General features: G+C 41.7%; 2 protein-coding genes and 1 long non-coding RNA gene across 3 annotated transcripts; 2 read left to right on the top strand and 1 right to left on the bottom strand.

Annotated features, from left to right (window-relative positions):
* Positions 1-21,887: 21,887 nt before the first annotated feature.
* Positions 21,888-24,626, top strand: LOC123817903 (carcinoembryonic antigen-related cell adhesion molecule 21-like). The gene is made up of 3 exons (XM_045837691.1): positions 21,888-21,951; positions 22,426-22,779; positions 24,346-24,626. The coding sequence occupies exons 1-3, from the start codon at positions 21,888-21,890 to the stop codon at positions 24,624-24,626; spliced, it is 699 nt and encodes a 232-aa protein (XP_045693647.1).
* Positions 24,627-31,908: 7,282 nt separating this feature from the next.
* LOC123817900 lies at positions 31,909-46,873 on the bottom strand. Its single transcript, XR_006785555.1, has 4 exons — positions 46,822-46,873; positions 40,935-41,190; positions 37,774-37,933; positions 31,909-32,437 (listed from the first exon to the last, which is right to left on the bottom strand). It is a non-coding gene; the product is annotated as an uncharacterized LOC123817900 (long non-coding RNA).
* Positions 46,874-59,939: 13,066 nt separating this feature from the next.
* Positions 59,940-63,492, top strand: LOC123817902 (carcinoembryonic antigen-related cell adhesion molecule 21-like). The gene is made up of 3 exons (XM_045837690.1): positions 59,940-60,052; positions 60,878-61,231; positions 63,212-63,492. The coding sequence occupies exons 1-3, from the start codon at positions 59,989-59,991 to the stop codon at positions 63,490-63,492; spliced, it is 699 nt and encodes a 232-aa protein (XP_045693646.1). The 5' UTR covers positions 59,940-59,988.
* The last annotated feature ends 8,597 nt before the right edge of the window (positions 63,493-72,089 follow it).

Raw genomic sequence — 72,089 nt, 5'->3', positions numbered from 1 at the left:
AGTAATGTACAACAGGGGACTGACTGAGGGAATGGGAGGTAGATGGGGCAGGGGAGAGCAACAGTGGAAAAAGTGGGACAACTATAATTGAACAACAATAAAAAAATTAAAATATTTAATAATATGTAAAAACACAATTTTTACATGCATATAAACATTTGTATACAATGTGCAGTAAATGCTCAATTATTTGCATTTATATTGTAAACATTATTTTAAGCTTGTAATGAGACAATTTAGTACAAATGCACAATTTTATATAAATTTAATGGGTACAACATTAAAGCCTTAGGAGCAATAGCACATTATTTCAAAACAAAAAAATGCTTTGAAGATTTTAAGAACAGGAGAAACAAAAATGGGCATCTGTGTTTGCTATCTGGCTTTACAAAAGAAAAACAAACCTTCTCAAAAATACAGACGGGAGGCTTTTTTACATCTTAACTGTAAAGGTCTCCATCCAAGTTACAATCCTACTCTTCCTCAGAGACTGGGACGTGGGAACATCAGGAAGTGCACTTCAAGAGAATGGGCCAAAACCTTCTAGACAGATATTCTCTACTTTGTAACACTGGCAAGATGCTTTCAAGGAGACTTATGTATATTTCAAAAGGCCAGGGAAAGAATCTGCATTTACTAATTGCAGTTACATTTTTAAAGGAATGGCCTAAAAAAATAGATGTCAGATGCTTGTAGTCAAAAAGCACCTTTCTAAAATTTGGTGACTTTGAAATAAATTTAAGGCCTCTAGGCCATAAGAAAACTGCTTTCTTCATAGTGGAAGGAACCACAACTCTTTCTGTCAAGACCCAGTTTGCATCTCCATCAGTTCCTGATATTTATAAAGAGGTGTCACTTCCTAGCAATGTAGACACAGGGGCAAAATAGAAGACAGTCTCTGAACAGAGCCAGGATCTGCTCTCCCAGAATTCTGTACTTCTGGAATTTTCTTTTTTTTAACAATTTTTTATTGTTGTTTAAGTAGTTGTCTCCCCTTTCCTCCCACCACTCCCCCCAACCCCAGCCATCCCCACTTCCCACCCTTCTAAAATTTTCCATGGATACATTTTAGCTCTGTGCATTTGCCTTTTATTTTTTGATCAAAGATTATGTCAAATGAACAACAGTATTCTTGATCTTCCAGCATGGTTGCTGTATTCATTTGTCCTGATTAGTTACTGAAGTTTAGAGAAATTGACATTCACCACACAGTTTGCCCTGATGCAGGTTTTTCTATAAAATATCAGATAAGAGATTTCACAGATCTTTGAAGTTAGGAAGCTTTACCCTCACAATTTACCTGCAGTCTCTCTACTTTGAGTGATGCCCTCTTCTCTAGATACCAAAATACCCATCAGGTCAAACTTAGCTTCATAAAGGGTGAGGATGTTTCTAATTCTGTGGGCATTGGTCTGAACTAGGGCATGTGAACCAAAGCCTTGTTTGTATTGTCAGTGCTTCCAAATATTTTCTATTAAGAGAAGGGACAGAGTCATGCTAAATTTATGCAAATAAGTGTAATGCCATGAAAATAAGAATACTCTAGAAGACTAGAATTTATGGGGAGAAATAAAATAAAGAAAAAAGGTCAGTGTTACTAGCCAGTGTCTTTTAGTTTATTCTTGTTGTCCACAACAGTGTCCAGGTGCTCTGTATATGACCTTTGGGGAAGGAACAGAACTTGGATTTCTGCAGGCTCATCATGTGCTCCCACAGGTCATCACATGGCAACTGCCCCTCCTCTGAGGGACTCAGTGTCTCCTGCACTGTAAAGATGGTGCATCTGACACCAACCAAAGCTAGGGTCTGCTGTAAAATGTAACCTTAAGTCCACAAAAATGATACAGGCAACTCTCATTTTTGAGCATTTATTGATTAAATGTAAGTCTTCTAATAGTTGTCTACCATCACACCAAATACATTTAAAAACAGCTAAACACAATTATTGAGAGTTTAATAAAATAAAAAAGAAAATAGGGTCACTCATATTTTACACCCAGTTTGAGGGGTTGGTGGCATCACTTTAATAATTCCCCACATCCTTCATCCTGATGGTGTCTATGGTGAGGGTTTGGTAGCGACAGGACAGCTTCATCCTGTTAAAGAACCACACAAGCTAGCATCCTATTAATGAACCACTTGGTGGAGACCACACTTGTAAAATGCCAGCACCATGGTCTCATTATGCCCTGTGACTGTGGTGTGACACTATCTCAAGCTCTGTGGAGAAACAGAGAATGTGGCTGATAGAGAGTGGGCTTAGGACCTGGGACCATGCTCACCTTTAGACATTTCAGCCACTCACAGTTCACAGTTAACTTTGTAAGTGTGAACTGAGTATGGTCCTCACCTCTGCAGAAAATGATTGCCTTTGGTGACAATGTGTAAAGAGAGGGCTGGATATCTTCTCTGACACCAGATTACCCAACAGTGAGCCCCAGGATGTTGCCATAAACACCTCTGTAGTATCGGCACAGAGAACCCCTTCTAGTCCACATGTCTTATAACCTCATCACCAAGGGAAATTTTCCTCTTGTGAACTTTTTTTTATCCTTTCCTACAAATTATTTTGACTTCAAAAACTATCAGATCTCACTCTCCATGTAAATGTTTGTGTATGTTAGGGAAGGCAGGCTTCTATCCTCTGTCCATCTCCAGGGCCAAGGGTACTTTACAGTAATTGGTATGACATTGAACTTTTGTTCAATAATTAATTAGATAATAAAGACCCAACTTACTCTACATGACCTTGTATTTGAAAAAGTTTTATCTAAAAAAGTTTTCAGTTTAAACAGGATTTTATTTTCTGGCCTGCAATTTGAATATCACAGTGAAATAAATCTCTAGAGGGGAGTGGTTATGGTTCTAACAAAGACAAGGACTGTAAGAACAGAAGGAAACTACTCCACACGGTAAAGGCCACACATGGAAACCCACAGCTAACACAATGTCCATAAAGAAGCACCTAAATATTAATAACATTGTGAACAAGATGGAGATCCTTTTAGATCCACTGATTTAACATAGTACTGAAAGTTCTGGCAGGAAATTAAGCAAGAAGATAAATGAAGTGGTATCCAAATTGGGGGAAAAATTATCTGTTTAACAAACAACCTAATTTTTCACAGAATTTATTTATTTATTTTTAAAGAATGGATAAGGGGAGAAAAAAGAGAGGGAGAGTAACATCAATCAGATGTTTCTCTTATAGGCTCTGAACAGGATCAAACTCCCAGCCCAGGCATGTGCCCTAATTGGGAATCCCACAGGTGAGCATTTGCTTCATGGAACAATGCCCAACAAACTGAGCCACACTGGTCAGTGGGACAACTTAAATTTTACACATAGAAATTTTTAATGGTTCCACCCTCCCTGCAAAAACTGTTAGCATTAATAAATTCAGTCAAGTTGCAAAAGATAAAATCAATAGTCAGCATCATTTTCATTTTTAGCAAAAACAATGAATAAACCCAAAATAGAATTAATAAAACAGTTTCATTTACAGTAGCATAAGAAATAATAAAATACTTAGGAAAAAATTCACCAAGTACATGGAAGATATATGCCCTGAAAATTTACCAAATGTTTCTGAAACTAGATAAAATAAACAAATGGAAAAACCTTTATGTTCATGGACCAAAAAACTTCAAATTGTCTACATATTTTATACAATTTTTATTAAAAATCCAATGACTCAGCAAGCTCCAATAACACCCTGCCTCTATCCCCTCTGAAAAGGTATCCCAACACCCAGCCTTCACACGATGTGCCTCTTGTAGGCACTGTCAGCTGCAGCCTCAGCATAAGGAAACTTGGGATACTGGGGTCCATGTTGCATTTCTAAGGTGTTTATGGGTAAAGTTGAATCTGCTTGATCCAAGAGGAGAAGCGACAACCTCATCATGGTCTGAGGCAGACACTGGAAACCTCAGCCCTCACTCCGAAAACTGCCATACCTGGACTCTCACCTGCATGCTCCAGCCACACCAGGGTACCTGCCTCTCCTACCCTTCCCCGCTTTGACCTGCCTCTGTGCTTTGGTGGCTGTGGTTGGCTTCTGACCACAGTTCAAAATCCTAGACAGACCTGGAGGCCAGATGGCCTTTAGATACCAGGGGGCCAACATGGGAAGAACAAGAAGGGGCAAAACCCTGGGCAGGCAGAGAATTGTAATGATTAGAGAAGAAGGAAAGGTATGTGTTCAGAGGAACGGTGTGTGTTGTTATCTTGGTTTAGGAGAAAGAGAATAAAGAAGGAATGGGGGGTGGTGCAGGTTTTCAGAAAGAGGATGAGGACTCCATATTGTGTATAAGGTCAAGTTGTGGGGGGCACCCACCAAGGAGAGAGTCACTGGTGCTGGCCAAGGGAGTGGGAAAGAAGAGGGAGAAATTCTTCCAAATGTAGGTATTGTCTTGAGAGGCAGGATGGCTTTTTTGAAAGAAAGAAAAACACACTTCATGACTCAGATGACTGTCTTTTATACTAAAACCAAACACTGATTTGAAGAATCCAGTAGGGAGGTGTGCACTTCTATAAATGTGTGACAAATAACTTCAAAAAATCATTAAAAAATCAGAACACAGCGTCAAGAGAAGGTGGGTGTGTAGGAATGGGAAGGGAGAGAAACTGCAACCCTAAATAGAGATAACCAGAGAACCATGCTCCTACTTATTCCCAAGGGCATAGCAGCCCACATTGTTGGGCTGATGACCCCAGTGAAACAAGAGATGGGATGCTGGGAAAGGGATAAAAGGAAGACCAAGGTGAGAAAAAGACTAGCAGCCACTGAGGGGCCAAAATTCTAGAGAGCCAGGAGGGATGGGAACTCGGGGGGGTGGGGGCACGCAGGGACTGCACAGTCTGGCTGATGGCTGGAGATGAGGCAGGGGATGGTACCAAAGAGGGAAGAACTTATGGGCACAGAGACAGATCAAAGAGGGGAAGGTTAGGAGAGGCAGACATGCCGGTGTGGCAGGAACATGCAGGTGGGAGTCCAGGGATGGTAGTTTTCAGAGTGAGGGCTGAGGTTTCCGGTGTCTGACTCAGGACAGGGCAAGACTGTTGCTGCTTACCTCCCATTGAAGTTCTGGGTTGGGCATACTCAGCTTTACCCAGAAGCACCTTAGAAATGCAAAATATCACCTCCCAGTACCCCAAGTCCTCTTATGCTGAGGCTGCAATTGCCAGTCAAAGCCAGAAAAAAATATGCATCGTGTAAAACCTCATAAGCACCCTGGTGGTGAGTTTTAAAGGTACCTGTTAAGAGTGGATTGAAGCAGGATGCCTTTGGAGGTTGCTAAATCATTGGAATTTTTATAGAATTTGTATCAAATATGTAGATGATTGGAAGTTTTTTGATTCATAAATATAAACATCTTTCCATTTATTTGTTTTCTATTTACTTTCAGAAACATTTGGTAGTTTCCATTGTATACACTATGTATGTATTAAATTCTTTCCTAAGTACTTTATTTTTTTCTGATGCTATTGTAAATAAAACTGTTTTCTTAATTCCATTTAGGGTTTGTTCATTGTTTTTGCAAAGAAACAGAAATTATACTGTTGATATTGTCTTTTGCAACTTGACTGAATTTATTAACTCTAACAGGTTTTTTTTTTGTATGGAGAGCAGAATCTTGAGAATTTTCTACATACAAGATTAAATTGTTGCTCTGACTAGCATGGCTCAGTTGGTTGGATGTCATTCTGTGAAATGAAAGGTCACTGGTTCAATTCCCAGTCAGGGCACATGCTTGGGTTACAGGTTCAGTCCCCAGTAAGGGCACATACAAGAGGCATCCTATGGATGTTTCTCACATCAATGTTTTTCTCTATTTCTCCCTCCTTTATCTTCTCTCTAAAAATAAGTAATTAAAATATTTTTTAAAAATTGAGTTTTCTGTAAAAGAGTTAATTTTTATTTTCTCAATTTGTATACAATTTATTTTTTATCTACTTGCCTAATTGTTCTAGCCAGGACTTCCAGTACTATGTTGAATAAGTGGGGACAAAAATCTTCATTTTTTTTTCACAATCTTATGAACATTTTGATGTTTCTCTATGGAGTATGGTGTTAGGGGTGGGTTTTCATGTACGGCCTTTACCATATCAAGTAGTTTCTTTCTATTCCTACTGTCCTTGCCTTTTATTAGAACCATAACCATTTCTCTGTAGAGACTTATTTCACCATGTTATTCAATTTGCATGTCAGGAAATAAGCCCATATAAACTGAAAACCTTTTTAGATAAAACTTTTTCAAATACAAAGTTATGAAAACCAGGTTGGACTACCTTTATGGCCTTATTAATTATTTTACAAGAGGTAAATATCCACCAATTGTAAAGCTCCCTTTGCCTCAGAGATGGACAGAGGATATAAGCATGACTTCCCTGATGAACACAAAGATTTTATGAAGAGTGGGACCTCAAAGCAGCCTTTGACTCAGAATCTGAGAAGATGTACTAGCAGGAATGCAATGATCTAACCATCAACATTGTCCTCATTCCACATCCATTTTTACTGCATTTTCAAAAAGCAAGATCACAGAGATTTTAAAAAATATTCTGATGTAAAACTCAACTACTCTAGTGAACATGCAGGTCTCTGTCACATCAGCCACCCACATACCCTCACTGAACAACACACTTTCAAGCTCCCTCTGACCTTCAGCTCAGGGAAGACATTCTCTTTTTTTAATTTTTACAAATTTTATGTGCCTGACCTTAAATAGTTTGCAACCAGAATCTGGGAAGTGGGAATTAAACCTCTCCTCTGGTTCTATTCCTTTCCTGATTTTAGGGAACTCTGGTATAGTTGGCTGAGTTACTTGCAGACCTGGTCACAGGTGGATTGTGTATAAGCAGAGGTGAACATAGAGGGGGCCAGGGAGGGATGGGGTCTGCTCAGAGTTTAGATGAAAAATTGTAGAGCCTGAGAGCTGGGGGTGTATTAGATATTCTATGGGTTCAAGGGGACCTAAAGGTGCCATGCAGGAGGGTTTTCTGGGGGGGGGGGTCAAAATGAAACAGAATAATATGAGTAAGGGTCCATCCTACCTGTTGAGGAAGGAGCCACTGGAGCTGGTGCAGTGAAGTGCGGGTGCCATTCTCCCAGACTTGGGTGGACATCAGGGTAAAACACAGGTTAGGAAATAAGGATAATGTCTCCAAAACTCAGATTTGTTCCCTTGAATTGGGACAAGTGAGAACATTAAATGCACAGGCTGGCGGGGGATATCAGACAGGGTATATGGGACAGGAGACAAAAGAAACTATACAGAATTAAGGTTGATATTTTCCAAAAATTAGGGAATAGGAAAATGCAGAGCAGCCTCTCAATGGGTAGAGGGTCTTAATAAGGTGATGAAAATATTTTAGTACTAGGGAGACATGGTGGCTGGACAACATGGTCACTAAACAAAATCCCACCTAACTGATTAAATGATTAAGTTTTGTTACTTACATTTCGGCTTGTAAAAATAATTATGCTGAACTAAAGAAGCCAGACAAAAAGCATACTGCATAATTGCATTTATATAAAATTTTAGAAAATGCCAACTACTCAGTTGTGAAAAAAGATGTGTGATTACCTGAAGACTGTGGGTGTTGGGTGGGGTGCAGAGGCAGGGAGTAAAAGGACATGTGAGAAATTTTTGGGTGAAATTGATACACCTCAATTGTGTTTGAAAGTCGCCACATCAGATTGTACACTTAACATATATGTGTTTTTTTGTCTGTCACTTATACCTCAATCAGGCTCTAATCAATGCTTGATGACATGAATTCTTGATGAGGTCAAGACGAGAGAATATTATTTCTCTATTACTGCTGTTTCCAAGTGGACACACCCTGGACACAGCAAATGACACCAACCAAGTGTCCCCCATTTCCTGACACTCTTCCAGTCACTTGAATCATAGTTGTGAAACAGAGCAGACAAAATCCCAGTCCTTGTAGACCCTACATCCTGGTGGGTAGTAACACAATAACCCAAACAGCAACAAAAAAATATGTGTTATAGTATGTTGGTTAAAATAAGGTATGCTTTTGTCACAGGTGGGCACAAGTAACCAGGTTCTTAGTGATCGGGACTAAGAATTGAACGAACACCTAGAGTTTATAGCAGAGAACATGGGAGCAGGCCAACTCCAAGCAGAGATTGACTTCATGGGCTGGAGGGACTCTATTCTTATAGGGCAGATCCCTCCTGGCTAGTTTTGGTGGGCTTTTACTGAGCATGTACAAGTAGTTATATTACTTTAAAGCTACCACTCCTTCTCCTGGGGTCTTCCTGTACTAGGTTCACCTTTCCCTTCACCAGAGAATTATAGGTCTCCATATTAGAAATTGGTGAAAAATAAAGGAGTTATTTATTCAAGTTATACAGACTAAAAGTAATGACTTAATGTCTTCATCAAAACCCCAAAGTTCTTTAAAACACCCACAACCACACACAGTCCTTCCTTCCCCCTTTGCCCAGTCTGGGGTACCATATCTCAGGAAAAGAAATAGAAGTTCATGGCTCAGGCAGCTCCCAGTTCTTCCCAGTAATCCATGCTCGGCTGATAGGCCTCCCTTGGTTCTCAGCACCATCAGCTGTGTTGCCAGGATCTCCAGCTAAAGCTATGTGGTGGTTCTCTGCTAAAGCCGCGTGGTGATTCTTTGCTAAAGCTGCATGATGATTCTTCTCATGGCTGCAGCAGGGCAGGGGGGGTCCCCTGTGCCAAAAGTGCGTGGTCCTCCATACATGGCTGTGGCCGTGTGCTTCTCTTCAATGGCTGCTGAGTCTGGGTTTAAATATCCTTCCAGCTTTACTGGGCTGCCATCCCTGAGTCTTCGCAGGGGTGGCCCCCTGTCATGCAGCCAATCATCTCCAAGCTCTCACACAGGTGCTGTAACTAGGGGGAGTTGCGTCCCAGTTACATCTTGAGGGGAAATTCCTTCTATCCTCCCTGGCTCAGAGCACAGGCCACAACTATTTAACACATCTATGAAACCAGTTAAAGGTTATAGATGTGCTAAATGACCATGCCAGAGGTTAGCTGCAAGGCTGTTGCTATGCAAAACAGCTGTCAATGGCCCTGCTCCATTTGTCCCTTCCCCCAACCCACACCTGGGGTAGAGGGTGAGGACATCCTATATATTTTTCTAATATTTCCTGGACATCTTGAGTTCTGAACCCCATTACAAATCCTTCTTTTGGGGACCCTCTGGCTGCACCCTCCTACATTTTGGGTGATTTCTTTCCATTAAAAAATGTTGGGTCAGCAAGGAGGATATGAACAGATTAAAGCAGAAAAAGCAAGAGATAAAAGAAGATGAAGTCAGAAGGAAAGAAGCCATCAGCTGGAACTTTGGCTTTACTCTGAGTGAACATGGGAGCTACTGGAGGGTTCAGAACTGGAAATGTTACAGGGTGCAGCCAAGAGGGGAGGCCCCAAATAGGCATTTGAAATGGGGTCCAGAACTTAAGGTGTCCAGGAGATTTTAAGATGTCTTCACCCCCATTCCCCAGGTGTGGGCTGGGGGAAGGGACGCGTGGTGCAGGGCCTTTGAAAGCTATTTCTCATAGCAACAGCCTTGCAGCTAATCCATGACATGGTCATTTAACATACCTATAGCCTTTGGCTGGTTGCTTAAATATGCTAAATAGCTATGGCCAGGCTCAAGGCCAGGGGGACGGAAAGGGATCTCCCCCCAAGATGGGACTGGAGGGCAGGTCCCCTAGTTACAGCGCCTGCATGGGAGCTGGGAGAAGATTGGCTCCAGGACTTGGGGCCACACCTGCCCAGACTCATGATGGCAGTCCAGTAAAGCTGGAAGGATGTGAGTTCTAGCATGTGAAGCTGAGTGTAGGAGGAATCGGACATGGGGCTGCAGAGGAAGGCAGGCACGGGGATTTAAAACCCAGAGGTGGTAGCCATTGAGAGGGAGAGCTATGTGCAGCCCTGAGAGGGAGAACCATGCAGCTGTGGAAGTGCAGAAAAGATCACAGCTATTGAGGAGAGAGAACCACGCAGCTTTAGCAGAGTGAAGACTCCCGCAGCCCTGCAAAAGAGAATCACCATGCGGCTTTAGCAAAGAACTGCCACTCGGCTTTGGCAGAGTGGCGACCCCCTTGCCCCCTTGCAGCCATTGCACAGGGGAAGAAGCATGCGGTTTTGACAGAGTGGGGACTCCCGTAGCCTTGGGAGAGAGGACCATGTGCCTTTGCCAGGGTGGGGACCCCCACAGCTTTAGGAGATACGGTACTCTGGACTGGGCAAAGGGGGAAGGAAGGAAGGACTGTGTCTGTTTGTGGGTGTTTTAAGGGACTTTAGGATTTTTTGATAAAGACATTAGGTCACTACTTTAAGTTTGTATAGCATTAAATAAACATTTCCTTTCCTTTTCACAAATCTCTGGCATTGAGAGACGTCTTTCCTCTGGCGGTGGACATAATGGACCTGGGGGCTTCTTTCAGTAATAGTATGTCGTCCCAGGCCCCCCTTGTTTGCTCTGTAACAGAAAGAGATGTGAGCCATCTGTGTTTGGGGAAGGAAACCAAAGTCCTGCCACCTTGAAGGTTTGGTTTGAGGATCTTGATTTTAAGTTGTTTGTAAGAAACAAATTTCAGGAAGAATTTTGGCCCTCCCCACACTCCTGCCAAGACATTTAAACTGAAAAATTTGCTTCAGGAAAATAATCAGAATTTTCATTTGGGGTTAATTTAATTAAGAATGGTAAATAGGAGGGCTTCAGGCAGGCACCTGCTGGCTAGACACCCCCTGTGTCCCACTCCTTCTGAGTTACCTAGAAACAATTCCATTGTCATGGTGGATCTGCTCTTGTGAACAACCTATAAATTGCTCATTCTGACTATTAAAATCTAAGGCTTCATTGTTCTTTTTTTCTCCTTTCTCCAGAATGTTTTATATACCCATTGTTGCCTCATGGTCATTAAAATTTTCATGCTTGTGTGAATTCCCTATGCTCAAATATTAAAAACATGACATTCTTCTTTTCATCTGTCTCTGTTAGCTTGATGATTAGCCCATCATAAAAATTTAGAGTGTCAGAAGGACAGTATTACTACTTTTTTTAAACTCCCTATTAGTTAGGGTTCATGTGGCTACTGAGGTTTGAGCAGGGAGCCCAGTGAGAAAGCAAGTGCAGTCATCCAGGTGACAGGTGGGGGTCGCCAGACCAGCCTGAGAAGAAAAGAGTCAGTTTTTTAATGTGTTCTGAGCACCAAGTTGAAAGATTTCCTGAAAAATTGAATATGTTGCGTAAAAAAAAAAGAGAACACTTGTGAAAACACAAAGAGGTTTAGAAAGATTCTGCAGGAGCACACTGAGGTCAAAATTTGCTGGGATTAAAATCTTAAAGCATCTTGAAGTGCCCTTTATATATTAGTTGTCCAGTAAATAGTCAGACATCAGCAATCATGACCAATTTGTCTATTTTATCCACAACCCTGTCCCCAGTGCTCCAGACAGTGCCTGGTGGGTCTATAATACAAGTCCATTACACATTTCCAGAATCAACAATGAACAAGAATGAGCAATCAAAATGTCTCCTGGGTGCCCATACACGACATTTCTTACTGCCTAAGAAAATATAGTAATACCACAAAGTCATCATGACTGTAGGGGCCCTTATACACCATTGTTGTAGACACATCAAGACCTCTCTGGAGCACTCCTGCCATTCATGTTTTGAAACTAAGGTAAGTTAAACATGAAAGTACTTAGATGATATTGAAACTGAGCAGGAGCCCCCCTGGGAGACTCCCTGGCCCCACTTACTCAACAATAGAAATGGGACTGGAGTCCTACAGGCAGCAACAAGCTCAGCAAATACTAATTAAAATTAAGGACCTGTAAAAGCACAACAAAAGGACTGATTAAGCAGTAATCACTGATAGTGTAAACAGTAATTTGAGACATGAGCCAGGGTCACAGGGCTCCTAGTTCTTCCTGAGCATCTGTGGATAATATCGCAACACATGTGTCAAATTCTTTTTCAGGAAAAAGATGCCCACCAGAGAGAAATTGTGAGTACCAAAGCATGGAACATTTTCATTAGAAGATTCAAGTGGATCTTTTCATTCTTTTGTAATAAGAAGTCAAAAAATCGATGTACATACATTGATCAAACAGTCTTTCAGTATCTTATCTGGTTTGGTAATGAGTTAGGTACTCAGAGACTTTAATTAAACGACTAGGTGTATTAGAACTGAGCTTTCAGTGAGACTTGTTAAACCAGCTTAAGAGTCGTGGCTCTGCTGTGAAGGGAAGCTGCCCCAGATTTGCCTTTTAGGATATTGATTCTGATCTTGTTCTTGGGAAACAGAAGAATCAGGAAAAATCTCACCTCTTAACTGCTCTGAAAGTATTAAGGTGAAAAACCAACTCAAAGAGAAACATTCACATGGAGGTGCTGAGCCAATATTTATTTACTGAACATTTGCTTTGGGTTCACTTTGCAAACAGAATGTGTGTGTGTGTGTGTGTGTGTGTGTGTGTGTGTGTGTGTGTGTGTGTTTTGAAACCTTAAACCACAGAGCTTTTTTGTTTGTTTAGCTTCAGAGTGGCATGTAAGCACTGACTACCCAATACATCAAAACATTTTGGGGATCTCTAATTTTATCTCCCCAGAATATTCATTCCTCCAACAGACTTTGCGCATTCTCTCCTCTTAATCTGTCTGTTATTTTGGTTATTAGCTCAGTTAGAGGAATTTTAAAAATGGGAGGAATAATATTTTTTGCATGCACAGCTGTCTGGCATCATTTTATTTAAAAGGTAAATAATTAAAGAAAAACAACCTGGCTGGGTAATAGAGAAAATGGAAACTTGTCAGAAAACCAGGTTGAAAGAGATATATTGTTCGAGATCAGAGAAGGATGTGTCCTGTTAGGCACAAGATGGATTGAGCTGTTTTCTTCTCTTAATTTAGCATCACCAACACAATCCAAAATTTAGTTGCAGAACTCTGGGTTGTCTGCAAGCAGAAAGGCCTCTGGACTCTAATAACCAGAAACCCTTAAACAGAATCATGCCAGGGGAGAAATAAATCTGATCATAAAACTTACAATGTAAGTGAGCAATCCTCACAGCCCATGACTTTAAGACACCTAATCATATTTTTTTCACTTTTTCCCCTTAAAAGACCTTAACTGCAAGGCACTAAGGAGTTCCAGTTTTGAGCATTGGATGCCCATTCTACTTTCAAATTTGTCTTTGAAATATATGAGGTCTGTCCAGAAGGTATCCAGCCATGTAATATAAAAAATAGAGACATATATTTAAGAAGATACAAAATATAAGAAACATTGTACATAGGACAATGACACCTTAATCCCCTTCAATGTAGGTTGGGACCTCACACAGTTTCCCCAATCACTAACAGCTGCCCATTGTGTTTTCCCGAATCTCATGGATAATATGAAATCTCTTTCCTTCCAAAGGTGATTCTAGTTGGGAAAAAACAGAAGTTGCAGGGCACCAAATCTGGGCTGTAGGGGGGATGAGTCACCTGACTGATTTCATGTTTCACCAAAGAGACATGATACATGATCAAGCATCTTATTTTGATGAAGCTGGCAATAACCAGTGCCTATAGCTGTGGTCCTCTGAAGTATCCAAACAGTTTCTGCAGAGAAATGTTCAAGCTCAGTGCAAAATTTGATGAAGATTTCTTGCTCTACATGCTCAGTCACTCTAAATGTGACAGCCGCACAGTACACATGCTCAGTCAATGGTGTCTACTGCCCCCACTGACTAGTACAGTGAAGTTATCATTGTTCACACATGCGCATTCCCGTCCTCGCTCCTTGGCTGCCAGGTTACATTGATGTAGTGCAAACCATTCTCATATACTAACAATGGCTGGACTTTTTCCTGACAGACTTTGTCTGGGTTTTTTTTTTCCTTTTATGCAACCTGGTGCCACATTTTTGGCTTTTAAGGCATTAGGCAAATAGCCTGACTTCAGTATACAAAATACTGTGTGGATATACTGACCTGTACCTGCACTGCTACTGAGACTGGTTACGAAGCCTCAGGCCTCACTCTGTGAGACCTGGGAGGATAAGAAGTGGACATGGCCTCTCAAGGTGTGAGACATCTGAGGGAGAGAGGGCAGTGGACATGAAGTCTGCTCAAACTCCCTGAGCACCTCATAGAGACAGGTTACACACAATCTCATAGTCAATTTCATCATCACAGCTGCCTGGTTTTCTTTTCATATGAGATAAAGAGTTTTTAGCTCCTATTAACAAACAGTTCTCCAATGGCATCTCCTACAATTCAATTTAGTTCTGACAGTAAGTACCCAAGTTGCATGCCGACACCACAGGTTCAAGTCTCAGTAACACAAGACTGCCATCACTTCTGATGCCAATTGCAAATGGGTGCCTGGGCTACTCACATTACTGAGCAGTTGACTGCATATTTGGGACTGTTCATTACTCCCTTAGGTATTATAATTATCAACAAAGACTCACAGAATCCAGAAATGGTTTTGCTTACTATTACTGGCTTATTATAAGGACATAAGTCAGGAACAGCTACATGGGAGAGACACACTAGGCTAGACACTGGGTGATAGTAATGGAGCTTCCTTATTTTTCCTGTATTCCCCCTTCTCAGAACCTCTTTGATACTTATGGTTAGTGTATTTTTTAAGTGTCCTGATATTGATATGATTGATTAAATAATGGGCCATTGTTAATTATCTCTAGCTTCTCTCCCTTTTCAGGATTTTGAAGGGTTGGGGTATATGGATTTTAAAAAATAGCCATATACTGGAGTTTCGACCAAGATGCAGGCATATGTAGAAACCCTTTGCTTCCTTGCACAACCAAAAGGAATATAACAACCAATCTAAAAACTATAAGAAACCAGAAGTGTCAGAAAATCAAACTGCATGAAACTCTGACAACCAAGGTATTAAAGAAACAGTCAACCAGACCAGCCAGACCAGTGCACTAAGACAAAGAAATATGGCCCAAATGAAAGACCAGAGCAAAACTCCAGAAAAAGAGCTAAGTGATGAGGAGATAGCCAACCTATCTGATGGAGAGTTCAAAACACTGGTAATCAAGATGTTCACAGAACTGATTGAGCTTGGTCACAAAATGAAAGAACAAATGAAGGATACCTAAAGTGAAATAAAGCAAAATATTCAGGGAGCCAACAGTGACAGGAAGGAAATCAGGACTCAAATCAATGATTTGGAACAAAAGGAAGAAATAAACATCCAACAAGAACAGAATGAAGAAACAAGAATTCAAAAAAAAGTGAAGAGAGGCTTAGGAACTTCTGGGACAACTTTAAACATGCCAATATCCAAATTATATGGGTGCCAGAAGGAGGAGAACAACAGCAAGAAATTGAAAACTTATTCGAACAAATAATGAAGGAAAACTTCCCCAATCTGGCAAAGGAAATAGACTTCCAGGAAGCCCAGAGAGTCCCAAAGAAGTTGGACCCAAAGAGGAACACACCAAGACACATCATCATTAAGTTACCCAAGATTAAATATAAGGAGAGAATCTTAAAAGCAGCAAGAGGAAAGGAGACAGTTACCTACAAAGGAGTGCCCATAAGACTGTCAGCTGATTTCCCAAAAGAAACCTTTCAGGCAAGAAGGGGCTGGAAAGAAGTATTTGAAGTCATGAAAGGCAAGGACCTACATCCAAGATTACTCTATCCAGCAAAGCTATCATTTAGAATGCAAAGGCAGATCAAGTGCTTCCCAGGAAAGGTCAAGTTAAAGGAGTTCATCATCACCAAGCCACTATTATATGAAATGTTAAAGGTACTTATCTAAGAAATTGAAGAAGATTGAAAATAATGAACAGTAAAATGACAACAAACTCACAACTATCAAATGAACCTAAAAAAAAACAATGAAAACAAAAACTAAGCAAACAACTAGAACAGGAGCAGAATCAGAGAAATGGAGATCACATGGAGGGTTATCAGTGGGGAGGGGGAAGAGAAGATGGTGGGGGAAGTACAGGGAATAAGAAGCATAATTGGTAGGCATAAAATAGATGGGGAGAGGTTAAGAATAGTATAGGAAACAGAGAATTCAAAGAATTTATATGCACAACCCATGGACATGAACTAAGGATGGGGGAATGCTGGAAGGTTGAGGGGTGCAGGGGGGATAAAGGGGGAAAACTGGGAAAACTGTAATAGCATAATCAATAAAATATACTTTTAAAAAATAGCCATACACTAAATCTGACAAGTTCAGAGGAGGCCTGCATAGTGAACCTTACAAACTGAGACTGGTCTGAAATTAAAACTTGGTAACTAAAAACTAATCACAGTGCGTAGTCCTCTTTTACACCTGGTTCTTTTCTAAAAAAAAAAAAAAAATGTCAATCTTTATTTTAAGTGAACCTGCCTAGCCTCTTTTTGCATCTATGATTTACACCTTTAAAATGTCAGGGTAATATCCTTTTTTCTGGAACCCTTGAAACCGGAAAAGGCACCAGCATTCAGGCTGCCAAACCCAATAAGCAATGACAGTGATTGAATCTTTATGGGCACTTTATTCAGATGGCCGGTGATCTGAGAAGATGGTAGGTTCATACCCTAACAGACCATCTTACATTTTCTTTCTGAGCCAGCCTTTTTTTAATGGAGAAAAAAGTGCGGTGAGGGATTTTGTAGTTCAGGGAAAATTAGATTTAAAAAAACTACAGTATTCTCACGCTGGGCACTGAGCTATTCCCTGGGGTGGGTGGGCATCTGTCTCTCTGTGGAATACAAAGGCCCAGATGTCTCCACTTGTCCCTAGGCGGTAATCTTTAGCAGTGCCCCAGAAGGTCAGCTGTTTTCCCAGGAGCCAGGATGGGCCTTATTTGTAGGATCTGAAACAAAAGCTTTAACATATACATTATTTACTAGGCTTAAAACTATTTACCTTCAACTAAAATTCTCTAACTCTTAAGTCCCCTATCACCCCCACTGCACAAGAACAGAGACCAAAAAACTTCTCATTATTGTTTTTGTATTGTAAACTGCTACCTATTCTGTAGCCACCAATGTAAAAATAGTATTTGTCTACTTGTTTTACTTTTTATCCAATGCCAGTGATTTCATGTTTAGCGTTCTTCTGACTCCCTAATCTATTACCTATGGATTTTGTGGAATCCCTTGTGCCTTTTCCTCTGATTGTAATCTGCAAGTTAAGGTGTAGAACTGTCATTCTCTGGAGTATTTTGTCCCTTTGTTGAGATGTTCCTTCTCATTCTGATTACCTCATAGAATTCTCTACATGTGAAACATTTCTTATTTTGACATTTACTTGGCACAGTGTGACCATGTCATACTTGGCCTTTCCTCCCCTGGCAAATTGCTGGTCATGTACCTTACTTAGACTTCTGCCCTGGCAACATCCATTAGTGGAGACCCCAGATCTGAAAGGGCACACCTGAAAAATCAGATACTTGATTGAGCTCTTCCCTGAGACCTCTGCTAAAATCTTTACCTTTTGAAATCAGATAGAACTCCATTAAACAAAAGAAGTAGTTTACATTCTTCTTGAGGCACACTTACTCAAATTTCCTTTTCAAGTAAATTCTCTTTCTTCTAAACTCTAAAGGGTCCTCACAAGACTTGCCACTAGGGGAACAATGGGCAGTGGCAGCTTGTCCTGGGCAAACCTCCTGAATTGTCCCCAAAGCTCCTATATTTTTGATTCTGCTATTGGCTGACAGCAGCCCCTCCTAGCCTCACATCTTTCCCATAGTGTTCTAAGACAGCCACAGCAGCCCCACCCAGTCTCTCTTCTGGTCCCATCCTTGTCTCACTGTCCTCAGCTTTAATAAACATACTCCCAAATCACTTGGGCTTGTTTTGTGAAACTTTTCCCCCACCAGGTGAAGAACCCAAACACTACCAGTAGGCTTTAGCAAACCTGCCCTGAGTTTGGTCACCTTTCTGGTAACATTTTGAAATTTAAACAAAATGTTATTGCAAAAAGTAAAAGGAAGGAAGGGAGGGAGGGAGGGAAAGAAAGAGAAAAAGAGAGAAAGAGAGAGAGAGAGAACACAAGAACACAAACCAAAAACAGGTGTGTGTACACTTAATAGAAGTTAAAAGTAAGTAGCTTTCTTAATATGTTGGTTGTTTCTGAATAAGTAAAAATAGACAAGCTAAGAAAATCAAAGAAATTATAGAACGTTACTGGAAAAAATATTGAAAAAGGAATTTCATGTATAAATGCTTGAACCTAATTATTTAATATTCTTACACCCTAACTCAAAAGGCTTACTAACTATATTAATTCAAATGGAAACTGAAATGGCTATAAAACACGGCCCTCCATACCTGCTGCTGAAGCAAAGGAAATGTACTTATGAAACTTTTACTGCCCTCCTCACCTTGGAGCTTTCAGATGGTGATTTTAATTTATAGCATTGTGTTCTCACAGCCTGGTCCCTGAATAAACCTTAAGGTTACAACTTGCAAGTGTATAACTAGCAAAAATCATATTAATAATGAATAATTAATAATTAATTACAGGTGGGCCATAGTGAATGATAATCCATTTCATGGTGATAATGTTTAAACTGAAGAAGTGTGTGGTGTGCCCTCAAACTATAAGTAAATGTAATACCAGATACAAAATACAGAGAAATGAGACAACAAAACTCAGTCTATGATAGCTCACAGGTTAGAAATAACCCAGAGTATTTTTCTAATAAGGCCTGTGGAACTGACTGCCTCCCATTTACCTGCTTTTGTCTTTTGAGAACATTAGGCTTTGAATTCCAGCCAAGGTAAAGGTCTTGCTGTGTCACCAATGGTTTATCATTCAGCAAGACAAACCCTGCCATTAAGACTTTCTAAGAATCCCTTCTTAGCACTTGAGACAATATTGTCTAACCAAAAGATTGGTCACCAATGCATCCTTTAGACTGATTTATAACTGAAATGGGGAAGCGTGGACAAAAGAGAAGCCACATACTAAACCTGATGAGCTCAGGGAAAGCTTGTGTGGTGGACTTACAAACTCAGAGACCTAAAGTAACTACATAGGATGGTCTGAAATTAAAATTTTGTAACTAAAAGCAAGTCAGTATGGGTACTTGTGTCCCGGGCTGTATCTTTTTTGACAATGGTCCATCTTCACCCTAACAGAGCCTGTTCACTCTCTTTTTCCATCTACTATGACATACCTTTAAAATGTAAGAATAATTTCTGGATAGGACAGGGGAACCAAGAATCTGTGGTCACTTGCTTCCATCTCAAAGGGCCTGAGGTTTCTACAAGAACCTTTCTTCCCCTAACAGAAGAACCTACAGAGCCCCTGGTTGAGTATTCATTCACCTGGAGATGATCCAGTTCCTGGGCTCTGGAAGGAGTCCCAGAGCAGATGACAGACAGGGACACAGATGACTTATATTCAATGCCCAATGTTGTGATGGAGGATATATGGTACCTTTGGGGATCAACCCATCAAGCCAGCACCCTCTCCCAAAAGCCTCAGGACAACCTTAACTAAGCCTTTCTTAGAACCCCTGAAAGAAAAGAGCTCTGTCTGAAAGAGCACAACCCCCTGGTGGGACAGATCTCCTGGCACTGGATTCATAGTAGTCTGGACAATGCCTGTCCCCTTACTGAGCTCACCCTGCACTGGTAGCATCACTGTGCAGCACCTGACATTGGTTGTAGGTCTGCTCCTGACCTCTAGGGCACAACTTTGAGCCACACAAAAAACACATAGAAATTCACACACGAACTGGCTTTGGCTAAGAAGATGGAAGAGTCTGATTTTCATCCTCTGCTTCAACAACCTTTCTCAGGTCCTCCCTCCTTCTTGCTCTGCCCCACCTGCTACTTCTGGAGACTGTTAACAGAAAGGGGCTATGCAGTAACCCTGACAAGCTCAGGGGCCACATGGCAGGTCTGACAAGCCTCACAGGATATTCTGATCAGAAATTTCTAACTGGGCAGGAGATAGCAGTTGTCACATCCCAGGCCTATACCTTGCTTAGCAAAGGTCAATCTTTAGCATAAGTGAGCCTTGACCCCTGCTTTTATGCATCTTAAATAGTATGACTTTGGCACATCAGAATGATTTTCTTTTTAGACCATTTGAAGGCACAGACTCTAGGACAAACACACGAGATCCCCAAACACTTCATATTACCTGGTCCCCTGCATACCCTCTCTATGTCCTGTAAATGTTAATTATTCTGTACTCATGAATTTTTAAAAAGTATATGTTTCTCCATTTTGACTTTTATCTAAACCTAGAGATTTCTCCATTATGCTTTTTCTCAGGCCCTAATGAGTTTCTTGAAACTATTTTCATCTTCTCCTTTGATTATAATATATAAAATAAACTGCAAAACTGCTAATTTTTTTTGCAGGATTTGAGATCTTTCTCCCAGGCATATGGCTCAGATAAACTCATTAAATTGCTCCACGCGTTTGGATATTTCTCACTTTGAAAGAACCTAGGAGCACCGCCTCATCCAGGGAATTCTGTGCTGGCACCACCCATGAGCAAGTCTGGTGACCACAAGAAAGCCTCCCAAGCAGAAACCAGAGGTTGTCCCAACAGTCAGAAAGCATATGAACAGGCCGACAAATATACATGGAGGGGAAAGGTCTATCTGAACCCATCCCTCCATGACAAGGAAGCCCACAGGCACCTGACATTTCACCATAGTCCTTTCTTCCTATGACATGCAGGACACATCCTCCTTCACACCCAAAAACTGAAGGATCTACCAAACTCTTGGTCATGGGTCTCTGTCCCCAGAAGCAGAAGCCAAGCTGGTGACATGTGAGATAGAAGATGGGTCTCTATGCAATTATCACCCAGCTTTACCCCTTCTACCCCCAGAGTCATCTCTGGGACCTGCCTGCTGGGAGAGAATAAAACCCCAGAGCATCTGAGAACATGAAGCAGCCTGGATTCCCAGCTGGGTTTTTGTGTCACAAGCAGAAATCACCCCCATTTTCAAGGACACCTGGAGCTCTCTGTGTGGTTCTGACATACCCAGAACAAAATCACTGCAGAAGCCAATGCTGGGGAGAGTGAGTCATCCTTTCAGGGACACATGTGTCCCCACCAGCCTTGCTATTCCAAGTGTGCTCCACAGGCCAATAGGATCAACCTCTCCTGAAAGCCTGTTAGATAGAGGCCCAATTCTCACCTGCCAAGTCAGAATCTGTAGTATAGCAGGATCTGGAGACTTCCCCTGTCCACAGGAGAGCAGAAGAAGTGGTTCTACCTTCACATCAAGGGATCTCATTTCGAATGAGCATCTCATTAGCTGGACAGCTGCTGAAACTGCATTTTTAAAGTGTCACCTGGCATAGCCATGTTTACAATGTCTCACACATGATTCAATGCACAGCAGGTGTGATATTCCTGTGACAGGCATTTCACAGGGATATCACAGCTAGCTCAGGAATACCTGCCCTAAAGGGAACAGTCAAATGTGAAAAGGACAGGCTGTGGGATAGACTACTGAGCTCCTGAGAGGAAGCTGTGGGGGAAACCTGAAATCCAGACACCCCAGGCTTATGCTTTTTCAACACATCATGTGAGTGTGGCCTAGTGTATATGTGTGTGTGTGCATGTGAGTGTGGAGTTCAGAGACTTCTGAAGTTTCCAGGAACCAAAATATCAAAGGACACTAAACTGGTAAGAAGAGACAGGGTGGCATAAATGAGATCAAGGAGTGGGAGGATCCTGGGCACAGACCCTGCCCCCAGTACATGAATAGTAATCTTGCCCCAGAATAAAGCTCAGCACACACATAGGACATACAGCAGATTGCACCATTCCAGACAGAGGTGCCTGTGAGCCTCACAGAACCTCAAGCTTCTCTCAAAGAGGGAGACACAGAGCAGACAGCAGACACCATGGGATCCCTGTCAGTCTCTACCCACAGAGGACTTGTCCACTGGCAAGGGCTCCTGCTGGTTGGTAAGTAGGAGACAATTCCTTGGGCTAGACTAAGGATCTGACACACAGACTTGGCTGGGGCCTGCTGAAGAGACCAGTGCTCTGAGAAAAGAGGGAAGGCTTCTGTTTGGACCTGAGGGTAGAGGAAAAGGAAAAGAGTAGGGTGGGGAAGGGGGCTCAGCAAGAAGAAATTCTAGTAATCTGAAAGTGGTGAGAGGCAGGAAAATCTCAATTGCTATGCATTTCCAAAGTTATTCATCATTGAGTATTGAATTTATGAAGACATTATAATAACAATTTATGTCAGGTAACACCAGAAAAAAACTGAACCAGGGGTGCTAGTCATTTTCTTTACTAGCACCCTTGACTGTGGCAGACACACTCACACTCAGAGCTAGGCTGAGAGTTGAAGAGACCTGCTCAGGCTCCAGGGCCTCGCCTTGCCCTCCCTACACATAGATCTGAATATTAATCAACTTCTCTCTTCTTCCCTAGTCTCGCTGTTTACCTTCTGGTGCCTGCCCATGAACGCCCAGTTCTCTATTGCATCAACCAATGTTGCTGAAGGGAAGAATGTGCGTCTGAGTCTCCGCAATACACCTCAAAATGCTTTAGGCTACAGGTGGTTCAGAGGAGAAAGGGAAATACCTCATAATCTAATCGCAGGTTATTTCATATTGGAGAGAAAATTTGTAAAAGGGCGTTTATATGATGGACGAAAGACAGTAGACCTCGATGGATCCTTGCTGATAAGGAAGGTCACCAGGAAAGACAGAGGAATGTACACCGTAGTGGCCCACCTTCCAAATTCAGTACAACAAGTGGGATTGGGACGGCTCAATGTATTCCGTGAGTGATTACTCTCTGACACCTGGGTGTTAGGTGGGGTGACCTCTACTTCACACGCAGGACTGACAGCCCTGAACTCTGCCTTTGTTTCCCTCTGCATTCTGTCTCAGGTTGGGCTTTTGCAATTAGTACAGGATACAGAGAGTGGGGACAAACTTCCTAAGATATCAGTTCCCTTCCCAGTTTCCAGCCCTGCAGACAGAAGGACCAGTCTGACAAGAGTAACTCAACAGAGGGAGACTAGTCTCAGGGTAGCCCCTATGTCCTTGACACTGAGAATGACCCTGACAGCTTCTGTCAAAACCTGGTTTCAGAAGCCCCCTGAAATTTTCACAGAGGTTGCCTCGAAAGCCCCTCCCAAGAATCCTGTCCCAGGGATCTTGACTCCGGGGACCTTGGGGAGCCTGTGTCACATTGAATTTGATCTCCCAGGAAAGGCTAACTGGGTGGTGATTTAATGGGTACCCAAGCCACAAGGCTTCTGAGCTGGTCACCAGTCAGGGCTCAGGCCCAAGGGCCACACCTTGGCAGAAATGGAGTTCAGTCTATCACCTGAGACTATGTGTAAGAGCACAGTTAGACAATGTTGTTAGATGTTAGCTAACTGTCATGGGGTACTTAGAACAAGTTCATGTACAGGAAAAGGTCAGCATCCCCAGAAAGAAACTGAGAAAAGAAGATGCTCCTGGAAGGTCCTCATTCACCAGGGATCAGCCCAGGGGATTCTCTGTTACAGTCGATCCATAAGCGATGCCTCTCATTTCAGCAGCGCTTCTTTCCCAAGATTTAGGCCAGGGACTGTAAATATTTTATGATTAATACATTGACAACCTGGCAGCCAAATATTTACCCTCCTTCATGGAGAATAAACTGAGAAACAGGGACATACAGTCACTAAAGCAGAGTCACACAGACCATGAGCATTTGATCAGGGTCATTTGAGATCTATCTGCAGCCACAGCCTTGTCTTCTCCTCCAACCCAGGGGCCTATGAGGTGCCTGTGAATTTTTAAATCAACTGTTGGTTCAGATCATTTATTTGTTTCCTGAGGTGTTACTGTCACTCCCACTGGAGTATGAAGGAAAAACCTTTGCCTTCTCAATCCACTCTACCCCTAAAACCAGCTCAAGGACCAACGTGTAACAAATATGCAGTTGCCTTTGATTAATTAGGAAAAAATAAATGGTGATTTAATGAATGAATGAATGAATGATCCAAAATCTCTTCAGAGCTTGGAATCTGGATGCAGAGTCCTTGGATTTCTGGCCATAGGGCACAAGCTCTCTGTCCCTACAGGGACTAAGACCCTTGTCTCAGACCCTTTTCTGCTCTCCAATGAAATAGTCTTCTTTGCAATTGGTCTTAGGCCTTGGGGTATTAATAATAATAAATTTCACATGAGGAAGAATCGAGGTTCTCCAAATTTCTATCTTGTAGCTACCTAATACAAATGGCCCACAAGGGTGAACTTTGCATAGCTCGCTGTGAGTGGCTGAGATCTCTGAGGAAGTCATGTGGCTCCATGTCTCAGCCCACCCTCAGTCCCATTCTCTGTTTCTCCACAGAGCCTGTGAAAGTGCCCATCCTCCTAACCAGCAACGGCACGATCACAGAGAATGAGGATGCCGTGGTCTTGACCTGCTACACAAATGCGGTTTCCATTGAGTGGTTCTTCAACAGCATGAATCTGCGGCTCTCGGAGAGAAAGAAGCTGTCCGAGGACCGCAAAAGTCTCACCATAGACCCCATACAGAAGGAGGATTCTGGTTATTACCAGTGTAAAGTCTCCAACCCCATCAGTTCTGCTGAAAGTTGGCCCCTTGAGCTGCATATGCAACATGACTGACCCTCCTCCCCTCCTCTCTGTTATTAAATTCTAAATAAAGTTTTTTGCATTATTATAATAGATTTGTTCTGAAGGTGAATATTTCTTAAAAGATTTGCACTGAGTCAATAAATACATAACAATGTGAGATGACGTTGTCATTATTGCTGACCTAAGGTCACATTTTACACCACACACCACCTCAGTTTGGTCTCAGTTGTACCATCTCCACGTTGGAGGTAACATTGTGTCCCTTGGAGGATCAGCAGTGGTCGTGCGATAACCAGTGGGAGCAGATGATGAGCTCACAGGATCTGAGCTCTGTCCCTTCTGCAGGCAAACATGTGGAGGCCCTTGGACACTGTTGTAGATAATGGGGATGGACAAGAGGACAGTGTGTATGTAGAAACACTGATCTTTTCTTTTTTTTTTTTTTGGTGTCTTTTGAAAGATTTCTAAAACCTCTTGAGTATTCTTATTTATAAGGCAATAAAATTACTTGCATAAGTTCAATACATCTCTGATTTTTTGCTGATATGATATAATTAGAAACTTTATAATAAAAACAAGGCTTTAGCTCAAATATTCTACTTCAAACTGATGTCCACATAATTAGAAATGACCTCACACTTTATAGAGCTAAGTTAGACCTGATGGATCTTTTGGTATTTCTTGAAGAAAAGGACATCACCCAAAGCTAAGTGAAGTGTGAGTGTGAAGCTTCCTAACCTCAAGAGGCTATTAAAACTCCCATCTTATGTTTTATTTAAAAATCCTGCATCAGAACAAACGAGGTGGTGAATATCAGTTCCTCTGCGCTTAGATGCGTAATCAGGCCAAATCAAGTAACTCCAGCCATGTGGTAGGATCAAGAATACACTTCTTTCTTAGGGATGATGTTTAATCAAAGGGAAGGTGTATGTAGAGAAAAATATAATGTCTCCAAGGAAAGCTCCAGAAGCGCAGCCTCCTGGGAGATCAGATCCTGACTCTGCTCAAGGACCCTCAGCTATTTTGCACCTGTTTATAAAGAGCTGGGAACTTGTACATTTTTATGAATTGCAATAACTGATAGAAGTTCGAACTGGGTTTTGGCTGGAAGAGATTTGGCTGTGGTTCCCTCCACTGTGCATAAAGAAGTTTTGTAATGAACCAGAGGCCTTCCTGTTCCTCAGAGTCACTGACCTTCAGACAGGTTCTCCCTGGTTGCAGGCCTCTGACCTCCATTTTATCAGAGCATTTTCTTCAGAAATGTAATTGCAATTTGTAACTCTAGATTCTTTTTAGCCTTTTAGAAATACACAGAAGTGTCCTTAAAATCTTTCATCAGTGTTATGATTCTGGGAGTATCTGCCACAAGGGCCTGGACCCACCCCATAAAATTCAGTGCTCCTGGTGTTTCTGTGTCTCAGTCTCCATGGCAGGTAGAAACCTAACTTGGGTGAGAACCTTTACAACCATGATGTAAAAAGACATCCTGTGAAGAATTTATGCAAAATTGTATTTTCTTTTTCTGTACCACCAATTAGCAAACAGACATGCCTATGATTCCTTCTCCTATTCTTAAAACCTCCACAGCTTTTCCTTTCAGGGGCACTGAGTTCTGGCTCACTACACTATTGCACGGCCTTTAATAAAGTCTTTCTCGCCTCTTTATATCTGTGTGATGCACACTTCACTCTGACATCACCTACGTATAATTAGCTGATCCTGTCATCTTGCTCACAGTGTCCATCCTTACCATATTTTCAAACCTTCAACAATTTTAAAATCTGGCTGAAATTTTCCAAGCAAATGTTTTCAGTTGTCCTGCCTCCGTTCTGGATTGGCATCCATAGTAAAAGATGGTCTGACTGCCCAGATTTTTCTGGGGACCAGGTTGCTTCAAAGTGGCCTTTGTCTTAGAATCTGATAGAAAGGGCAGATGTGGAACTCTGCACCTCTGCAGTGGCCTACTCATCAACAGTGTTCTCATTGTACATACAATTTTACTCACCTTCAAGGAAAAGATTACAGAGGTTTGAAAAAAAATTCTGTCATGAAACTCAGAAACTCTAGTAAACAAGCAGGTCCCTGTCACATCAGCCCTCCACAGGCCTTACTGGAGGACCCTGTTTTGTGCCATCTGTGACCAGGAGCTCTGGTCAAATATCATTGTCCTCATTTTTTTAATTTATCTATTGGGTTGACAAAATCACTTGCCTATCTTTAGGCCATCCGCAATCAGAACTTGAAAAATGGGAATGAAGTAGCTCTTCTGATTCTGGTTTTGTTTTGTTTTTTCATGCTCCTTGTGGCTTTTTAGGCATCATGGTATGTTGAGGTGTGCATACAGGGGGAGCAAAGAGGGATGGGGTCTGCTCAGAGTCAAGGTGAGAAATTACAAAGCTTGTGAGTTTGGGGGTGTTCAGCACTGTATGAATCAAAGGCACCTAAGGAGGCCACGCAGGATAGATTTTCTAAGGAAGCTCAGGATGGGGCTGAGGCATATGAGTAAGAGGTTAATCTAAGTGATGAGGAAGGAACCACTCAGGTGGTGCAGTTAAGAAAGGGGAGCCATTCTCTTAGTTTGGGTTGGCATGTGGGGAGAGACACAGGGTTGGCAAAAAGGATGCAGTCTTGAAAACTCAAATTAGAGTTTTAAGACTGGGGAAAAGAGGAAAAACCAGATGTACCAGGCAGCAGAAGTTACAAAGAGAGGATATGAGATAAGAAACAAGATGAACATCCCATAGGGAGCAAGGAGTCTGAAGAGCGATGAGGGTTTGTGAGACTGGGGACACCATGAACACAGAAAATAGGCTGAGAAGTATGAGATTTAGACAGGGAGGGAGTTGGAGTGAGCGGTAGTCAGACTAGCAAAGGGGTTGGGATGGAGCCTGGGAAAGTGAGGAATGCAGGGCAGGCTTGGGGGTGAGGACTAGATTGAAGGCCACAGTTTTCCAGTCATTAGCTCTGACCCAGTAGCAACATGTGCATCAGGCTTTCAGAGTGTGGTCTGAAGGCCGCAGTTTCCACATGACCTAGGAGATCTGTGAAAAGCTAAATCTTACCCCCATCCCCTAAGACGTGCTTCAGCTGAGCCAACAGGTTAGCCATGCCCCAGGGGATCTGTGTGTCAGTGAGTAAGGCAGCCTGGGGAGAGGGAAAAAGTGTCTGATGGTGTGAGGAGTGAATGGGGAGTCAAGGGCTGGAAAACTGGGAGTAAATGGAACCTTTCCCTTCTTTGTTGACTAGCCACAGTGAACTTTCTGTGATTCCATGGTGAATGCTATGTGACAGGTCACAGTTTTGGACCAGTAGGTTCCCGTGGTCTGGGCCACCTGTCCTTGTCTCATCCAGGAAGTATCACTTCCATCTGTGATGGATGCTGCTCTCCCCACCTGTCATGTGTTGGTGGGTGTGATAGAACCCAGGTCATGATGAGGAAGTCTGGCTCCCTTGTCACTTCACAGCTCACGTTCAGACCCTCTGTCTCTCCTGAGGATTAGACTCTGTTCAGAGGCTCTTATATTATTGCTGTAGAAGGCATGGCCTCACCCCAAAGCTTAGGAGTCTGCATGTAATTGTCTGATTAGTTCCCACAAGAGCCTACACAATGCAGCTTTTATTTTTCTAACATGGATTAGATGGAGATACAAATGCAGCAATTTCTCTTTTACTCTGAAGGGTATGTCCAGCATGTCCCAGAGTACTGGAGACATAAAAGCCTCATAGATGCAGCAGATCCCTGAATGGTCACAGATGTGGATATTCCCACTTTGCTTAACCTGCTGATCACTAGAGCTGATCCTGTCACTGGTGTCACTGTCCTCACTGATGCAGTTGTCTCAGAGCATCCACAGGAGCAGGCACCCACTTCCAACCTTCAGAACACATGTGTCTTTCTAAGGCATTTTTAAAACTTTACATTTTGTTCATTTTTAGCGAGAAAGCCTCTAGTTCAAACCATTAAAGGTGACACCAGTAAGAAGTCTGTAGGCTTTTTATGACTTGCAGTTGGTGTAGAGTTGACTTGGAGGATAAACGACTCCATTTGCCCTGCTAAGAAGGGCAGGCTTCATGGACTCACAATTGGTGCAGGCACGTAGAAGGGCCTGTGTTAAGTTTAATACTCTCTTTTTGCCATCCTGAAATTTTTAATGACTTTTCAACAAGGAACCCTGCATTTTACTTTGACACCGACTTTTTCTGGTTTGGCCCCTAGGAATGACCCTGGGTTGGAAAAAATAGTTTGACCCTATTGGGAGGTGCAATTTTTAATACAACTACCAGAGGGAGGCATCAATGGAATGTAACCAGGAGAAAAAGTAAAGGGATTGGAGGAGTTTGGGCTTTTTCTACTCTGTCATGACAAGTGTCTAATGAATGGAACTACTTCACCCTCACCTCTACAGCTCACAAAGGGAAGGTCCTGTATCTCTGTTGTACTTCAGAGATTCAAATTTAAACAAATCTCTGTTATTTGGCTCAAATGTGAATAGCATTAAACAGACACAATGAAGTCTATATGAAATATTGGTCTTTAAGAAATAGTGGGAAGATGGGATGGGAAGAGTGTGAATGTGTGTGTTTGCATTGGTGATCAGAAAAAAAGCAGTTGAGTCCTCATCTTCCAGAAGGAAGACCTTGTTTTGTAATGCACAACAGTACAAAATTAGTAAGTAGCCTCAAAGAATGGAATGCAGAGACTTGGTTTCCATACCAGGGAGCTGTCACTGTGTGTGTAGATGTGTTAAGTGTGGCCCAGACAGAGAAGCCAGGATCTTCTTGTGTTCACTCTGAGTAGAACACACGGAGAGACAGAAAAATTATCACAGCAACATCCAGTGTTGTCACAACCACAAGAAGGGCATTTCACAGGGGGGAACTGGGAACTGGCTTTGCTCACAGTGTGGACATCAAACACAAAATAATACATTTTATGTTTCAAATGAAGTGGGAGTCAAATGACAAGTCAGCTTAAGGTTGTAGGTGTTCACATCAAAAAATATCTCCTCTCTGGGCCTTACACACCGAGTAAGATTTGTCTGAGTAAAGCCAAACTTCTTGGCTGTTGGTCCAAATGACATGATTGGCATTGACATATTATCTGTGTTTGTTTGTTTGTTTGTTTGTTTGTTTAATATTATGAGAATAGAATTTTTAAAAATGATAAACCTCTGTTTATGAACCAGCCCGTAAATGGTCTGCCTTCATTTTATAGAAAAGTAGTACTTATTTAAATTAATTTTATGTATCCAGAAGCAGACTCAAGTTGCAATTCCAGAAAGATCATGAAGGGCAGGCATGGAGAATGGCCTTGCTGAAGAAGCTGCTGCTACTTCCTGAATAAAACACTGGAAAATGGACACGCTGCACTGGTCTCAGGCCACAGCCCCTCTGCAGCCTCTGTAGCAACCGAGGCCCTGTAGTACTGCCCTGAGTGCTGGACTAGGCACAACCCACATCTCATAAAAATGCTTCTGTCTTTCAGAACTCACACATTGAAATTATTGTCAGAGACTTTGAGAGGTGCTGTGCTCACCTTCTCTGTCTTTTGTGTGTTTTCCAAAGGGTTTGGAAGAGAATGAGTTAAGACATTTGGGGTACCTCTCCTAGATATCATTGGGGCACCTGTAATGTGACATGTGCACAAGCATAATTTTGTTCATTTCACCTGTCAACCTGATCCTCGGAGAGTCTTCCCCTTCTCAGTCAAGGTCAACTTCATATTTCCAGGTGCTCAAGTTGAAAACATTGGCATTATCCTTGATGCCTATCTAGCTCTCACAGTAATCTAATCCATCGGCACACCTGGAGTTGATATACTGTGTATAGATAGAAACCGAATGCTTAGGTCCAAACCACTGATGTTGATACATAGGGTTAATGTAATCACTTCCTACAGGTCTTCCTGCTGCCTCTTTGACTCACCTGATATCAATCTCTCCCAGAAAATGAATTTTTAAAAACCCAATCAAAAACCCTACTTAAAAATTCCTTGTCACTCACCTCTCAAAAATCACACCAAAATCCAAAGTCTTCACCATAGTTAACAAGTTTTCACACGTCTCCAGGGATTCACCAAATTTCATTGGTTCTGAACAGCCTGGCTTTTAACTGCACCAGCAGAGGCAACACGCTGCAGTTCAGAGAACACACACTCTGTGTTCCAGCAGATGTGCTCAAATTCCGTCATCGATGCTGCACTCTGGGAAATCAGACCAGCAAGAAAAGCTGCCTGATCCTTTTAAACTAACCTGTTGCTCAGGGTTCTGTAACTGAGGGGGCCTCTGTGCAAAAGAGTCAGCCTGACACTTGGTACTAAACAGGTGTTGAGCTAAGATTGTTTTTTCTTTATTCCCTTAAGCTGAATATTTCTTTTACTAATATTGTTTTCAATTACATTTGGCATCCAATATTATATCAGTTTTAGATGTATGGTGTGGTGGTGAGACATTTCTAAAACTTATGAAGGGATCACCCCAATAACTCTAGAACCCACCTGTCCCCATACACAGTGATTACAAAACTAGTGACTATATGTCCTTTGCTATGCTTTGCATCCCTGTGACTATTTTGCTGTCCAGTAGTTTCTCTTCTTAACTCCTACAGCCATCAATGTCCCTGTCACCAGTGGCTACTGCATAAAATTCAGATGTCCTGCCTCAGAATGCAGAGCACACTCCCCAGGGTACCCCAAGTGAATTTAAGCATGCCGCCCACCAGCCACAATAATCATCCCCTGCCCCACTCCTAGAAGCCCTTTGCTATGCCCATCTCCCCAACCCCAAGAACCACACCTAATGCCAGGTTCCAGCTCATGCTGCTCCCATAACCAGGAATGTTCTGATTTCCTCTGTAGGATTCAGATCCTTAATGTTTGCCGGGCTGAAGCTCATTTATCATATCTGGTTTACTACATGCCAGGGAGTCAAACTCAAATAATAGTCTCTGCCTGCCAGGAATTTAGGATCTAGTACACACACACACACACACACACACACACACACACACACACACACACACACTTTAAATAAATACCTTGGAGAGCTGTGGACTTTATATAAACAGACTGGAACACAGTCAGTTTTGAGTCTCCACTGCCCTCCTCACCTGCTGGGGACCCTTTGTCAAGTTAACCCCTCATCCAAAACATGGAAGTAGTAGTAGTATAAATTCATAGGATGGGTGTAAACACTAAATAAGGTGATATACGTAAAAGGCTTAGCACAGCGTCTAGAATGTAAATAAAAGGTGAGTTCTCAAAAAACAAGCATAAAATATGAGACATGAAAAAGTTTAATTTTGTGTGTGTCATTCTTTAAATATAAAAACATACCATTTGTGTCTGGGGAGAAGGCAACATGTCCCCAAGTATTCAGAAATCTGCTCCTTCTTCACACTTGGTGAGGAAGCCTAGTGGTGGGGCTGCCTGCAGCTGACCTGCCTAGAATCAGGACTGAGAACCAGCTTCCTGCCCCCCTGCACCCCTGCTCCTTGTGCCTCCCTCATCCCAAGCCACACTTGTTCACGTGACCCACACAAGGCTGCTGAGCTTAGCGTGGCTTTTCTGGGTGGTGGCCTCACTGTCTCTCTGAGCTGAAAAGGGGGATGGGGGAACCAGGTTGTTATGAAAATCTTACTAAATGTTTTACCTGACTTGTTATGAAAGAACTCATCACACAAGAAAAGAGACAATTATCTCATTTTAGAAATTAGCTCCACTCAGTACTATCCCCACACCAAGGACCTGACAATGGATCAGATCAGGCTAAAGGCAGCACAACAGCTGTGGTGGCTCCACAGACTGGCCTCTGCGGCTACATTTCCATCATGGGGGAATGCTCCTGTAAAGACATAAAACACCAAACCGACCTTTCCCAAACTGCCCTTGATAATCATCTGAGTCCTTAATAATTATAGACTTTACAACCAAGAATCATAACATTTTTTATGACTATCTGTAACAAAACAGCAAAAGGAAGCAATGATTGAAGAAATTTAAAATAATAAATAAATGAAAGCATTTAGAATGTATTTTTAAAAGGAAACCCAGGTGACTAGTGTACACACTTTGTTCAGACATTGAGTGCAGGCATGATGTGGGCAAGTGGGTGATAAACCAATGGGCCCAAGGCTGGGGAAAACTGTATTTACTTTTACAAAGTCAGATTGCTGGACAATTGCTGGATAAACTCTCATGAAAAGATGCAGTCAGAACAAGAAAGAGTTCCCAGAAATTATAATTGCTCACACAATAATATGTGTAATTGCTGAATAACTGGAAAGTCATTGCTGAAAGACTGACTGAATGATCTGGAAGATGCAACCGAGGAAACCAGCCCCAGCATGAGGGGAAAGTCAGAGCTGGGAAGTGAGAGAGAAGTGGGGTTGGACAGGTGCAGGTTTGTCTGAGCTCCGCAGGTGCCAGCTCTGGTCTGCCCGTCACTCCTCTGAACTCACCCAGTCTCAGCCAGCCCTGCAAGGAAGTGTGTATGTGTATGTGTGTGGCTTTTCTCCCTGTTATTAGTAGATCTATAAGCTTATTGCCCCCCAAATTTGGGTGGAATTTTAACAAATAATTTTATAAAATTTACTGAGATCAATATTTTTCTACTTTAGTCTGTTGATAGGAAGAATCATATGCTGAAATGAAAACATACCTGCATGACTGATGTAAACTACTCCCACTCTGTTGAAAGGGGTTTTTTTTTATCATAAATGGGTTCTAAATTTTATCAAATGCTTTTCCTGCATTTATTGATGTGATCATTTAATTTTCATTGTTCATTTTCCTTATGTGCTATATCACATTTATTTGCAAATATTGTACCAACTTTGCAGCCTCAGAATAAATCCCACTAAGTCATGGTGTATGATTTTCTTAATGTATTGCTGAATTTAGATTTTTAGTATTTTGTTGAGGAATTTATCATCTATATTCATCAGACATATTGATGTATAATTTTCTTTCTTTGTAGTGTCTTTATCTCATTTTAGAATTGGGATAATGCTTGCTTCATAAAATGAGCTTGGAAGTTTTCCCTTCTGTTAAATTTTTTGGAATAGATTGGGAATAGGTGTTATGTTTCTAGAAAAAATTCCACTTCTTCCAAGTTGTCCAATTTGTTGGCATGTTCTTTTCATTATATTTTCTTATGATTATTTACATTTTTGTGGTATCAGTTTTTACTTCTCCTTTTTTATTTCTGATTTTATTTATTTGGGCCTTCTCTCTTTTGCTCTTGATGATTCTGGTTAATGGTTCATCAATCTTATTTATCTTCTTAAAGAACAAACTCTCACCCTGGCTGGTGTGGCTCAGTGAATTGACCACTGGACTGCAAAGTAAAGGGTCATTAGATTGATTCCCATTCAGGGCACATTCCTGAGTTGCAGGCCTGGTTCCTGGTAGCAGGTACATGAGAGGCAACCAAACATTGATATTTCTCTCCTTCTCTTTCTCCCATCCTTCTCCCTCTCTAAAAATAAATAAATAAAATCTTTTTAAAAAAAGAAACAGTCTTGGTTTCATTGTTCTTTTATATTGTTTTCTTAGACTATTTTATTTCTACTCTGATCTTCATTATTTCCTTCCTTCTATGTGCTTTGCACATTGTTGACTTTTTCCAGTTTATTTAGGTGTAAATTTAGATTGTTTGTTAGAGTTTCTTTTTGTTTTTTGAAGTAAGCCTGTAATGTTATACTTCCCTCTTAGGACTGCTTTTGTTTTATCCCATAGATTTTGGTTTGTTGTGTTCTCATTTCCATTTGTTCCAATGTAGCTTTTGATTTTCTTAATCTCATTTTTATTCCATTTATTGTTTAGTTACGTGACATTTAGCCTCCATAATCTTGAGTGTTTTTTCATTTTTTTATTGTGGTTGACTTCTACTTTCATACTATTGATATCAGAGGAGATTTTTTTTAAAAGATTTTATTTATTTATTTTTAGAGAGAAGAGAAGAGAGGGAGAAAGAGAGAAAGAGTAACATCAATGTGTGGTTGCCTCTCACATGCCCCCACCTGGGCACCTGGCCCACAACCCAGGCATGTGCCCTCACTGGGAATCAAACCAGTGACCCTTTGGTTCATAGGCTGGTGCTCAATCCACTGATCCATACCAGCCAGGGTAAAATAATTAAATCTTTATAAGATAGAGTGTGTCTGTTGCTTCAGTTCAAGAAATAACTTCAGGCCTTAAGGCTTGGCTTCTTACAAAGTCAGATCTGACCAGAGCAAGTTCTACACTCGTAGAAAGTCAGAACTCCTCCTGCTGAGGAGCCTGTGCACTGGTGCCCAGCCCCATTTTCGCTCCAGTGTCACCACCCTGGAACCAGAGTTTTGGAAGGATGTCTGACGACACAAATGACCAAAAGGATAGGAAGCAATTAGACCCATATTCAGAGCTGGAATAATGAGAAGCTACAACTGTGAAAATAATGTCTCTTTCAAGTATACAAAGTACAGCAAGGTAGATTTAGAGAGCTTTTTAAAACATGGACACAAGAGAGTTTGCAGTTCTTCGAATGCTGTTGTGGAGACAATCATTGTCTCCTGACAATACTCTTATTTTACCCCTGGGAACCGTGACTGTTGTATTCTGCAGAAGACACTTGACACATGTGATTAAGTTATAGGTGGTGAGATGGAAAGATTATTCTGGATCTTCTGTAGCATTTCTCATGTAATTTCTTGTGTTCCTATCAATCAGAGAAAGAGTCAGAGAAAGACTAAATGACTGAAGTAAAAGAGCAGATGTGATCATGGAAGCAGAGGAGGGAAGATGCATGTGATAGGGAAATATTAGCCAAGAATGAAAACAGCCTACAGTGTCTGGAAAAGGCAAAAGCAGTTGTCCCCAGAGTCTGAGGAGAGAGCAGGCTGCTGCAGACACACACCATCATTCCACCACCGTGATGCCCAATTCAAACTTCTGGTTTCAGGACAGTTAGAAAACATGTAAACAGGCTGACTGTGTTATCCACTCAGATGCACTCTGCAGACACACAGGGGATCATGTGCTCATTCTTTCATCCCTTGTCTGAAATTTCTTCCACAGCCCTCACAGGGTGGTGAATCAGGGCAAAGGGTATCATTAAGGCCTCTTCACTAACATGGGTGGGAACACTGAGCAAATTTCACGTGCGGTAAATGACAAACCCCAACCACTAACTTGGTTTCAATTTCACACTCATTTTCTCCTCACATGTAAGGGAGCAGACACACACATCCTTCAGAGATATTCTGTAAGAGAACTTTGATGGTGTGTGGAGTGTGAGGACTCCTTACAAAGGCAGCCCCTTGAAGGCCCCAGCTCTTGGTCAAGTGTACCCAGTGCCTTCAGGGCCCTGTGATCAGTCAGAGACCTTTTCATGCACCCACAACACAGGACACATCCTTGCCTTTTGTTTTGATTTACAAACTCTGTGTTCCCGTTTCAAAGAAAGTCCACAAACAGGATACATGGTATTGGAAAACAGACACTATTTTCTTGGTTATTCAGGCTCTGTTGGCTCTGCTTGGCTTCTGACCACAGATCAAAATCCTAGACAGACCTGCAGGTTAGATGGCCTCTAGAAGACAGGGGACCACCAGGGGGAGACAAGAAGGGGTAAAATCCTGGGCAGGTAGAGAAGGAAAATTGTAATGATTAGAGAAGCAGGGCAAAGAGGAATGGTGTGTATTGTTGTCTCAGTTTAGGAGGAAGAGAATAAAGAAGGAATAGGGAGTAGTGCAGGTTTTCAGGAAGAGACTGAGGAGCCCATATTGTGGGAGCCCATATTCAGGTTGAGGGGATGACCCACCAAGGAGAGAGTCACTGGAGCTGGATACGGGTGTGGGGAAGAAGAAAGAGCAGTTCTTCCAAACAGGGGTATTGCCTTGAGAGGCAAGATACCTCTTTTGGAAAAAAGTATAAGATACTTGAAGACTTGGATGACTGTCTTTTATATTGAAACCAAACACTTGATTTGGGCATTCCATGGAGGTGTGTGTACACTTTTATACATGGGGAGAAAATAACCAGAAAAAAAGGATTAAAAATATCAGAGAGAAGGATGGTAGAGGGGATAGGTGTATATGTAGGGATAGGAAGGAAGAGAGAATGGAGTCTTAAACAGAGGTACCAGGAAACCATGCTCCTATTTATTTCCAAGAGCACAGCTGCCCACATGGTAGGGTTTCATGGCCCCAGGGATATAGGAAATGAGGCACTGGGAAAGGAATTAGAAGGAGACTGAGAATGAGAAAAAGACTGGCAACCACTGAAGGACCAAAATTCTAGAAAGCCAAGAGGGGTGGGATGGCATGAAACCACACAGTCTGCCTAATGCCTGATGAGGAAAGAGAGTGGGGATTGATACCAGAGAGGCAAGAGTTAGAGGCATATCAAAGAGGGTGAAAGGTAGGGAGGCAGGCAAGCTGCTGTGGCAGGAGAAGCAGGCCAGATGGAGTCCAGGGATGGCAGTTTTCAGAGTGAATGCTGAGGTTTTCAACATCTGGCTCAGGCCACGGTGAGGCTGTGTCTGTGCCTCTCGGGTCACACAGATTCACCTTCACCTGTAAGCACACTAGAAATGCAAAATGTATCCCAGTACCTCAAGTCTCCTTATGCTAAGGCTGCAGTTGACAGTGCCTACAAAAGGCATATCGAGTGAAGGCTGAGAAGCAGTCCAGTGGTGAGTGTTGGGGTGCCTTTTCAGATGGGACAGAGGCAGCGTGTTATTGGAGCTTGCTTGGTCATTAAATTTTTTAATAAAAATTCTGTAAAATATATAGGTGACTGGAAGTCTTCAGTCCACAAACACAAATGTCTTTACACTTATTGTTGTATCTAGTTTCAGAAACATTTGGTAATTTTCAGACCATACACCTTCCAGGTGCTTGGTGAATTTTTTCCTGTTGTATTCTTTCTGATGCTGTTGTAAATGAAACTTTTCTTAATTCCATTTTTTGATTTGTTCCTTGCTTTTCTAAGGAAATTGAAATGATGCTGGCTGTTGATTTTATCTTTTGTGATTTAACAGAAGTTATTAATTCTAACAGTTTTTTGCATGGAGGGTGGAACCTTTTTTGCAGGGAGGGTGGAACCTTTAGAAATTTCTACATAGAAAATTAAGTTGTTGCACTGCTCAGAGTGGCTCAGTGTGTTGGATATTGTTCTGTGGAACAAAAAGCTCACCTGCTGGATTCCCAGTCTGGTCATGGGCCAGGTTTGCAGGTTCAGGCCCATTCCAGGCATGGAGGAGAGGCATCCAATGGATGTTTTGCATTCACATCTGCGTTTTTCTCCTTGTCTTTTTTTCTCCCTTACCTTCTCTCAAAAAAGAAATAAATAAAACCTGTAAAAAAGTTAAATTGTCCGTTAAAGAGATCATTTTTCTTTTTTTTCAATTTGGATACCACTTAATTTATCTTCTTGCCTATTTTTCTGCCCAGAACTTCCAGTAATGTTATTTACATGGGTAAAAAGGGGGATCTTCACCTTTTTCATAATGTCACTAACATTTTGGTATTTCTTTATGGAGTATTATGTTAACCATGGGTTTTCATGTGTGGCCTTTACCATGTGGAGTAGTTTTCTTCTGTTCCTAAAGTCCTTGTCTTTGTTAGAACCATAACTACTTCTCTCTAGAGATTTATTTCACCGTGTTATTCAATTTGCAGACCAGGAAATAAAGTCCTGTTCAAACTGAAAATTTCTTTAGATAAATTTTTTTCAAATGCAAGATCATGAAGAATAGGTTGGGCCATCTTTATTGCCCAATTAATTACTTAACAAAAGTTAAATGTCTTACCAATTACTGCCCCAGAAATGAACAGAGGATATAAGTGTGCCTTCCCCAAATACACAAACATTTACATGAGGAATGAGACCTGATAGTTTTTTAAGTCAAAATATCTCCTTATTCCATTTCTTTATTTTATTAAACCCTGAATAATTTTTTTGCATTTTTTAATAGACTTGGTGTGAAGGTAGACAACTGTTAGAAGACTTGCACTGAGTCAAGAAATGCTCAAAGATGAGAGCTGACCTTATCACTTTTGTTGATTTAAGGTCACATTTTACACCAGACCCCACCTTTGGTTGGTCTCAGATGCACCATCTTTACAGTGCAGGAGTCACTGAGTCCCTCAGAGGAGGGGCAGTTGCCATGTGATGACCTGTGGGAGCACATGATGAGCCTGAAGAAATCCAAGCTCTGTCCTTTTCCAAAGGTCATGTACAGGGCACCTGGACACTGTTGTGGACAACAAGAATAAACTAAAAGACACAGGCTAGTAACACTGACCTTTTTCTCTTTTATTTCTCCCCATAAATTCTAAAGTCTTCTAGAGTATTCTCATTTTCATGGCATTACACTTATTTGCATAAGTTCAGCATAACTCGGACCCTTTTCATAACAGAAAATAATTGGAAGCATTGGCGATACAAACAAGGCTTTGGTTCACATGTCCTAGTTCAGACTGATGCCCACAGAATTAGAAACATCCTCACCTTTTATGAAGCTAAGTTTGACCTGATGGGTATTTTGGTATCTAAAGAAGAGGGCACCACTCAAAGTAGAGAGACTGCAGTGAAGTGTGAGGGTGTAGCTTCCTAATTTCAAAAATCTGTGAAGCCTCCCATCTTTTGTTTTATAAAATACTTGTACCAGAGCAAACTATACAGTGAATGTCAGTTTTTCTGCACTTCGGTAATTAATCAGGACAAATCAAATTATAGCAGCCATGTAGGCTGCTATAGTAGGATCAAGAATACTCTTATTCACGTGATAACATTTGATCAAAAAATAAAAGTTGCCCTGGCTGGTATGGCTCAGTGGATTGAGAGCTAGCCTGTGAATCAAGGGGTTGCCGGTTCATTTCCCCATCAAGGGCATATGCCTGTGTCGTGGGCCAGGTCCCTCAGGGTGTGCAAGAGGCAATGACACATTGATGTCTCTCTCTCTCTTCTCCCTCCCTTCCTCTTCTCTCTAAAAATAAATAAATAAAATCTTTAAAGAATAAAAAGAATAAAAGTTAACTGTAGAGAGATATAATATATCCGTGGACAATTCCAGAAGCATGACATTCTGGGAGATCAGATCCTGGATCTGTTCAGATGCTCTCAGCAATTTGCACCTGTGTCTACATTGCTAGGAACTGACACCTCTTCACAAATATTAGGATCGGATGTGACGCAGACACACAGACTACAGAAATCCTTCGGAGAAAAAGGGACGGCACAGCCACTCTCTCAAGGGGAGAACACATCAACCCTTGCCTGGACAGGCTTTTATTGCTTTCTAGTCTCATTACATCAAAGAAGGTTCTCATTCATTATCCTTAGATTTACATTAAGTGACTACTTCTTACAGGTAACAAAAAAAAAGTTGCAAATGCAAGGGAATGATAAAGATTGATTTGGTTACATTTTGTCCTTGGGACATCTTAGCACAAACTTTAGGGAGTTGCTTCAGAGATGTACATTAAACATCTGCAGTCTTAGCTCAGGGTGAGGGAGTTTTAGCAAAAGCAAGTCTCATAGCAGCCTAGGCACAATGCAGACCTGATTCCCCACGGGAAACCAATCTGCACACCTGGCTCCTATGTGCCGCCTCACATTGATTGGTTTTCTGGATCAATACTGGGCTACATTTGCCATTGCTATGCTGATCAGTTCTTTATACTGATGGTGATGCAAAGTGGGTTTGGCTGAAAGCTACATAGTTGTGTTCCCCTCCACTGTGAAAAAAGCCATTTTCTTATGACCTAGAGGCTTTAATATTATTTCAGAGTCACTAATCAAATAGGTTGTTTCTGACTATAGTCACTTGACTTTATTTTTTAGGCCATACCTTTAAATGTGTAATTGCAATTTGGTAATTGCAGATACTTCTCTGGCCTTTTGAAATATGCATAAGTATCACTGAAAGCTTCTTGCCAGTGTTACAAGCCAGAGAATATCTGACTCAGAAGCCTGGGCCCATTACACTGAATTCTAATCTTCCTGGTGTTCCTGTTGTTCCAGTGTCTGAGGAAGGGTAGGAGCATAACTTGGTTGAGGACCTTTACAGACAAGATGTAAAAGGATCTCCTGACAATATTTTATGAGAAGTTTTGCTTTTCTTTTTTATAAAGCCAATTAGCAAACACAGATGCCCATGGTTCCTTCTCCTGTTTTTAACATCTCCAAAGTATATTGAATCTGGGGTAATGAGTTCTGTGTCGTGACCCTATTGCATGGTCTTCAATAAAGTCTTCCTTTTATATTTAAACTTCTTTGATGCCTCTTTACTCTGACATCACCTACCTGTAGTTAGCTGATCCTGCCACCTTGCTCTCAGTGTCAATCCTTACCCTGTTTTCAAATCTTCCAGTTTCTTTCCTTCTCTGTTACAATCCTCCAAATAGACTTTTCCAGTTTTTCTCTCTCTCTTCTGAGGTGGTGTTTGCAGCAGGAGGTGACCTGACTGCCCACATCCTTCTGGGACCTCAGGTTGCCTCGAAGCAGCCTTTCTCAGAATCTGAGAACATGTACCAGATTGAAAGGGCACATTTCTGCTGTGACCTAACCATCAGCTGTGTTCTCATTCCACATCCATTGTTACTGTACCTTCAAAAAACAAGATCACAGAGATTTTAAAAGATATTCTGCCATAAACCTCAACTACTGTAGTGAACATGCAGGTCTCTGTTACGTCAGCACCCACAGGTCTGCACAGAAGAGCCCTCTTTCAAGCCCTCTCTGACCTGCAGTTCAGACCAGACATCAGTGTCCTCATTCTTTGCCTTCTTTGATGTTTTCAAGTTCTACATTCTTGTCCTTAGAGAGACAGCAACCAGAATCTGGGAAATGGGAAATAAGTCTCTCCTCTGGTTCAGTTCTTTTCCTGCTTTGGTGGGCTTCTGGTGCATTTGGCTGGCATCCTTGGAGAAATGGTCAGAGGCAGATTGTATGAAAGCAGAGGTGGACATAGAAGGGAGCCATGAAGAGATGGGTTTGCTCAGAGTCAAGATCAAAATTTGAAAAGCCTGAAAGATTTGGGGTGCCAGGCATTACTTGGGCTCAAAGGGACCTAAAGTGCCAGGCAGGCAGGTTTTCTCAGTGGTTCAGAATGAAGCTGAATAATATTAGTGAGGGTCTGATCTACCTGTTGAGGGAGGAGCCACTGGAACTGGTGCAGTGAACTGGGGGTGCCATTCTCCAAGACTAGAGTAAGTGTCAAAGGTAAGACACAAGTTTGGAAATAAGGATAATATTTGGAAGACTCAGGTTACCTCACATTGGGACAAGTGGGAGCACCAAATATACAGGCTGGCAGGGGATATTAGGAAGGGTATATGGGATAGGGGACAAAAGAAGGAGAAAGAATTAAGGTTCAAAAGTTAGGGGATAAGAAAATGGGGAGCAGTGGATACAGTGTTTCACTTGGGGTGATAAAAATATGTTTGTACTGGGTAAACATGGCAGCTGCACAAAACTGCAACTACACAAAAGGCCACTGAATTGTTGAATGTAAAATGATTAAGTTTTGTTACATACATTTCACCTGGTAAAAGTAATTATGATGAATTAAAGAAGCCAGTTAAAAAGAGAACATACTACATAATTCCATTTATATAAAATTTTAGAAAATGTAAACTATTCTATCGAGAAAGAAAGAATGTGAGTGGTTGTCTGAGATAGTGGGAGTTGGGTGGGGATAAGAGGAAGGGATTACAAAGGCACATGAGAAACTTTTAAATGGAATGGAGACACATGTTGTGCGTATGAAGGTCAACAAACACATCAGGTTGTACACTGTACGTATGTGTGGTTTACGGTCTGTCACTTTTACCTAAGCCAAGCTGTAATCAATGCCTGATGACATGAATTGCTTGTGTGGTCAAGAGGAGAGAATATTTTTCCTATACTACTGTTGTTTCCAAGTGGGCACACCCTGGACATGTGCCCACAGGAGTGCGACAATGACAATAGCTGACCTTTTATTAGCACTCACTGGGTACTGGGCACCTGAGGCATTTTAGCTCATTTAATCACCCACATGAGTGAGTTATACTTATTTATTTCGCTTTAATTTCCCACCTTCTGACCTTTGCACATGCTGTGTCCTTTGCCTGCACCTTGCATTCCTGCCCCTTCACAAGCTCTAGGTTAGCCTGGGTTCATTCTCTGTTAGATGCTACTCTTCAGAAAAGTGTTAACAGGTTCTTTATGCTAGGTCAGAAATCCAGTCATGTGAGGTCATAACACTCCATATTCTACCATTTCAATATTTTTACTCATTTTTTCAAAGAACACCAACCAAGTGTTCCCCATCTGCCTGACACTCTTCTAATCAGTGGAAATACCATTGTGAAATGGAACAAAATTCCAGTCCTCATAGCCTGACATGCTGGGAGGAGGTGCACAACAATTCATACAATGACAATAGTAATGTGATACAGTCTATTAGACTAAAATAGGGCATGCTTGGGGTAATTTTTTTCTTTCAATTGAAAAAATGATGGATTAGCAAGGAGGGCATGAACTGATTGGATCAAAGAGAGCAAGAGATGAGAGAAGATGAAGTCAGAAGGAGAGAAGCCATCAGCCAGAACTTTGGCTTTCCTCTGAGTGAATATGAGAGCCCCGGAGGGGTCAGAGCTGCAAAGAGATGTGAGTCATCTGTGTTTAGTAAAGAAAACTAAAGTTTGTCAACCTGAAGTTTCAGTTTGAGGATGTTGATTATACGTCCTTTGAAGAAACAAAATTCAGACAAAACTGCTGACCCTCCCACATTCCTGTGAAGGCATTTAGACAGAAAAACTTACTTCAGGAAAAAAATGGAATTTTCATTTTGGGCTAATATAATTAACATGGTAAATAGGAGGGCTTTAGGCACGCACCTGTTGTCTTGGCACACCCTGTGTCCCACTCATCTGAGTTGCCTAGAAAAAAATCTCTTGCCATGCAGGATCTGCTCTTCTCAACTACCCTTAAATTCCTCATTCTGACAACTAGAATCAAGACCCCATTGTCTCTGTTTTTCTCCTTTGTCCCAAATGTTTTATATGCCTAATGTTGCCTTATGGTCACTAAAATTTTCATACTTATATGAATTCCATATGCTCACAGATTTAAAAAAACTTGATTTTTTTTCTTCTCAGCTGCCTCTGTTAATTTGATGATTAGCCCAGGCAAAAAAAAAAAATATTAGTAGATAGAAGTGACAATATTTCTACTTTTTAACATCAATATTAGGCAGGATTTGTGTGGCTGCTAGGTTATGGGGGTGGGGGGTCCTTTGAGAAGGCAAGTGCAGTCATCCAGGTGACAGGTGGGATTGAACAGACCAGCCTGGGAGGAAATGGGGTCTGTTTCAGGATTTGTCTTGAGCTCAGAGTCAAGAGAATGTGCTGGAAGACTGAATCTGGGGTGTGACACAAAGAGAGAAGTTGTGAAAACACAAAAAGATTCAGAAAGAGTCTCAAAGAACACATTGAGGTCAATACTTTGCCAGGGATTAAAAACCTTGAGGCATCCTGAAGTACCTTTTAAATATCAATTGTAAGGTAAGTAGTTGGACATCAGCAATCATGTCCAGTTTGTCTCTTTCATTGACTAACATGTCACCAGCACCCCATACAGTGTCTGGTAGGTAGTACAAGTCCACTACACATTTCCAGAATCAACAAGTGAACAAGGAGGAACAATTGAAAGGTCTTCTAGACAACCATACACAGTATTTTTTATCAAATAAGAAAATACAGGGATGCTACAGTTACCATGACTGCAAAGGGCCCTTATAAACCCATTTGGTGTTGTAAATCACATCAAGGCATTTCTTGAGGATTTGTGCTATACGCATTTTTAAAACTATGTTAAGTTAAACATGAAAGTACTTAAATGATATTTAAACAGAGAAGGTGCCACTCTGTAATTCTTGACCCCAATTCCTCAACAATAGAAATGGAACCGAAGTCCTTCAGGCAGCAACAAGCTCAGCAGGTACTAATTAAAATTAGGGACACGTAAAAACACAACAAAAGGATGAATTAAGCAATAAACAGTGATAACATAAACACTAATCTGAGACATGAGCCAGGGTCAGAGGACTCCTAGGTCTTCCTGGGCAGCTATGGATAAGATCACAAAACACATGCTGAGTTATATTCCAGGAACTAAGATGCCCACCAGAAGGAGGCTGTGGACCCCAAAGCCCGGAACATTTTTATTAGCAGATTCAAAGGTATCTCTTAATTTTTCAGTAATAAGTCAAAAGTTCATATGCTTATATGGCTAAAACGAAATTTGGTAATGAGTTAGGTGCACAATGACTTTCATTAAATGACTAGGTGTAGTAGAACTGAGCTGTCAGTGAGACTTGCTAAACCAGCCTAAGAGTCGTGGCTCTGCTGTGAAGGGAAGCAGAGCTGCTGCCCCAGGTTTGCCTTTTAGGGCATTAATTCTGATCTTGTTCTTGGTAAACAGAAGGCTCAGGAAAGAAAATGCTTTGACCTCTCTCCCCTCTTAACTGCCTAGAAAGTATTAACCAGCTGAAGGAGAAATACTGACATGAAGAAACCAAGCTAATATTTAATTTTAAAACATTTGCTTTGGAATCACCATACAAATGGATTTTTTTGTGTTTTGAAGCCTCAAACCACAAAGCTTATTTTTTTAAGCTTCAAAATGATGTATAAGCCTCAACTAACCAATATTTTGGGGCATCTCTAATTTTATTTCCTCAGAATATTCATTAGTATAATAGACTACCTGCATCTGCTTTGTTAATCTGTCCCTGTTAATTTGATTATTATCTCAGCTAGAGGAATTTAAAAAATGAAAGAAAAATAATTTTTTGTTCTCACAGATGGTTGTCTTTATCCTATTTAAAGAATAAATTTTAAAACACAACCTGGAAGGTGTGATAGAAACAAATGGAAGATTGTCAGTAAAATGGGTTGCAAGGGATATATTGTTCCTGATAAGAAAAGGATGTGACCTGCTAAGCATAAGATGGATGGATCTGTTTTCTGCTCTTGAATTAACATCACCAACACAATCCAAAATTTGGTTGCAGAACTCTGGGTTGTCTGAAAGCAGGAAGACCTCTGGTTTCTAATTACTAGAAACCCTTAAACAGAATGATGCTGGGGAAGAAATGAATCAGATAATAAAAACTTACATCGTAACTGAACTATCCTCATAGCCCATGGCTTTAAAAAACACCTCAATCATAATTTTTTCACTTTCCTGCCTTAGAAGACCTTAAATGTAAGACCCTAGGGGTTTTCTACTTTTGAACATCAGCTGCCTATTCTGCTTTCAATGTTTCCTTTGAAATATATGCTATTTTTCCTTTCACTGCAACCTGGTGTCCGTTTTTTGTTTTGTTTTGTTTTGTTTTTTGTCTTTTCAGGCAGCTGGTGAATGGCTCCACTTTGGGGTAGAAAACACTCTGTGTGCATGTACAGGCCTGTGCCTACATGGTTCCTGGGAAGGGCTCACGGCTTCAGGCCTCACCCTGTGAGACCTGGGAGAATAAGAAGTGAACATGGCCTCTCAATAGGTGAGAGAGGGGAGTGAACTCAATGTCTGCTCAAACTCCCTGAGCACCTCATAGACGCAGGTTACACACAATCTCATAGTCAATTCCAGCATCACACCTGCCTGGTTTTTTTCCCTATGGGATAAAGAGCTTTTATCTTCAATTAACAATCAATTTTCTATTGACATGTCCACAATTTGATTTAGTTCTGACACTGAGTACCCAAAGTGTGTGCAGACCCCACAGGTTCAAGGCTCAGTAATATGAGACTGACACCACGTTTGATGCAATTGCAAGTGGGCTGCCTGGGCTACTCACATTGCTGCCTGCAGCTACAGATTTGGGGATTTTTATTACCCACCGAAGGTACTATAATTATCTAGAAAGACTCACAGGACTCAGAAGTGGTTTCACTTACTATTACTAATTTATTAATAAATTAACATAACTCAGAACAGCTGCATGGGAGGAACTCACTGGGCTGGACACTGGGTGATAGCAATGCAGCTTCCATATCTTCCCTGGGCTTCTCCCTCAACCCCCACCATCTCAGAACCTCTCTGAATCTTATGTTTAGGGGTTTTTTGGAAGTTTTCTTCTGTTGATATGATTGATTAAATAATTGGCCATTGTTAATTATCTCTAGCTTCTCCCACTTTCCAGGATTTTGAAGGATTAGAACATATGGATACATAAAGCCACATACTAACCTGAAAACCTCAGGGGAGGCTTGCATGGTGAAACTTACAAACTCGGAGATCTAAAGTAACCACAAGGGAGAATCTGAGATTAAAATTTAGGAACTAACAGCTAATCATGGCAGGTAGTCAAGTTTTACACTAGGTTCTTTTCTAAAAAATGTCCATCTTTATTTTAATTCAATCTATCTAGTGTCTTTTTGCATCTCTGACAATATATCTTTCAAATGCCAGGGTAATGTTCTTTTTCCTGGAACCCTCACTGCACCAGAGCAGAGACAAGAAAATTTCCCATGGTTATTGGTATCATATTCATTGTTAATTGCTAACTATCCTGCACCCACCAATGTAAAAAAGCTGTATGTCCATTTGTTTTCCTTTTTATCCAGTCCCAGAGACTTCACTCATTTTGCTCTCTCCTGCCTCCCTAAAATATCACCAACGGATTTTAAGTAACCCCTTATTCATTTCCTGTTGATTGCAATGTATAAGATAAGGTGCAAAATTGCCATTCCCTGGAGTAATTTTTCAATTTGTTGAGAGATTCTTTCCCAACTTAAATCAACTCATAAAAATTCTCTACATTCTTAAACATTTCTTACTTTGACATTTACTTGGCACAGCGTGGCAGGATTCCAGAAGTCCACCAGGATCACCTTGCTAGGTCCCAGCATGGGGCACGCTGGGCCCCACTAACACATAGCATTGTATCAGATGAGCTTGGGTAAGTTTGCTGAGAGTTCTGGAACTCTCTCTTTTAAGCTAAAAGGCCTAAATTTATTTAAGCTTTTTAAAAAATCCTCAAGGTGTTCCTAACCTTTAAATGTTGAGAGAAACCAAGCCAACAGAGTTGAAAATTCAGAACAGAAGAAAAAAGGATGGCTGGATTTTTAACCTTGGCTTTCCATTGGAATTGCTCTTTGAGAGTCTGAACAAAACATTGTGCTAGACAAATGAGAGACTGGACTTGATCGGCTTTGAAGACCAAAGGCACTCCCTCCCTCAAGTCCAATCTCAGGTATTCTTAAGTGACTAAGAATCTCTGCGCAGGTGTCTGAGGAATTCCCTCAAAACATATAGGACCTCATTGAGAATTCCAACTCAACTGTAATGAAATAATTGACTTGTACAAGGATGCACATATGAAGGTTAGTTACCTAGCACCCAGGAGGGAACCTGAGATATAACATAAGAGGGTTTGAGGCAACTCTGGAAGTGACAGCCCCTTGGAGCTCAGGCTATAAGCAGCCCACTTCAACCTACCACACAATATACTAAAGATTTGATCAGAATTTGCAAATATCTAAACTTAAATTAGTATGGGAAATAATGCCTGAAAGACTGAAAACTCAGCTGCAGCCCCTATTACTCCTTCTGCAGATAGGCAATAAATAGGAAGATCTTACTTTCAAGCACTTACAGAAATGGAAAGATTTCATTAAAATAGATATCAATTTATGATGGCCAATTAAAACTCTTTTGATACCTAATTAATATTTTTCATGCAATATTAGATAAAAATAGCTCTATATATTTATTGTAAATTAGAAGCTTCTAAGTGGCATACACATGGTTTTATTGAAAGTTAATAAAAACTATTAGCATCTATGAATGAATGAAGTCTTCTGTAGCTAATAAATGCAGCACCACAGTCCTTCTCCTTCTACAGTTTAATTACTATATCCTTTGCTATCTCAGGTTATGTGTCTGGATTTACCCTCTTTTTTTCTTTTTTTCTGCTTTTTATTTCCTTTATATCTACTCACTACCACTCCCTAAAAAAATGAGAAATAGAAATTTAGACAAGAATAATCCAGGAATTCTGGCAACTCCCTTCAGGGAAGAGCCAGTCCCAGGCAGAGGGAACCCGTGATTATATATATTCCAAAAACTACAATAGAATTTAACATCTATCTAAGGATTTCATCTATTTTCTCTGGGACACTGATTAGTTTACAAAATAATGACAAATTGACTGTTAGAATATATCTCTGGCTATTCTGACCTATTCCAAATAAATTTCTCTGGCAAACTCCTATAGAGAATTCTGTTCACCCTACAAAAGACTATAGAAAACTGAAATAAGATTCAGGAAGAGAAAAAAAACAGAAACAAGCATACGTTTGTTCTGAGGACTATAAGGGTGTTCCCTTTTCACCTTGCTAATAGTTAAAAAAATTAAAATTACTATGATAGGAAGCCCTGGCTGGCATAGCTCAGTGGATTAAGCATGGGCTGTGAACCAACGTGTCGCAGATTCGATTCCCAGCCAGGGTACATGCCTGGGTTGCAGACCATGACCCCCAGCAACTGCACATTGATGTTTCTCTTTCTATCTCCCTCCCTTCCCTCTCTTAAAAATAAATAAATAAATAAATAAATAAATAAATAAATAAATAAATAAATAAATATTTTTAAAAATTACTATGGTAGGGAAATTACTAAGACCCTTGTAGGTATTGGGGCTACTTTATCTGTTCTTGACCACATCCAACTAAGTTGTCTTTTCCAAGGAGGAAAGCTTCAGTGCAAGTGGTAGGAACATCTAATCAACCAATGACTGTTCTTAAATCACAACCTGCCCCTTGCAACTATTAAAGGTGAGGAGACAACATACGTATTTACTGGTCTCATCAGCCTCATTTCACCTACTAAAGGGAGACTTTTTTAAAAAAACAATGGCACCCATATATATTTTTTTTTCCGGAAGCATGAAGTATATTTAGAACTAAATTCTTTGGGTACTGAACCAAAGGGGAAAATAATAAGTATGAAGGAACTTTGTCAAGAAGAAAGCAATGTTGAGATTGGTTGTTACTTCCTGGATGCTAAATGCAACTGAGAGCTCTTTCCAGTACAGATATTGGCAAGATCAATCAGCCACTTCTGTTAAATAACTACTGATAATACATGGCTTCTGCCTAATATTTGCCATTATCCTGAAAGACCAGATTAACTACCTAGAATTAATCCTATTATACAAAATTATTTTTAAAAGGAACTTAAAATTTCATATAGAAGTTTCTGTAATTCTCCTATTTTTCCAGTAAAGAAACTGAATAAAAAGAATGGAGATTTGTACATGAACTCAACACTATTAATAAAATACTCACAAACATCTTGTTTCAAAGCCAAATACCTATTTATCAGCCACTTCTGTGGACTGTGAACATTTTTCAGTAATAGATTTATGTAGCACCTTGTTCAGTATTTCAGTTTAAAAAAAAGGCAACATCTCTTTGCCCTCAGTAGAAATAATTGCCAATTTACTTAGACTGAAATGCACCAGGGATATACAGTGAGTCCCAACTATTTCTTCCAGACACTAAGAGCTGGTTTAAATAATGTTAAATTACCTAGAGATCACACTCTAATTCAATATGTAGATGTTTTACATTTATCCTCTAGGAAATATTAGACTTTCAAAGGACACCACAAACCTATTATAACAACTAGGTACAAAAGGACATCAGTTATCAAAACATAAGCTTTAATTTTGTTAACTCAAGTAAAATATTTTGGTCATTTCATATCTAAAGATGAGTACTCATTAATCTTTAAAGACTCAGAGAATGGCTATATTTCCCTTGTTTTATAAAAGGAAGCAACACAGAGAATCCTTGATTTCACTGGATATCATCACAATGGGATTTCAAAATTCTATTGATGTTCCAGGCTTTATATGTCCTACTAGAGTCAAGTTAGCTGGATTCATTGTGGAACCCAAAAGGAAAACAAGCTGTAGAATCTCTAAAGAAATATTTAAAGCTCCTGCTCTGACAAACCTTAGGTACACACTTTCAAACTTTATATACAAAAAAACAATTCAGAAGTTTTAACTCAAAAAAATAGAAATCATCAGAGACCAACAGGATATGAGAGTCAGCAGTTAGACTCAGTAGCCAAAGGCCTCCCTCCCTCCATGACAGTCATCTCTGTGATTGATATATTATGCAAACAGACAGAAAGATAGTTACAGGTTCTCTTTGTTTATGTTCCTAAATTTGTTGAATCTCTACCGAATTCTCATCACAATCAATAATTCTGATAGTTTCTTCCTCTCTGTACCTAATATTTTTAACTTGACATAAGAGCCTTGATGCAGTAACCCTGCTAACTTCCTTGCAGAATACACACATCCATGATTGTGTTTTGCCCACTGATGTTCTTCTTCTTCTGAGGAATGGTTTACAAGAAAGCCCTCAATGATGCTGACCTAACTTGGTTTACACATGGACCCGTGAAAGAGAAACAGGAATGGAACCAAACTGGATGTGCTAGAATTCCTATGATGGACATAAATGAAAGTATTTTTTACCTGAATAGTAAAGGGCCAACAAGCTAAATTAATTTTTCTAACTTGGGTCTGTAAATTGGCCAAAAAAAATAGCTAATATTGGCACTAATACTAGATGTGCCCTTGGTGTTGCTCACAACTCTAGAATATTATGGATGGAGCAATGCTTCTGAACACCCTCAGGGAAGTACACTAAGAAAATAAAAGAAGCTGCAGAATTACTAGATGTTATACAGATAGTGAAATGATTTGTAATTATTAGCATTTCAGGACATTCTAAAGCATGGAAGCAAAAGAAAAATATTTAGCTGATGATGAAGCCAAAAAGGGAGTATTAAATACCCCATTATTTTGACATGAGAATGCTTGTTTCTTCCTACTCAGTCAATAAAACATTCTCCTTTACTGTTCCAATGGACCGCTGCAGAAAAAGAGAAAGGGGAGATGGCAACAAATATGAGGAATTTTGAACCAGATAAACAGATATGTTCTTCATCAAAACCCAATCTTATCTATAGGGACTCATTTACTTGTACTTTCACATGTACGTGAGCTAAAACATTGAGGTTTTAAAATGTGATTTCACAAAGTCGACAATATTCCCAGTAGACTGGGAACCTCCTATGGTAGGTAGCTGGGAAAGTGGGAGGCAGATGTTCTATCTGTCCAAATATAACCCGTGAATATCATTCAATGGTCCCAAATACAATTCCCACTTTCTTCAGAACCACTTGAACTATTTTAATTGAAGTTTATTTAAAGGCTATCAGATCAAGAACACAAATGTGTCTTAATTATAATAATTTGTATGTTTTTCTCACTGGATGGGGCATTTTCTTGCAGGAAAGCAACAGGCTTCACAAAGGTAAGTTATTATTGGGAAAAATTAACACCAATTGGGGAATTGCCCCTGAGTTACAGTGACTGAGGGACTCATCTCACTGGGCAAACAATGCAATGTGCTTCTAATATTTGTCTTATTTACAATATTTTCATTGTGTCTTCCACCCCACTTTTCTGCATTGGTGAAACAGACAAAAGACACAATGAAAACTCAACTAAATACATTTTCAGAAGTTTTCATCCCACTTGACCAAATACTCCTTAACCTGAGAACTCCATTTTTTTGGTAAGCATAGCTTTTCCCCTTATTAAACAGTCCCTGGTCACCCTGTGCATCTAAACAAAGGGACATAAAAGCAAACATTCTGCCTTATAGTCATGAACTTATTAAACAGCTTATAAGTGATACTCATTCCACAAGTGCACCCCTAGGGAATGAGAAAGACGAAGACCATGATTGATTTTGTCTATTGGAAGAGACATCAAATAAAGACTCTCTCCAACACAGTAAGAAAAGACTTTCTCAGGTGCCCACTGTCAAGGAAAATCAATCTGTCTGACCCACCTCCACTTAGAGCAATCCAGTGATCTTCAATGATGAGAACATGGTGACATCAGAGAGAAACCGCACTCTCCAGATACTGACGATACCTCTACCTACAAGTGGATGTTGAACTTCATTAGTTTGATTGTTTTTACCTGTTTGCTAACTGAGTAAGTAATTTACAACCAAACAGGAAGGTTCCCCAGGGTGAAAAGCCTCAAGTGCTTAGCAATGAGCACACCTGTGCTGAACCTGGTCTGCAGGGTGGCCTTGCCTCCACTGGCACATTGCTGCTCATGTGATTTGGAATTTCTGCCCTGGCACCAAGCAGTTAGTGGAGACCACGATCCTGCCAGGGCACACCTGAAAAAAGATGACAAATATTTTATTGAGATCTTCCCTCAAATCACACTGAAAGTCTTTACCTTTTGAAACCAATAAAACTCCTCAAGACAAAGAAAGCAGCATGAAATTTTCAAGGCTCACCTACTCACATCTTCTTTCAAATAAATTCTTCTTCTCTTACACTCTAAGGGGACCCCACAAAACTTGCCATATAGTTTACAGGTTTGTAAGTAGGGAAACAAATGAGCACTGGCATTTTATCCTAGGCAAACCTGAACTTGTCCCCCAAGGTGCCTTTTCTGTGACTGTGCACTAAGCTGAGAGCAGCCCCTCCTAGCCTCACATCTTTCCCATAGTGCTGTAAGAGAGCCACAGCAGCCCTGCTGAGTCTCTCTTCTGCTACTCTTTCTATCTACACTCATCCTTATTTCAATACCCCTAGACTAATAAACTTACATTTAAAATCCCTGGGCTTGTTGTGAGAAAGTTTTCCTGCACAAACTCAAGATCCTACACCCTGCCCATTGACTTTATGCAAACTCACGCTAGGTTTGGCCCCATTCCTGGCAACACTTGGAAATTTAGACAAAACACTATTGCAAAATGAAGAAAAAGGGGATGTAAGTGTACTTAGGATAAAAGTAAGTCGTTTGTCTTAATAAGATGATTATTTCTCAATGTGTAAAAGAGACAGTAAAAGCTAAGAAGATCAAAAAAAGTTGTAGAAGTTTACTGGAATAAAAATATTGAGAAAGAAATTGTATGAATAAATGCTATAAAATGATTCTGTGAATGTCCTTATACCCTAACTCAAAAAGGACTACTAACTATATTAACACTATACTATACTATAATACTATATTAATACATTTGTATATTAATACAAATGGAACCTGAAATGGCTATAAAACACAATGCTCCATATCTGATCCTGAAGCTGAGGAAACGTACTTATGAAACTTAACTGTCCTCGCCTGTGGAACCTTTAGATGGTAATTGTACTTCACAGCATTGTGTTCCTACAGCCTGGTGCCCAAATTAACCTTAAGTTTACAGCTTCCAAGTGTACACCTAGTAAAAATCAGATGAATAATCAATAGTTAATAATAGGTGGGCCATAGTAAATTGAGAACGCATCTCATGGTGAGAACTTTTAAACTGAAGAGGTGTGTAGTGTGCCCTCAAACTATAAGTAAATGTTACACAAGATGCAAAACAGACAGAAATGAGACAGCACAACTTAGATCATGAAAGCTTATAGGTTAGCAATGATCCAGAGTGTTTTTCTACTAAAGGCCTGTGGGACTCACTGCCTCCCATGTACCTGCTTTTCTTCTCTGAGAACATTTGGCTTTGACTTCCATCCAAGGTGAAGGTCTTGCTGCATCTGCAAGGGTTTATCGTTCAGCAAGACAAACGCTGCCACTAAGACTTCCTAAGAGTCCCTTCCCAGCCCTTAAGACAATGTTATCTGACCAAAAGTTCAGTCACCAATGCATCCTTTAGGTTCATTTATGAACAAAATGTGGAAGTGTGGACAAAAGAGAAGCCACATAATAAAGCTGACAAGCTCAGGGGAGGCCTGTGTGGTGGGCCTCACAAACTCAGAGACCTGAAGTAACCAGAGAAGAGGGTCTGAAATTAAAACTTTTTCACTGAAAGTGAGTCATGGTGAGTAGTCATGTTCTGGGTCAGTATATTGTTATACAATTCTCAACGTTTACCTTACTGAAGCTGCTGATTGTCTTTTTGCCTCTAGCATAACATAACTGTCAGGGAAATTTCTTTTTTTCCATACCCCTCCCTGCACCAGACCAGAGACCACAAACTCCTCATTGTTATTGTTATGATGTTGATTGTCAACTATTAAGTACTCTGTACCAGTGAATGTAAAAAAAAGTATGTGTCTCTTTGTTTTTCCTTTTTCCCAATCTCAGAAAGTTCTGTATTTTGCTTTCTCTTGCCTCCATGATCTATTCCCAATGGATTTCCTGGAACCCCTCAAGCCTCTGGCTTTGACTGTACTGTATAAAATCATGTGCAAAACTGCCATCCTCCAGAGCATTTTCTCAAGCCACTGATATTTTGCTTCCTGGCAACTGTCGTCAGTTTTGACTCAAAGAGACTCATAAGAATTCTTTACATGTTGAAACGTTTCTTATGTCGATGGCTAAAATTCTACCCTTCTGACCAAGACCTGCAGTTTCTGCCAACCTGCCCTCACTCTGCAACTACCCAGAGGCCTGCCAAGGACTGTCTCAACATGACAGAGACACTCATTGCCCTCAGCACAGAGAACATTCCAAAGGTTTAGCTCCTCTTTTGTAAGAACCAGGAAAGGCCAAATGTCTTTTTATGATGTCACATGAGAAAACAGAGTCTTCTTGAGGTGGGTCACTGGCCTGGAGGCACACAGCCTGCAAGTGAACTCAGACGTGCCATGTATTGTTCATAAGCACTTACCATCTACATTCAATTTCCTTCTATGTTTCCTCTCGTATCAAAGGGACTAAAACTTAAAAACTACCTTTTCCCAAATCTTCGTGATTGGAAATGGAGGTATAAGTCAAATTCAGCCTCTAAGGTGCACTTGTGTTTAATTCAAAAACTGGAAGGGAGATGGAGACATTATTTCTGCTGCTGTGTTGACTGATGGGTGGCCAGCAGCAGACACAGCTTCATGTGATGAAGCAGCTGTTTCTGTACCTCTGGGTGGGGCTGTGGCTGTGCAACCTTGTGACCAGACTTCCAGGGGTAACTCCCTCACTTCTATTTATCTGGCTATTCAGGTGTGTACAAGCATCTAATTCACTGGGTTAAAGGCTTTTCTGCATAAGACTTCATAGCAGTTATATGCGTAACAGCCCCAAACTGGAAATAATGCAAGCGTCTACAAAAGGTAAATGGATACACACACTTAATGCATCCCAGGAATCAGAAAGAACTAAAGGCTAAAAAGAAAGAACAATGTCAAAATAATCATGTTGAGTCAAGTAACCAAAGTTGGTCTAAAATTACATACTGCATGATTAAAATTTTGAAAATTCAAGAAAATGAAAATGAATTTACAATGACAGAAAACAAATAAAATTATCCCCAACACAAGGTTGGGGTGGAGAGGGGCAGAATGAAGAGATTACAAGAGGGCGGGAAGAGGCTTTAAAAGTAAGGGACACGTTCATTAAACTCATTGTGACAGCTTCTCTGGTGCATGCATCTGGAAAAACTCCATATGTTGTATACTTTCCATATGTTAAGCATATTATATTCAACTATAAATATATTAAAATTACATATACACACGTGAAAATGGTGCTTAAAGTACAAGTTCAATAGAAAGTATAAAACTCAAAAAACTACCTAACTCTAACATAACTTTACCTTGCTCATTTTTCTTCTTGTCCAACAGTAGGTGGAGGGAGTTCTTCACAGCCTGGAGCCTTTCCCGGGGGCTGCTGACCCCACCTCAGCAGCACCCACAGCCCGGCAGGGTCCACCCTCACCAGTGTCGATCCTTCTATAGACTTTCTCCCTCTGCACACTCCCCACTGGGGAGTTTGTCTGCTCCTCCATCCAGTCGAGCATCTGCCCAACAAAGGTCAGTCCTCTGCAGGCAGATTTTTCATATACCCTCTGTTCTTACAGGTGAAAATGGCCACTAACTCTTCCTGTCTCAGCCAAGATGCGACCTTCTCAGAAGTGCTCTCTGTGATCCCCAGACCAGCTGAGGTACATGCTGTGTATGCACCAGAAGTTTTGGGGGTTTTTTTCATGGCCTTTCCTGGTTTATAATTAATTAATTAAAGCTGTGTTTGTATGAGAGCCTACCCCAGTTACAAGGTAAACTCAATGAGCACAAGGCCCACATGTGTCTTATTCACTTTGGAGTTTCCAAGGCCCAGCCAAGAGCCTGACACATGACAGGTGCTCAGTAAACACTCATTACCCAATAAGGGAAACTGCACAATGAGAGCTTGGGAAGCTGTGTGACACTTCCAGCCAAATTATATTCTTACACACACTAAGGCATTGGTGTCAGCATGAGAGGAGGCACTGCAGGCTTGAGGACACCCCAGGGTCAGGTATTTACTTCCTATACAGTCAGGAGGTAGGAAAAACCTCCTAACTATGAAAGGTTGGTCCACCCTTTATTCCCAGAAAATCACAGCCCTCCACAGGCCCACCTTGTGGGTTTTCTTTCATCATCCAGGGCCTGTGTTTTTCCTGTTCTCACAGATACCTGACCTCACAGAAACTCTGGATCCTCAATCCCTGGTAGACTTACTGCCAGGAGAGGAAGGGGCACACCCTGACCTTGAAGGAATCAGGGAATGACTTTCCATGCCTAGAATCACTGGTCTGTGAGACAGCTGCCTGTTGCTTCTGAAGATGTCTCACCAATTTCTAATGTCCTGAGGAACAAGAGAAACATTTTGTACAGGATAGGATGGGAGAACCCAGAATGAGTGGTTACTTCCATCTCAGAGGCGCTAAAGCTTTCATAAGAACCTCCCCTCCCCTAATGGAGGAACCCACAGGGCCCCTGGTGGAGTCATCACAACAAGCTACTTTGCTCCTGGGCCCTGAGAGGAGGCCAAGATCAGATGAAAGGGACAAAGATGATTTAGTTGCAATGCCACAAATGATGAGGAGACACAGCAGGTTTTGGGGATCAAACTTCCAGGCCCGCACCCTTTCCCAAAAGCCTCAGGAGAATATTCCCCAGGCCCTTCCTTTGAATGGTTGAAAGCAGAGAGCTCTGTATGAGGCAACACATACCTTTGGTGGGGCACTTCTTCTGTCACTGGATTCATACTACTGTACACAATAACTAACCTCTCACTGGGCTCACCCTGCACTGGTCAGCATCCTGTGCAGCACCTGACATTGATGGCAGGCCTACTCCTGGGCTTCAGGGGACAACACTGAAACACATGAAAACACAGGAAACTGAGACATGAACCTGGCTTAGGGTCAGAAGATGGAGTCTGATTTTCATCCCCTGTTTCAATAGGCCTTTCTTGGGCCCTCCCTCCTGACTGCTCTGTCCCACCTGCTACTCCTAGAGACTGTTAACAAAAAGGGGCTGTGCAGCAACCCTGACAAGCTCAGGGGCCACATGGCAGGTCTGGCAAGCTCAGGGACCAAATGTAAGCTAACACAATATTCTCATCAGAAATTTCTAACTGGGCAAGTGATGGCAGGTCACCGTGTCCCAGGCCTATAAACTTCATTAGCAAAGGTAAGTCTTTACCTTAAGCGAGTTCTGATCCCTGTTTTTATGCCTCCTGGAGAGCACAATCCAGACACATCAGAGTCATTCTTTTGTGTGCTAGACCACCATTCAAAGGCACAGACTCTGGGACCAGTGTATGACACCCCACAACAATTCTTATTACCTGGTCATATGCACACCTTCTCTATGTCCAGTAAATATTAATTATTCTATGTTCACCAATGTAAAAAAATATCTTTCTTCCTCTTAGACTTTTATCTAATTCTAAAGATTTCCTTGCTATACTTTTCCTCACTTCCTAAAGTATTTCATGCACCATTTTTCATCTCCTGTGATTATAATGTATAAATTAGATGTAAAAATGTCATTCTTCACAGGATTCAAGGTCTTGTTCTCAGCCATATGTAGTCAGTTTGGCTCAGATAAACCCATTAAATTGCCCCCAAAGCTGTGAACATTGCTTACTGTGACAGGGCCCGGAGCACCTTCACTCTCAGGGGTTCTGTGCTGCTCTCTACTCCATGCCTGGCATCATCCATGGGCAAGTCTGGTGGCCACAGAAAAGCCTCCCAGGCAGCAATCAGAGGTTGTCCCAACACTCAGGGAGCCCAGGGACAGGCCTCACAAAAGGACATGGAGAGGAACGGTTTACCTGAAGCCGTGCCTCCATCACCAGGAAGCCCACAGGCAACTGACCTTTCACCACATTCCTTTATTCCTGGGACACGCAGGACACGTCCCACTTCACACCCAACACTGCAGCTCCAATTCCGAGTTCTGGTTTTGGTTCTTTGTCCCTAGAAGCAAAAGCCATCCTGATGACAATATGACACAGAAGAAGGGTCCCCTCTGCAGTTATCACCCAGCTTGACCCCCTTCTCACCCCCCAGAGTCATCTCTGTGACCTGCCTGCTGGGAGGAAATAAAACCTTCTCAGAGAATCTGAGAACACAAAGCAGACAGGATTCCCAGCTGGATTTCTGTGTCACAAACACAAGCGACCCCCATTTGGGGACACCTGGGGCTCTCTGTGTGGTGCTGACAGACACAAGACAAAGGCACAGCAGAGGCCAATGCTGGCCTGAGTGGGTCATTCCTTCAGGGACACATGTGCCCCCATCAGCCTTGCTATTACTGCAAGTGTATTTTACAGGCCAAGAGTACTACCTTGTCCTGAATGCTTGTTACATGCAGAGTCACTGGTCCACTGCACCTGCCAAGTCAGAATCTGCAGTTAACAGGGTCTGCACATTTTTCCTATGCACAGAGAGCAGGAGAAATGGGTCTACCTTCACATCAAGAGATCTAATTTTGAATGGGCATCCACACTAGCTGGACAGCTGCTGAAGCAGGTGTGTGAAGGGGGCACCTGAGAATCATAAAGTTTACAGAGTTTCACAGGTGATTCGGTGCACAGCACTGATGACATCATCATGACAAGATTTTTCATGAGGTAGCTCAAAAATTTGTGCTTTGAGGGGAAAAGGACAATGTGATAGAGAGAGGCTGTGGGAGAAGCTACTGGGCACCTGGCAGGGAGCTATAGGGAATGCCTCTAAGCCAGGCAGCCCAGGCCTCTGCTTTTCCACCACAGTCTGTGAGTGTGTGCTACTGTGTATATGTGTGTGGTGTTCAGAGGACTCAGCAGTACCCAGAGAACCGAAACACAAATGTACAGTAAACTGTTAAGAAGGCACAGTGTGGCAAAAATGAGGGCAGGGAGTGGCAGGGTCCTGGGCACTGACCCCGCCCCCCATCCCACATGACCAAACTAGTCATCTTGCCCCAGAATAAAGCTCAGTGCACAGGTAGGACACACAGCACATCCTACCACTCCAGACAGAGGTGACTGTGAGAATAACAGAGCCTGCGACTGGTCTCAAAGAGGCAGCCACAGAGCAGACAGCAGACACCATGGGATCCCCTTCAGCCTCTACCCACAGAGGACTTGTCCACTGGCAAGGGCTCCTGCTGGTTGGTAAGTAGGAGACAATTCCTTGGGGTAGTAGACTAAGGATCTGACACAGATACTGGCTGGCGTCTGCTGAAGAGACCACTTCTCTGAATAAGAGGGAGGGCTTCTGTTTGTACCTGAAGGTAAAAAGCAATGGAGCACAGTAGGATTGGGAAGGGGGCTATGCCAGAGAAAAATCTCATAATGTGGAAGCAGTGAGAGGCAGGAAATCCTTAACTACTGTTCATTTGCTACATTATTTGTCATTCAGTATTGAATTAGAAGAACTGATGATAATAATAACAATTTATGTCAGGATTCCATAGTAAAACAACCAGGGATGCCAGACTTCTCTTTACCACCCACCTCAGATATGTTCTAATACACTCCACGAGGTACAGGGCCCTAGGGAAACATTGATTTACCCACAGTGTCTGTAGCTTGTTTCAGACACTGGAGGTACAAGATCAAACACGAGAGAAAAAAGGAAAGATCTAGATGGGGTACATACAAATGCCATGAAAAACAGAGCAGAGGTAGTTCAGAAAGTGAAGACAGAGAGTAGCCATCAAAGGTGTCCCTCAAAGACACTCCTGCGTGTCAGCATGGGTCTGAGGGCAGTGCGGAGATGAGCCAGATGAACACCTAGAGAGGAATATTGAAACAGAAAATACAACAAGTTCAGAGGTGTGAAAGTAGTGGTTCCATGCCACTGACCTTGATCATGGGAGATATATCCTCACATGCAGACCAAGGCTGAGAGGTGAAGACACTTTTTCAGGATCCTGACCCTCATTTTTTCAAGCCTCATACTTAGATCCAAATATTAATCTATTTATTTTTTCCTAGTCTCTATATTAAACCACTGGTGCACACCCACTGCTGCCCAATTTGCTGTTGTGCCGACCAATGCTGCTGAAGGGACAACTGTGAGCCTACGTCTCCGCAACAGACCTCTCGATGTTACAAGCTTTGTATGGTACAGGGGAAAAGGGGCAAACCTCTATAACAAAATTGCAACTTTTGATGTATACGAAAACACCCAGGTGAGAGGGCCTGCGTACAGTGGACGAGAGAGAATAATCTGTGATGGAAGGTTGATATTAACAAATGTTACCCTGAATGACACAGGAAACTACACTGTAGAGGTCTACCCTGAAGATTCAGCAAAAAAAGTAAGGTTTGGACAGCTTCATGTATATGGTGAGTGATTGCTCTCTGACTTCTGGGTGTTGAAAGGGGTGAATTCTACTCACACACAGGACTGATAATGCAGGACGCTGCCTCCATCCCCCTCTGCATCACATCCCAAGTTGGGTTTTGCCATTTAATACAGGATACACAGAGTCGAGACAAACTTCCTGAGATCTCAGTTCCCTTCCCTAAATCTAGCCCCACAGACAATCACTGCAGACAGAAGAACCAGTCTGACAGGACATACTCAGCACAGGGAGACCAGTCTCTGTCCAGAACCCTGAGCTCCTTCCCATGACCTTCACATGGCAAACAACCCTGCAGGGCTCTGTCAAAGCCCAGTCTGAGGAACCCCCAGAAATTCTCACGGAACTCCCCTCCAAAGCCCCTCTCCAGGATCTTGTCCATGGACCTTGACTCCAGGGACCTTGGGGAGCCTGCATCAGCTTGGTTTTGACCTCCCAAGAAAGGCTAACTGGGTAATGGTTTAATGGGTGCCCAAGTCACAGGCTCTTGATGTGTTCACCATCAAGGGCTCAGTCCCAAGATCCACACCTTGGCAGAAATGGAGTTCAGTTTATCACCTGAGCCTGTGTGTGGAGAGCAAGTTGGAAACTGGCCTTTAAGCCCTGGCTGGCATAGCTTAGTAGATTAAACGTGGGCTGCAAACCAAAGGGTCACAGGTTCAATTCCAAGTCAGGACACATGCCTGGGTTTCAGGCCCCGTCCTCAGTGGGGGCCACGTGAGAGGCAACCACACACTGATGTTTCTCTCTCTCTCTCTCTCTTCCTCCCTCCCTTCCTCTCTCAAAAAATAAATAAATAAAATCTTTTAAAAAAAAAGAAAGAAAATGACCTTTAATATTAATTAGCTGACTATCCTGGGGGACTTAGCAAAGTTCAGGAAAAGGTCAACATCCCCATTAAAAAACTGAGAAAAGAAGATGCTCCTGGCAGCTCCTCATTCATCAGGGATCAGCCCAGGGGATTCTCTCTTGAGTCCATCAATAACAGATGCTTCTGATTTAAGCTGCTCTTCTCTCCCAAGATTTAGGTCAGACACTGTCAATACTTTAGTGAATACACTGACAACTTGGCAGCCAAATATTTATTCCCCTTCACTGAGAATAAACTGAGAGTCAGGGAGATACGGTCACTAAAGCAGAGTCAGTGACATCACGAGCATCTGATCAGAGTCACTCGAAGTCTGTCTGTGCCCAGACCCCTGTCTTCTCCTCCACCCCCAGGCCTTAAAAGGTATCTGTGGATTCCTAAACCAGCCATTGGTTCAAATCCTTTTCAGTTAGGCACCCTCAGCTCAGAGGAATACATTCTGGTCTGAAGAGTGAAAGAAAAAGAGAAATAATCTGTTTTTACTCTAGAAACCAACTACTTGCAATAACAATCCTAGCCACTGCAAAGAACAGGCCCCCCCAGATGGCTGATCTACACCTTCCTGACTTGGACTTGATGATATTACTTGTTTTCACTTGTGTTGGTGTCACTTCTACTATCAATAAAGGAGAGGACTTTGTCTGCTCCCTCCCCACTTTACCCCTGAAACCAGCTCAGAGACCAACTTATAACAAATACTCAGTTAATTCTGAATAATAGGGAAGAAATAAATGGTGATTTAGTGAATGAATGAGTTAACTAATTAATGATCCAAAATCTCTTCAGAACCTGGAACCTGGATGCAGATCCTTGGATTTCTGGCCATAGGGCCCAAGCTCTCTGTCCCTACCAGGACTAAGACCCTTGTCTCACACCCTTTTCTGCTCTCCAATGAAATAGTCTTTCTTGTAATTGGTCTTAGGCCTTGGGGTACAATAATAATCATAATTTTCACATGAGGAAGACCGAAATGGCTCACGATGGTGGCATTTCCATAGCTGATTGTGGACTGTGAGTGGCTGAGATCTCTGAGGAAGCCATGTGGCTCCATGTCTCAAGCCCACTCTAAATGAGTCACATTCTGTTTCTTCACAGAGCTTGTGAGAATGCCCACCCTCCTAGCCAGCAACATCATAAACACAGACAATAAGGATATTGTGGTCTTGACCTGCAACACAGATGAAGTGTCAATCCAGTGGTCATTCAATGGCATGAATCTGCAGCTCTCAGAGACAAGGAAGCTGTCTGAGGACCACAGAAGCCTCACCATAGACCCCGTCCAGAGGGAGGATGTTGGTTATTACCAGTGTGAAGCCTCCAACCCCGTCAGTTCTGCTGAAAGTTGGGCCCTCAAGCTGCATTTGCCACATGAATGACCCTCATCCCCTCTTCTTTGTTATTAAATTCTAAATAAAGTATTTTGCATTATTATAATAGACTTGTTCAGAAGGTGAATAGTTCTTAAAAGATTTGCACTGAGTTGATAAATGCATAACAATGTGAGATGACATTGTCATTATTGCTGACCTAAGGTCACACCCCACCTCAGTTTCAACTCATTTGTGCCATGTCCACCTCAGAAGGAATACCAAGTCCCTCAAACAAGGCACAGTGGTTGTGTGATGACCAAAGGGAGCAGGTGGTGAGCTTGCAGGAATCCAAGCTGTTTCCCTCCTCCAGGGAGCCATGTACAGGGCATGTGGATACTGTGTGGATAATGGAAATGAAAAGAGGACACTCAAGAGCGTGCCAACAGTGACTTCTTTCTCTCTGTTTTACTTTCAAAGTTCCTAAAGTTTTCCTGAGTATTCTTTCATTCATGGCAATAGACTTACTTGCCTAAGTTCAGTACAACTCTGTCCTCCTTGATAATAGAATATAATTGGAAATGTGTATCATGTATTAAACTTTGGATCCTATTTCCTAGTTCAGACTGATGCCCAGAGGATTGGAAATGAATTTAAGGTACATGGAATTGAGTTTGACCTCATGGGTCTTTTGGTGTCTCTCAGAAAAGAGGGCATCACTCAAAGCTAGAGAGACTGCAGGTGAAATGTGAGGGCCAGACTTCTAGTCCTCAAGAACTTGTTCATACATTCTTCATAGGTGTTATAAGAAAACCTGCACCAGAGCAAACTAGGTGAATGTCAGCTCCTCTGCACATAGGTAGGTAACTAACCAGCCAAATCAACTGACACTGGCCATGTTATAGGATCAAGAATACTCTTCTTCTTCTGGTTTGTTTTTTTTTTTTGACATAGCATTTGGTCAATGGGATGGTGATGGTGGTGAGAAATGTAATATCTCTATAGAAAACTGCTGAAGCACAGCCTTCTGGGAGATGAAAGGCAGGCCCTGTTCAGGTGGGGCTGAACAGTAAGAAGATGGAGAAATTACTTCACAAGAGCAATGAGGGAAGCTGAGATGAAACACTTCTACAAGACTGGACAATTTGAGCAACTTACAGACAGCTAATGAATCACAGGATTTTATCTTTTCTAATGAAAGATTTAGGAGCAAAGGGTTTGCACAACCTGGACTGTGCTACAACATATAATCCCAGTCCTATTTTTTAAATGACATTTTAGAAAAATAAAACTAATCACAAAAAACCCCTGACCCTGTTGTACACACATTTTGATGAATCAAATTATTGAAACACATACCTGAAAAAACTAATGAATGTTTTCTCCAGATCCTCCAGTGAGATCCTCTATTGAATTTCCACTAGATAAACACAGAAAAAAACATCCTCAAAACAAAGGATCCAGTTGGGTTTTTGCTGGAGCATGTCCATGCCTTCTATTTCTGCTGCTTTTTCTCTTGAACTCTCAAGGACTCCATGAAAGTTGCAGCCAGAACAGCAATGGGCAGCAGCAGCGTGTCCTGGGCTCGGCCTCTAAGCCTGTCTCCAAGACAGCCTCTCCTCTCACTCTGCAGGGAGCTCACAGCAGCCGCCCTGGTGCCCCTCTGTTGCTGTGACTATCCCTGCTCCATGAGCCAGAGCAGCCTCACTAGGCTCACTTCTTTCTTGTAACAGGTCTAGAAACTCAAAGCAGTTTCCCCTAGGCTCCCACTTCTTGCTCCTTCTACCTTAAGTCCTTCCTTCATTTCACTGCCTCCAGCTTAAATAAACATACTCTCAAAAACATTTGGGCTCTTCTGAAATTCTGCCTGTCCAGTTCAACAACCCACACACAACAGACTGGCCCAAGAAGTCCCATTCAGAGCCTAGTTCCCATGTGGCCACACAGAATCTCTCAGCTATTTTGTACCTCTTTATAAATGACAGGAAATTTGCATCTCTTTGTAAATTGCAGGAGTTAATGGAGATGCAAATTGAGTCTTGGTTGAAAGTAATTTAGCTGAGTTTTTCTCCACAGTGCAGAAAGCAGTTTTGTTATAAGCTGGGAGACTTAATGTTCCCTCACAGTCACTAGCCATTAGACAGGGTTCTTCCTGCACACAGGCCTTTGATTGTTATTCATAAAAAGCATTTCTCTAGCAATGTGGTTGTACTTTGTAATTTAAGACTCTTTCTCTATTCTTTTGAGATATATATATTTTTCTTCAAATATTCTTGCCAGTGTTTTGACTCAGAGAATATCTGTCTCAAGGGTGTGGGCCCATTTCTTTAAAATTTATTCCTCCTGGTACCCCTGTGTCCGGATCTCTGAAAACAAGTATGAGACAAAGTCAGTTAGGGGCCTTTACAACAAAGATGTAAAACAACTTCCTATCAGGGTTTCATGAGAAGTTCTACCTCTCTTTTGGGTAAAGCCAATTAGCAAAGGCAGATGCATGTGAGTCCTTCTGCCATTCTTAAAATCTCCCCAGCTTTTTGTTTCTGGGGTGTTGAGGTCAGCCTCACTGCCCTACTGCATGGTCTTGAATAAAGACCTTCTTGCCTCTTTAAATGTGTCTGCAGCACGTTGTAATTTGGCACCACTTGCCTGTAATGAGCTGATCCTGTCATCTTGCTCACAGTGTCCATCCTCACAATATCTTCTGATTTCTTTCCTTATCTGGCTACACTTCTCCAAAGAAATGATTCAGATTTTGCTTCCTCCCTTCTGACTTGGCACCTGCAGCAAAAGATGACCTGACTGCCCACATCCTGCTAGTTCACCAGGTTGCCTTGGACTGGCTTTTGTCCCAGAATCTGAAATGTATAGGCATAAAATCATGGCTGTATGAACCACGTAGCATAACTATCAGCAGTGTTCTCATTCCATAACCATTTTCAATGCACATTAGAAAAACAAGAACACAGACATTTGCAAAGAAATTCTGTCATACATCTCAATAGCTCTCATACACACGCAGGTCCCTGTCCTATTACCCACCTACAGTCCTGAACTGGACAACCTTGTTTCAAGTATCCTGTGACCTTGTGCTCAGGCCAGAGATCATTGTACTCATAGGATTTTTTTTGTTGTTCTTCTTATTCTTGTTGTTTTTACAAACTCCACATGCCTGTCCTTACTCGGTTGATACCTAGAACTTGAAAAATGACAAATAAAACTTTTTTCTTGTTCTGTTTATTGACTGTTACTTGTGGCTTCAGGGGTAGTTTGCTGAAATCCTTGGAGACCTGGCCAGAGGTGGATTGTGTGTAAGCTGAGGTGGGCATGGACAGAGACTGTAGAAACATGGGATCTGCTCAGAGTCAGGATAAGAAATTATAAAGCCTGTAGTATTTGGGGGAGTTACACATTATATGTGTTCGAGGGTACCTAATGGGCCCTTGCAAGTGGGCTCTTTTAAGAGGCTCTAAATGGGGCTGAAAAATATAAGGGAGGGGCTGACCTATCTGTTCAGGGAGGAGCCACTAGAGCTGGTGAAGTGAAGGGTGGGACTACATTTTCACAGAGGTAGATGTGGATAAAGAGTGAAGCACAGGGTTTGGAGAAAGTATAATGTCTTGAGGACTCAGATTAGTGCCCTACATAGAAACAAATGGGAGCACCAGATGCACAGGCTGGCAGGTCCATGGGAAATCACCTAGTATATGACACAGGAAACAAGAAGGGGAAAGACACAGAATTCAGATTGGTAGTTTCCAGAGACTGGGTGTTAGGGGCATGGGAAACAACCATTCAATGGCTACAGAATTCCATTTAGGGTGATGAGAATGTGTTCATACTTGGTAGATATGGTGGCTGCAGCACATTTTGACTACACCAAAATCCACTAAATTGTTTAGTTTAAAATAATTGACTTTTGTCATAGGAATTCTAATTCACAAAAGTAATTTGGGAAATAAGCAGGACAGGAAAAAGGGTGTACATGTAACTATGTTAATCTAAAATCCTAGGAAATACAAACTACTCTATGGAGAAAGACAGAAGATGAGTGACTGCCTGAGGACTGTTGGTGTTGGGTGGCGTGCAGAAAGATGGGTTACAAAGGCCTTGGAAAAACATTTAAGTGGAACAGATACACATTGAGTGTGAGTGTGATTCAGTACTCACATTATTGAATGCTCCACATATGTGTAGTTTATATTCTGTCACTGCTACCTCAGACAAGTTGTCATCAATGCTTTATGTCATGAATGGCTTGTGTGGTCACAAGGGGAGAATATTTTTTCTTTATTACTGCTGTTTCCAAGAAGCACACCCTGAGTGTGTGCCCACAGGAGGGTGAAAATGACAAGAGGCCGCCTTTTTCTAGGATTGACAGTGTACTGGGCACTTTAGGCATAGTAGGTCATTTTACCAATCAAATGAATCAGTTGAACTCAGTTACTTCACTCCACTTTGCCACCCCCAGGCCTTTGCACACATGTTTCCTCTGCCTGGACCTGTTATGTCTGTCTCCTCACAAGCTCTAGGTCAGCCCTGGCTCATTCTCTGTGAGATACTCCTCTTCCAAATAGTTGTCCCTGGTCCTTCAGTCTAGGTCAGAATCCCAGTTATGTGAGGTCATATTGCTCTATATTTCACCCTCTAAACCATTATCATATGTGTAATTTCTTTACTCATTTATCAAAAAACACTCACCAAATGCCTACCCTCTGCCTGCCACTGTGCTGAGCACTGGGGACACGGCTGTGACACACAGCATGCAGAATCCCAGTCTTCATAGAGCTGACTTGCTGGTGGGGGAATCACACAATAACCCAAACAACAACAACAATAATGTGCTATAGTATATTAGAATAAAGTAAGGCACTTAGGGTGGTTTTAATTTTTTCAATTTACAGATGTTGGAGCAGCAGGGAGGATGTAAAGTGGTTGGAGCAGACACAATGGGAGATAAGAAAAGATAACATCTGAAGGACAGGGGCATCTGCCCAAATGTTGGCTTTACTCTGAGTGACCTGGGAGCCTCTGGAGGGCTCAGAGTCAGAGGGGAACATGACTGATCTGTGTTTAGTGAAGAGAACAAAACTTCTGCCACCCTAAAGTGTTTTTTTTCATGGAGGTGGAGCATATTGTTTTTAAGCTGTATTAAGAAACAAAACACAGAATTGTTGAAATTTTGTACATTCTTGCAAAAGGTTAAGTTTTCTGAGTTTGTGTAAGGAAAAGAACTAGAATGTTCACCCTAGTTTACCCTGATTATGTGTGGGAAATAGGAGAGCTTATTGCAGGCACCTCTTGGCTAGATACCCACTGCATCTCACTGATTCTGAGTTGCCCAGAAACAATTTTCCTGCCACATATATACTGCTCTTCTCAACTAACTGTCAATGGCCCAGTCTAATTTTCTAAATTTAAGACTCCATCCTTTTTTCTCCTCTGCCCTAAATGTCATATATTCCCAATATTGCCTGTCTTTGACATTTTCATTCTTATGTGAATTCCCCATGCTCATATATTAAAAAGTTGATTTTTTTCCTGCTATTCTGCGTTTGTTAATTTTGCGATTAGTCCAGTCAGAAAAAATCAGGGGGTGGAAGCAATAGCATTAATATTTTCTTTAACTTCCACATTAGTCAGGATTCATGTGGCTGCTGGGTTGAGGGCATGAGCCCAGTAAGAGGTCAGTGTGGTCACCCAGGTGACAGGTAAGGGTGGTTGGAACAGTGTGGTATAAAGCAGTCAGCTTGTGAATTTATTCTCAGTGTAAAGTGAAAAGAAGGTGCTGAAGGATGAGATGTGGGGTATGGGAGAAATAGGGAAGCTGGGAAAACACAAAGAGATTCAGAAAAATTTTGGAGAAGCATATTGAGGTCAAAAATGTTACTGGGATCCACAACAAAGCATTATGAAATCCCTTATAGGTATCAGTTATCATGTAAATAGTTGAACATCAGCAGTAATTTCCAATTTGTCACTCACGCACCCTTATGTCCCCAGGGTCTCAGACAATTCTTTGCAAGTTCATACTTAAAGTGGTAGGGTACTAAAGACTTGGAAAATTTTAGCTTAAGGTGAAAAGTCCAGCAAGTAATGTATGTTAAGCTTTGTTTCAGAAACTGCAGATAAGGCCCATCCTGGCTCCTGAGAAAAGCAGTGGACTCCCTGGGGCACTGGCTAGAGATTACCACCTGGGGACATTTTGGAGACATCTGGGCCTTTTGTGTGACCACCCCCCACCCTTGGGAACAGCTAACTGCCCAGAACAGGAATGCTGTAGCTTCATTCACCTAATCCTCCCTGAATTTCAAAGCCCTCGCCACACCTTGCTTGTCCTCCCCCATTCCCCTTATAAAAGATCTGGCCGGGAAAGAGAAGGCAGGATGGTTTGTTAGGGTATGAACCCGCCATCTTCTTGAATCGCAGGCCATCTGAATAAAGCCCCATAAAAGATTCAATCCCTGTCATTGCTTATTGAATTTGGTAGTGACAGGCAGCCCAAATGCCAGTGTCTTCCCTGGTTACATATTTTGGCAACTCCGTGCTGGGACAGACTTTGGGATTCTCTGGTAAGTCTGGGTATTTGGCAGGGAGTCCCATCGGCTGCCTGGACTGACAGGCCTAGGGGTTTGGAGTCAAAGAATCCCAAGCAGCTGCCTAATGATTTCACTTGGGCATTCTCCCCTCCTTGCTCCCAGCAAATCTCATCTGCATCACACTGGATTGAATCATTGAACTTTCTGGTTCAGGTTGAAATCCCGGGTTACAACAAAGGACATGTGTTCTGTTTTGGGTACCTTCTGTTTGGAGCTCCATCTGGTCCGAAAGGACGTCTATTCTGTTTTGGAGCTCCATCTGGTAGAATGGGAGGAAAAGCCTCCATTCCACAAAAACGGTCCTTTGGGCCAGTTCTAATTCATCGACTTATGAGTGTATATCGAAAGCGTACATTGTTTTGTTGTTCTGTTCTGTTTGTGTCCTCCATAATTTAGACTCAGGAGAGTGTTGGTCACTGAATGGATCTTTAAATTACTGTATTATACTGTAACTGGAGTTATTTTGTCAAAAATCAGGGAAGTGGGACAAATTGCCTTATCTAGAAGTTTTTGGGTTTACGTGATAAATATGCATGCAAAGTTAAAAAGATGAAAAAGAGGAAAATCAGTTAATCACTCAGAGAAAAGAGAATTTACATGTGAAAGATAGAAGCTCAGAGTAGAGGGACCAGGAAGATCTAGATATTATGACCGCTTGCAAGCTGGTCAGAGTTCCTGCAGCCCCAGGGGATCCACTCCTGTGAGTGAAATGGAAAAAGTGCGCCTGAACTGGCATTGCTATCTTGAATAGGTCAAGGAACCAGATTTGGTGGAGGAAAAGCTCTTACTGGGGCAGGGCAATATCCTTTTTGGAGACTTTTCAGTGAGAGTAAGGCCAGAAGGCCAGTCTGCTAAATGTTATTGGGCACATACTCTGTTTTCTATATTAGATCCATTAAACTGGAAAAGCTCAAACCCTTCTTAGGGACATAACCCTGCTAAAATGACTGATTTGATTGTGTCAGTTTTTGCCACTTATCATCTCAGTTGGGCAGACATAGGAGCCTTATTGAATTCTTTGCTTCAGTAAGGGGGATGAGCAGAGGCTGGTGTTGGATAAGGCAAATAAAGAGGCTCAGAGGTTACACCAAGAAAATCCAGATGGGGCTCTGGGCCTTCCCAGGGCAATACCTGTAAGTGGGCCCAATTGGGACCCTAATGGGGGTGTCCTTTTTCTCTTAGAGCATTATAAGAGATGCCTCCTTGAGGGAATGGGGAAAGGCATCTCTGAGCAGAAAAACCTAGTATGGTGCAGACCGTGCAACAAAAGTCCACAGAGGACCCCTCCCAACACCAGGAAACAGTTAAAACGACTCCTGGGGATGGCAAGTGACTGTTGCATCTGAATTCCAAGCTTTGGGCTCATTGTTAATCCACTGTATGAGGCTCTGAAGGGACCAGAATATAGCCCTTTAGAGTGGACAAATGAGTGCACTCAGGCTTTTGAGTCCCTGAAAGTGCACCTGGCTTCAGCACCAGCCTTGGGGCTTTCAAACCTACTGAAGCCCTTTCAATGATATGTGTGTGGGAGATAGGGCATTGCCCTAGAATTCCTCACCCAAACGCTTAGTGACATTTGCAATCCATTGCATAATTGTCAAGAAAATTAGATCACACTGTCCAAGGGTGGCCAGCCTGCTTGAGAGTGGCAGCCACCTGCGAGCTCTTGGAGGAAGATGAAAAAGTTTGCCTTGGGGCAGCCTATGCCAGTTATGTACCACAGCAAGTGTTGAGTCTGCTGGAGCAAAAGGGAAATATGTGGCTGACTGCTGAAAGAATGGGCAGGTACCAAGCCCTTTCTTCTCAACAATCCCAACATCTCCCTCAAAACTGTAAGTAAAGTAATTCTTGCCTTTCTTCTCCCAGACCCTAACTCGGCTGCACTAATACATGACTGTGCTCAAATAACTGATGAAGTGTATTGTAGCAGAATTGATTTACAGGACCATCCTTTAGAAGAAGCAGACTGGACTCTCTGTACAGATGGAAGCAGTTATATAGACAAAGGAAACAGAAAGGCTGGATATGAAGTTGTGACTCTTCAAGGAGTAGTGAAGGCGAAGGCCTTGC

This window comes from Phyllostomus hastatus, unplaced genomic scaffold (assembly GCF_019186645.2).
Source record: "Phyllostomus hastatus isolate PE091 unplaced genomic scaffold, TTU_PhHast_1.1 phas_contig_234, whole genome shotgun sequence".
NCBI lineage: Eukaryota > Metazoa > Chordata > Mammalia > Chiroptera > Phyllostomidae > Phyllostomus > Phyllostomus hastatus.
This window is presented reverse-complemented; position numbering and strand designations above follow the sequence as displayed.

Excerpts from the sequence above, each read along its gene's own strand:
- LOC123817903 (XM_045837691.1), top strand. The coding sequence starts at position 21,888 with ATGGGATCCCTGTCAGTCTCTACCCACAGAGGACTTGTCCACTGGCAA. Across the intron at positions 21,952-22,425 it reads GCAAGGGCTCCTGCTGGTTG|TCTCGCTGTTTACCTTCTGG; the intron begins GTAAGTAGGAGA and ends CTTCTTCCCTAG. Across the intron at positions 22,780-24,345 it reads GGGACGGCTCAATGTATTCC|AGCCTGTGAAAGTGCCCATC; the intron begins GTGAGTGATTAC and ends GTTTCTCCACAG.
- LOC123817902 (XM_045837690.1), top strand. The coding sequence starts at position 59,989 with ATGGGATCCCCTTCAGCCTCTACCCACAGAGGACTTGTCCACTGGCAA. Across the intron at positions 60,053-60,877 it reads GCAAGGGCTCCTGCTGGTTG|TCTCTATATTAAACCACTGG; the intron begins GTAAGTAGGAGA and ends ATTTTTTCCTAG. Across the intron at positions 61,232-63,211 it reads TGGACAGCTTCATGTATATG|AGCTTGTGAGAATGCCCACC; the intron begins GTGAGTGATTGC and ends GTTTCTTCACAG.